At 39.2% G+C, this 72089-nt stretch overlaps 2 protein-coding genes and 1 long non-coding RNA gene across 4 annotated transcripts; all 3 read right to left on the bottom strand.

Moving 5' to 3' along the window:
* Nucleotides 1–27010: 27010 nt before the first annotated feature.
* On the bottom strand, nt 27011–31138 carry LOC122005917. 2 transcript variants are annotated; one of them, XR_006118576.1, is made up of 3 exons: nt 28011–31138; nt 27424–27572; nt 27011–27353 (listed from the first exon to the last, which is right to left on the bottom strand). It is a non-coding gene; the product is annotated as an uncharacterized LOC122005917 (long non-coding RNA). The 2 variants fall into 2 exon arrangements; XR_006118577.1 differs by having other exon boundaries at nt 27424–28154; nt 29988–31138.
* Nucleotides 31139–32515: 1377 nt separating this feature from the next.
* LOC122005916 (lysine-specific histone demethylase 1 homolog 3-like) lies at nt 32516–42325 on the bottom strand. Its single transcript, XM_042561164.1, has 8 exons — nt 39686–42325; nt 39198–39339; nt 36286–38790; nt 36102–36195; nt 34686–35143; nt 33867–34580; nt 33474–33548; nt 32516–33181 (listed from the first exon to the last, which is right to left on the bottom strand). The coding sequence occupies exons 1-8, from the start codon at nt 41917–41919 to the stop codon at nt 33116–33118; spliced, it is 6288 nt and encodes a 2095-aa protein (XP_042417098.1). The 5' UTR covers nt 41920–42325; the 3' UTR covers nt 32516–33115.
* A 1360-nt stretch (nt 42326–43685) lies between these two features.
* LOC122005914 (DUF21 domain-containing protein At2g14520-like) lies at nt 43686–60386 on the bottom strand. The gene is made up of 13 exons (XM_042561163.1): nt 60040–60386; nt 59871–59947; nt 59662–59745; nt 59399–59512; nt 50677–50763; nt 49989–50128; nt 49837–49924; nt 49030–49103; nt 47111–47283; nt 46702–46970; nt 45634–45680; nt 45292–45550; nt 43686–44037 (listed from the first exon to the last, which is right to left on the bottom strand). Exons 1-13 carry the CDS (start codon nt 60221–60223, stop codon nt 43984–43986), a joined length of 1650 nt encoding a protein of 549 aa, XP_042417097.1. The 5' UTR covers nt 60224–60386; the 3' UTR covers nt 43686–43983.
* Nucleotides 60387–72089: the final 11703 nt, after the last annotated feature.

The raw sequence follows: 72089 nt of genomic DNA, 5'->3' as shown, positions 1-72089 counted from the left end.
TGAGCTCCACGTCCGACCGGACGCTCGGCCAGTCAAGCAGAGAAAAAGAGATTTCAGCGCCGAGCAGAATGCCATCATTCGGGCGGAGGTGGAGAAGCTTCTGGAAGCCGGCCATATACGTGAGGTGCAGTTCCCGAGTTGGCTGGCGAACGTAGTATTAGTCTCCAAGCCGGGCAACAAGTGGAGAGTATGCATAGATTTTCGGGATCTCAACAAAGCCTGCCCAAAAGACTTTTATCCTCTGCCCAGGATAGATCAGCTAGTGGACTCTACGGCCGGCTGCGAATTAATTTGTATGCTCGACGCTTACCAAGGCTATCATCAAGTGCCGCTCGCCCGTGAAGATCAAGAAAAAGTCAGCTTCGTGACGGCCGACGACACATATTGCTATAATGTGATGCCGTTCGGATTGAAGAATGCGGGAGCCACCTATCAGCGCTTGATGAATAAAGTATTCAGAGAGCAGATCGGGCGAAATCTGGAAGTGTATGTGGACGACATTCTCATCAAGACCGTCCGAGCGGCCGATCTCTTCAAAGACATGGAGGAAACCTTCCGAACGCTGCGCAAATATGGAGTCAAGCTAAATCCCCAGAAGTGTCTGTTCGGAACAAAGGGAGGACGTTTTCTGGGATACATAGTGACCGAGCGGGGAATCGAAGCAAATCCCAGCAAGGTGAAAGCTCTACAAGACATGCCGCCTCCAAAAAATACAAGGGAAGTGCAACGTTTGACCGGTCGGATAACTGCTCTGTCCCGATTCATCTCCAAAACTGCCGACCGGAGCCTCCCTTTTATTCAAAATTTTGCGCAAGGCCACTAAGTTTCACTGGGACGAAGAATGCGATCGGGCATTCGAAGACTTAAAGGCATATCTGAACTCTCTCCCGGTATTGGCCAAGCCGACTACGGGTGAGCCACTTTATATGTACCTGTCTTCAACCGAGCATGCAATCGGCTCGGCGTTAGTGAGGGCGAGCGGAGAAGAGCCCGTGTATTTCCTTAGTCATATTAGAAGCTGGCTTTCGCTCTGGTCCTCGCCGCTCGGCGCCTTCGCCCATACTTCCTGGCGCATACCATTATTGTCAAGACCAATAGCCCGCTCGGGCGTGTGTTATTGAATCCAGAAGCATCCGGGTGGCTCATCAAATGGACGACGGAGTTAAGTGAATTTGACATCCAATACCAGCCTCGCTCGGCGATCAAAGCGCAATCCTTGGCTGATTTTGTGACTGAGGTGCAAAGGCCGGAGCCGGAAGCTATGTGGAGAATATATGTGGATGGGTCATCCACTCGGCTCGGAAGCGGGATTGGAATACTACTGCTCTCCCCCCAAGAAGAGAAGATGCACCTATCCGTCCGGCTGGACTACAAAGCTACAAACAATGAGGCAGAGTATGAGGCCCTCATAGCCGGCATGCAGGCAGCACGGCATGTGGGAGCCGGTCGGGTAACACTTCATTCGGATTCCCAGTTGGCCGCTCAGCAGCTCTCTGGTACCTTCGAAATCAACAGTGCTCGGCTCAAGCTCTACGCTGAAGCCTTTGAAAGGCTTAAAGCTGATTTTAGAGAAGTTGCTGTCCAGAAGATACCCAGAGCAGAAAATCAAGCGGCCGATGAGTTAGCCAAACTCGCGAGCTCAATAACGTCGGTCGCTATTCAGCAGTCAATTGAAAAAGTACTGTTGGTGGCGCACGTCGACCGGATGGAAGGCCTCACGTTTCCAAGCGCCTGGCGGACACCCATCATAGAGTTCCTCTGCTCGGGCACCACACCATCCAATGAGAATGAAGCCCAGCTGCTAAGGAGGAGAGCCGGTCGGTTTACACTCATCGGCGATCAGCTTTACAAGAAGGCTTTCTCACGCCCGTTGTTGAAATGCGTGAGCTCCGAGGACTCGGTTTATATCCTCCAAGAAGTACATCAAGGATCGTGCGGAGGGCATCCGGACGGACGATCGCTAGCTAAGAAGATCCTACTGGCCGGGTACTTCTGGCCAACCTTACAAGCAGACGCCGCTCGGACCGTGTCGACGTGCCTTTCGTGCCAGAAGTACCATAACTTCTACCACCGACCGGCAGAGGAAATGAAGGCATCAACAGTTTCGTGTCCGTTCGATCAATGGGGAATGAATATTGTTAATCCATTTCCGATGGCGACCGGGCAGCGGAAATTTCTACTAGTGGCGGTCGATTATTTTTCCAAGTGGGTGGAAGCCAAGCCGCTAGCCAGGATCACCGAACAGATGGTCAAAAAATTCATCTGGCAACACATCATCTGTCGGTTCGGCATCCCTCGCCGACTGGTTTCCGACAATGGGCGGCAATTCACCGGGAAGTTGCTCGAGGACTGGTGTAAAAGCTATGACATCGAGCAACACTTCACGTCCGTGGCCTATCCCCAAAGCAACGGTCAAGCCGAAGTAGCCAATCGGGAAATTCTTCGCATCCTGCGCGCTCGGCTCGACCATTTGGGAGGAAGTTGGGTGGATGAAGTGTCGGGCGTCTTATGGGCCATCCGAACGACTCCAAAGGAAGGGACGGGCGTCACGCCTTTCCACCTGGTGTATGGCGATGAGGCAGTCATTCCTGTTGAAGTCGGCGTCGAATCCGCTCGGATCCAGAGCTATGATGATGGCAACGCCGAACGGAGGAACATGGAGTTGGATTTGGTTGACGAGGAGCGGGCCAAGGCTTCCGTTCGGCTTATGGCGTATCGGCAGCGGATGAAGCAAAACTACAATCGCCGCGTAATCCCCAGATCATTCCAGGTTGGCAATCTTGTCTGGAAAAAAGTCAAGCCGGTCGGCGACGTCGGCAAACTGGAGGCACCATGGGCGGGCCCCTTCAAGGTTATTGAAAAGCTCCGCTCGGGCGCTTATTATCTGGAGGATGAAGATGGGCGTCAGCTGGACCGGCCGTGGAGCGCGAATCATCTCCAGCCTTATCGGGCAAGGTGAAAGGTGCACTAATGTAACTTATTTTTGCATATATTTTGGTCGCCCGTGCCCTTGTAAAGCAGGAAGCAAAATTAATTCAAAGGATGGCCAATGGGTTTGCCGAGCGGCTGTATTGAAGTTAGCCTTAAAAAAGGCCGTCGAGCTCCGACGTTAAATATCGAGAGACGAGCTGGCGTCTATAAACGTCCGAGCGGAAGACCGTCGAGCTCCGACATTAAATATCGAGAGACGAGCCGGCGTCTATAAACGTCCGAGCGGAAGACCGTCGAGCTCCGACGTTAAATATCGAGAGACGAGCCGGCGTCTATAAACGTCCGAGCGGAAGACCGTCGAGCTCCGACGTTAAATATCGAGGGACGAGCCGGCGTCTATAAACGTCCGAGCGGAAGACCGTCGAGCTCCGACGTTAAATATCGAGAGGCGCGCTATAACCGTCCGGCGGAAGACCGTCGAGCTCAGACGTTAAATATCGAGAGACGGGCCGGCATCTATAAACATCGGAAGGAAGACCGTCGAGCTCCGGCGTTAAATATCGAGGCGAGGCGGCGTCTATAAACGTCCGGCGGAGGACCGTCGAGCTCGACGTTAAATATCGAGAGACGAGCCTGCGTCCGTCGGCGGAAGACCGTCGAGCTCCGACGTTAAATCGAGAGACGAGCGGCGTCTATAAACGGTCCGAGCGGAAGACCGTCGAGCTCCGGCGTTAAATATCGAGAGACAAGCCGGCGTCTATAAACCGTCCGGCGGAAGACCGTTGAGCTCAGGCGTTAAATATCGAGAGCGGTGGCATCTATAAGCGTTGCGGAAGACCGTCGAGCTCGGCGTTAAATATTGAAAGACGAGCGGCGTCTATAAAGCGTCCGGCGTAAGACCGTCGAGCTCAGGCGTTAAATATCAAGAGACGAGCCAGCGTCTATAAACGTCCGAGCGGAAGACCGTCGAGCTCCGACGTTAAATATCGAGAGACGAGCCGGCGTCTATAAACGTCCGAGCGGAAGACCGTCGAGCTCCGACGTTAAATATCGAGAGACGAGCCGGCGTCTATAAACGTCCGAGCGGGAGACCGTCGAGCTCCGACGTTAAATATCAAGAGACGAGCCGGCGTCTATAAACGTCCGAGCGGCTCGCATTGCAAAAATCTAGCGAAAACCCCTTTGAGGTAAGGTGCAAAGCAAAAGATGGTTAATTAGAATTAAGAATGTGAGCACGTGAACGGGTGACGTTCGCGCGCCGAGCGGCTGCCCGATTGCATGGCGAAAGACGTTATTGAAGGCAAGCGGCTTGAGTCCACGTTAGAGCGTGAAGCCGAGCGGAGGAGTTTTAAAGAACACTTAATGTGACGAAAGAAAAATTTCTTGCCAAAGCAAAAGTTGAAGGAACGGAAAAGATAATCTATTTATGCCGAGCACTGGGCAAACCAAAAAAGTTACAGCAAAAAACAAGTTTGGCCGAACGGCAGGGGAACAAAAAAGTTGATGAAAAACACTCCTCACGCGTCAAAATCAAAAAGTGCATCAGGAATGGCGCCCATCACGGTAGCCAGATCCTCTGGGGGGATGGTCAGCTCGGCGGGAAGGTGGCCCTTGGTCTTCAAGTGATCCACAGCCGCCTTGATCGCCTCTTCAAAGGTAAGGGAGATCTTGTCAGTAAATTTCTCCCCAAAGGCATCCGAGAGGACGAATGCCTTCCTCACTTCCTCAGAACGAGCCGACTCCCCCTCCTGATACTCTTTGAGCGCGGCCTGGGAGGCATCGTTGGCAGCATGGAGAGCCTTTAAGTCTTCATCAAATTTCAGCAAATCGGCCGAGCGGCTCTCCTTCTCGGTGGTCAGAAGGGCATCCAGATCCTTGATGCGTTGCTCCAGCCCTCTGATCTCCACCTTCATTCGGTCCATGTCATCGATGGCCTGGCGCTTCCGAGTGGTCGCCGTCTTGATCTCCTTATCTCGTTGTTTGACCATCGCTTCGAGCCGAGCGACCTCGCTCGCCAGATCGGAAGCTCGTTTCCGTTAGGCTTCCAGTAATCTTTTGGCCTTCTCCAGAGCGGTCGTCGGTTGTCGATTGTCCCCTGCGGCTTTAAGTTTTTTCAATTCATCTTCCAGCTCGTCCAACCGATCGCTAATGGCAATCTGCTCCACCCAGTTCTGCGAGCAAACGTGAACAAGTTAAAAACTTAATTCAAATTCACGAACAAAGAAAAAGAGCATACCCCGGTGGCCTGTTGTAGGTTGCTATCGCCTAGCTGCCCGGGAGTCAACGCGGCTACTCGGCACCGAGCATCCTCCCAAGCTTTTGCAAGAGGGCCCGTCAAGGTGATCTGCTGCTCGCGGACCACTGGCCGATCAGCAGCAGCCATGTATTCTTCCGAGGGGAGGCGCAGGACGGTTTTAATTAAATTCGGGCCGCTCGGCTCGCTCTGAGAAGCATCGGCCTTACCGGATGGCCCACTGGTGGACGAGGAAGGAAGCTCGCCCAAACGCCTGATATGGCGCAGAGTTCTTGAAGGGTTGGACGGCGGCACCTCATAGCTTGCCCCCGGAGAGCCATGTGGGGTCGGGGTACTCTCTAGAGAAATGGTCCCCGATAACATCGGAGTATCCGCGCCCCGCTCGGTCTGTGGCTCATCAAAGGCAGTTGATGCAGATGTCGGCTCTGGCTGTCTGCGCTTCCGAGTGAGCAGGGGAACGTCATCGGTCGAACGGCCCTCCACCTCGGCTTGGGTAGAAGGTTCTGTGCCGCCCGCTACCTCGTCGTGAGAGGTAGTAGCTGCTAAGGCTTCAGGGGCATCCTGAGTCCCCTCACCTACTTCGCCGGTCGGATCAGCTGGATGAAGGCCTCGCTCGGCGACTTCCTTGTTCTTCACCGCCTCAATCTGAGCGGCCTTCAATTTGAGCTTCTCGGTCGCCTTAGCACGGCACATAACTTCAGCTGCAAAAATAAAGATTAAATCAATTAGAACAAAAGAAAAAGGAGGGATGGGAATCACTTACTCATGTTGTAGGGCAGATCGGCTGGGGTAGAAGACAGGCCGAATATATACATTACTCCCGGAAGGAGCAGCTTGTCAATGTGATAGCGCTGACCCACCAACCGCTCGGCCGCATGAAGGTATGCCGCATCGCCTCTAAATTTGCCGAGCTCCGGTTGCGCCGGCATCGCCGTCTGCCACTTGGTACGGAAAGTTGGCGGCTCGGGAAAACGCACATAGAAAAAGTGCTCCTTCCAATGTTTGTTGGAGCTCGGCATATTATCAAAAAGGACGAAACCTATCCTAGACTGGAAAATAAAGGTACCCCACTCGGCTTGCTTGGGATAAAAAAAGTAGTGAAAATTCTTAGGGTCGAGGGGGTTGTTGTTCAGTTTAAAAAGGACTATCACTCCGCTCAACAGCCTAATGGAGTTGGGGACTACCTGGCCGAGCGGAATGCGAAAATAATTGCAAACTTGTAAGAAGAACTTGTGGGGTGGAAAACGCAGCCCGGCCAAAAATTGGTCTCGGAAGAAAAGAACGGTGTCGGACGGCGGTTCATGTGGTCGGTCGGTGGTGTCAGCTACTATGATGTGGTGGTCGGACGGCAAATCATAGGTTCGAGTGAGGCGCAAGGCGTCCTCCTCATCGAACCGACTTTCCATGGTCGAATACCAAAGACCAGGAGCACCGCCGGTCGGCTGTGAGGTACTGGTCATGGTATAAGGTCAGGGATGGACGCGTGATGGAAGGAAGGAGAAATAAAACTAGGAAAGAGTGCGGGATGATAAAAGAAATAGCTAATAGAGAGAAGAAAGGAGAGGCAGCAAGGAAAAGGAAGCCTTACGGGCAGGGGAGATGATCGGAAGAAGCTATAGGGTCGCCGGAGAGCCGGAACGTAAGGTCGCCGGAGAAGAAAGGAGCAGCGAGGTGTCGGGAGGAGATGAGGCCGAAATGCGGCGGAAAGCAGAAGTCGGAACTTTATAAGGGCGGCCGCTATCAATTTCAGCCGTCTGATCCAGGTCGTCGATAACGAGGTCATCATCCAGCCGTTCATTTCAAACGGCGGCTGTCCCATCGGAAGTGACGCCACCGCCATACCTTGACGAGAGAAAGGTAGTCGCGTGTCAGCAAGTTACGGGTTAACGCACGTGGTTGACAGACACCTCGACATAATTTCCAAGGCACGGGCAAGATATCGCCGAACAGCCGAGCAACCCTCAGCCTGTCCGAGCGGACTAAGGTATAGGTCGCCACTCGATCAGATCGGCAGTCCAGTCAGTCGGACTTCGCCTCCTTCGACTAGACTTGAGGGGAAGACAAGTGATTCGGTGGTCAAGGCAGAGGACCCCATTGCGAGGGGTCAACGCCACGTGGAGATCAAAAGACCGGGGGGTCCACTGGAGAAGTGTGAGCCGACCGGACTTGGGAGAAAAGGATAGACCGATCGGCCGATCGATGAGCATCCAACAGTAAAAGGTGCCCTGACAAGGGTCGGGGTTCCGACGCTCAGTTGAAACAATAGCTAAGAGCCGAGCGGAAGGCTTAAGAGAAGGTGATACTGCTAACAGTCCTTACGTAGCACCCGCCCGGAAGTCTTCCCAGCATATCAATGCAAACGACAGGCGGGACGTGATGGGCGTGCCGCCCGGACGGCGCAGGGGATGAGGGCCGTCCGGACGACGCTCTTCGTCCAGCCGGCCAGACGGACGTCCCGGCCGGTGGTGGGTAAAGAAGGACAGGAACCTCTTCTGACAGCCGTCAAGTCCTATGGCTAGGCCATACTCCAAGTCTGACAACGATGTGTTCTATTATCACATCAAGGACATGCTTGGACTGTAGCAGTATGGAGTCAGGTAAGCTTTCTGACAGACACATACCAAGGCATGGGCTGCGGACGCGCATGCGCCTCGGTGGACGTGCAGGAGCTCTTTTGCCGTTCTATATAAAGAGCCGCATACTTCGCCGGAGGTACGCGTTGAACACCTTTGGAGCTACTTTTTCCACCACTTGCTTACCTGACTTAAGCGTCGGAGGGTCGCCACCGGGAACCCCTTCCCGGCCTGACTTCTGTGCAGGTTCGCCGGAGCTTCGTGCCACCAGTCGAAGATCCACGTCAGCAGTCGGAAAGCGCCCCGTGCCCATCGTCCGTTGATTCAGCATTCGGACAGGATCACGTACGAAGAAGTAGTCTCCCCAATGCTTGTTAGAGGACGACAGCTTATTAAAGAAAACTAAGCCCACTCGGGCTTAGAAGAGAAAAGTCTCATCTCGGACAATTTCGGATGATAGAAATAATAGAAAAGCTGAGGAGTCAGAGGAATGTCATGCAGATGGAACAGGACAACGACCCCACACAGCAACCGAAAGGAGTTTAGCACTAATTGATAGAGAGAAATGCGAAAATATTTACAAACTGCGGAAAAAAGGGGTGGACTGATGTAGACTCAAGTGTCGTGCTACGGGAGCTTATCAAATTACAATTAAAGTTACCGAACCCCTATACACTAAAGTAGCATAGAAATGACTCGGGTCGTCTCCCAAAGAATGTAACGATAGAATGATAACTTCAGGATTGATTATGACTTTTGGATTTTTTTTTTTTTTTTTTTTATATGAGACTGGGGGTTTGGGTTTTGAATTCTGAGCCTACGATATGAAATAACAAAACAAGTATGAAATTAAATCTAAGGAACAAAAGAGCAATGCAAGTATGAAATCTAATCCTAATTAATGAAAGACATCCTATCTATCCATTAGTAGTGATCTCATAGCGCATTGTCACTCTACGCTACGATTTCACCATTAACGGAATTAAACTAAGAAATGAAATAGCAAAACATTAAATGAACCTAACCTAGTAAATGAAAGACAATGCAAATAAGAAAATCTAGTCCAACTTAAACTATGATTGCAAGGAAATTAAAGCAACATAAAGTAAGCAACTAAAGAAATTAAGCATAGAACGTAATCTAACCTTATCTAATTGCAATTAAATGAAGACATAACATAAGAGAACCATGCAACATTCAATTACCAAAGCATTGCAAGAATCTAAGCTAAGAAAATGCAAAACTAGGATGACAAAGGTGGTTAGGGCATTTCAACAAACATTTGGTAAGCATTAAGTAAACTAAGCAAAGTACATGCAAATTGAAACATAGGGAAATCCATCAAATACAAGAAGTCATTAATTAACACCAATATACGAACGAAAACAACCCAACATAATAAAAGGACACAACCAAGCTTCCCTTCGATTGATCGCCGTAGATGAAGATAGGATGGAGCTGTTGTCCAGATGAAGTGAAATGGATGCGGGCCGAATCTAATGTGGAATCCTCTCCAGCTATTTTCCAATGATGGGAAACACCAAGCTGCAAAAGAGACAACCGGAGCTAGGAGGATGAAGATGGAATATCAGTGGAACGAAGACAGGAACCCCCTTGACTTCTTTTCGATGGTGGAAATGGCGGAGAAGCAGGATCAGACTGAAATGGCACCAAAAGCACTGTCGGATGCAGATCGGGATGAAGGAGGCTCTGTCCGTGAGTTGAGTGATGCTAATGAAATGAAGGTTGTGGATGGGAGAGGAGATGGAGGTTAGGAATGGCCGGCCAGCGGCGGTGTGTGGGCAGAGGTGGTCGCCCGTCGTTGGTGAAGGAGGAAGAAGTGGCGGTGTTGGCGTCGGTGCGTGTCGCATGCCCTAGCCGCGCGAAAGAAACGCGAAGAAGAGGTGTCGCGAACAGAGAATCACGAAGAGAAGATAAGTGAATAGGAGATGGCCGGCCGGCAGTGGTGGAGTGGAGGTGGACCGCCGGCCGTTAGTGGAGAAGAAAGGCAGTGGCGAAGGCGTGCCCAAGCTCTGTCGCGGGGAAGAAAAAAATGAACGGATCCCCATCCCTGGTACTGTGTCGTGCGTGTAAAGAGTATAGGGAGAGAGTTTTCTCCCTCAAATCTGAGTCGTCCATCCTTGTAAGGAAGATGGATGCAGATCTGGCCATTTGATCTAGCTGACGAAGAGATGAGTGGTGCGGATCTAGTTGCCTTCTTTCTTGGATCCAATGGTCCATATAGCTTCAAATTTGGATGGAGGGCTGGATGGCTTAGATCTGAATAAAGGAGGAAGATCTCTCTTGATCTGGATCAACGACTCATATTAATTCTGCTTGATCTCCATCATTTGACCTCCAAATCAAGTCAAATTTGATCCGACTCGACCCTAATCGATGGGTCTTTTGATTTCCTATAAATCCACAATAAAAAAATGAGATTAAATAGCACAATTTGTAGAAAATTTACAATTAAGTTCAAAACATATCCTACTCACAAAACATAATATAAATTCAAAACTAAGCAATGCAAGAAGGTAAAAATTCCAAGAATAAGAACCAAAATAATGCACAAAAAATGCTAGTTATCATGGACCAAGAACCGCAGACCGACGGTGAATTGGTCCCTAAAGAAGCATAAAAACTCAGGGGGGAGGGGGTGGTTCATGTGGCTGGTCAGAAGGCAAAGGAAGAGCAATTTGGTAGTCGAGGGGAAACTCATACGCAGATTTTAAATTCTCAACGTCGCCCTTGTCGAACCTGGGCTCGGTGGAGGTGTACCAGAACCCGGGGACGAAGGCGGGGGCTGGGAGGAGCTTGCCATCGAAAACAAGGACGACGACGAAGAACAACGAGGAGATTTGAGTGAAAAGATGAGGAGTCTTACAGGAAGGATCGCCAGAGAAGAAGGAGAAGCTAAACGTCGCCGGGAAGCTCGAAGACGAAGGCACGCGATGTTAGGAAGACGGCGAAGCACGCGAGGTTTATAAACCTCGCGTCCGGCCGTCCTGGAGCATCCGATCCAGGGTTGCGAAAAACTAGGTGAAGATTTGGTCGTCGAATTCGAAAAGGCGTCTGTCACGTCGCCAGGGATATCTGCCTGTCACGTCAAATGTGCAGCGCAGAAAGGAGGACACGTGACTCTCAATCATCGGGCGACATTAATGAGGCTTAATTAAAAGGTGTGGTCGCGTGCTCAACCATAATCATAAGAGATTTGTACGGTCTTCAAGAAATCTGGATGACGTTAGGACACTTGACCGAAGAGCGCGAGAAAAGGAAAAGGAACTGTTTCACCAAGTGTTGCCGCACATTGCCCCGAGCGGCACAGATAAGCGATTATCATATAGTCGAACGCCCGAGGTGCAGTTTGCTTCGAAAGTTTGGGTCGAGCGGTGGTTGTATACACGGTCTGTCAACGCGAAGCCGAACGACAAAGGCATGGAAGCCATCGAAGACTACTAGTCCAGTCAGTCGGCACTACAACAAAAATGCTAAACGACAACACCACAAAGACAACGGTTTTAGATGAAACTGTTGTAAATTTGATAAAAGATGACAGTTTTAGAAAAAACCGTTGTCTTTGAGCTCCCATAAAATACAAAAGACAATAGTTTTGTGAAAACTGTTGTCGTTGAGTAATTTTTTTTTAAATCAACAACACATTTTACAACGGTTATCTAAAACCGTTGTCTTTAAGCGCTTTTTTAGGGACTACGACAATAGTTTTGATAAAACCGTTATTTTTGACTTTATTTGTTCTGTCATTTTCCCTCTCAGAATTTTACTTTCCCTCTCTCCGCAAATTTTTTTGGCTCCTTTTTTTCCCCTTCGCATTCTCGATCTCTTCACGCCATCCACTACTATGTGCTCTCCTCTCTCCCTAGTGAGCTGGTTTCTGAGCTCGACAACCTTCCACTGCTGCTTCTTCGCCAAAGGTGGCACTCCTCCGTCGATTCATAACCTGTTCGTCTTGTTGAACGAAGAAGACAGCTGCTCATGGAGGACGATGATTTATTCCTCCAATAGTTCGGTCCAAGAGACTTGGAGATCGCAGCCGAGTTTCTCACCAATTGGCTTCCCTTCCTCACCCGATCCCTCTGTGACGGATGCTCCGCCACTGTCTGAAGCCGCATCGACTCCCTTCTCCCAAGTATCGCCTTTCCTTTCTCGGTTCTTGATTTGTTGATCCCTTTCCATTTGGAAGAATGCTAGATTACTTAGTTCGCTGGGGTGGTGCTCTTCTTTAGGGTTTGCTGCCGAAGCCGACGCAGATACCTCTGGGTCCACTTCCACGGAGGATCAGGCGTCTTATGCCTCTGCTAGCTTTGTTGCCCCCTTTCCCGATGACCAACCAACTGGGTATGACCCGGATCTGACGTCTTCGCCGGAGTCCCCTCAAATCCGGATGTCTTGGGCTGACATGGCTCAAGAAGACAAGCTCAAGGAGGCTGTGGTGCAAGAGGAAAAGACGGAGGAGTCAGGGAGAACTTCGATTGAGGGAGCAGCAAGAGTTAAAAGGGAGATTGCGAAGAAGGAGACGGGATTGTCAAGGGAGCAGAGGGAAGAAATACACTTTAGGAATGTTGTCAGGAAGAAGGATTTCATATGCCTGGAGAGGGTCAATGACAAGATCGATAATATCCTCAATGTCCTCGAGCTGCATACTAGAGTATTCAGCACTGCCGAGCAAAAAAGAATTGTGGATCTGGTCTATGAGCTGCAAGAGAAAGGGAAGAATCATGAGTTGGGAGGTGAGTACAGCATAAAAAGATTAGCTTTAAGCAGTGTTTATTTATTTATTGTCAATCTTAAGCTAATGATTCAAGAACCCTAACGGAAATTGGGCACCTTTTTAGAATAATGTAAAAAGGATCGATAGATAAGAGAACTGAGAAGCAATCATCATCATCAAATCATATTGTTCTTTTGTTAGTTTTTGTCCAAATACCTACCGAACACAAATATTGAGCTGACTTAACAAATATATGGTTGATGTTAGCTAGAGCCCAAGAGTCAATCATTGGATGATTGTATTATGGACTTGTTGTATCATATTCTATATAAATAAAAAGCATTTGTTTTGGTTATTATACTTGTATTGGTGCCAAATAAACTAAGTATAATAACGCCCTTGAGTAGAAGGTTCTCACCTATATCAATCGATTAGTTGAACCGATATTGAGATGATATAGGGAACACTACTCTTAATCATTGCTAGTCGAGTATTAACATTCAGGGACAATGTTAATGCAATAAGACTAGCATGTAGGTCAACTCGATGACTCGATCTCACAAGTCATGGATATGGAGATATCAAGTTGGCACATGGGTATGCATTGGAGAATGTATACTGAATGACCCGCCATGAGAAAGCATCATGGATCGTTATATGAGTGTCATATACTTTCTCATGTGGCTATTAGTATGACTACTAGTCCTTAGACCTGAAGTCACCATGGTTTCCTACATAAGGAGTTATGTACTTTGGTTTCGTCAAACGTCACCCGTAATTGGGTGGACTATAAAGGCGATTACTGGGTATGTAACAAATTATGCGAAGGGATGTGAGTGATGTAGATGGAAACTATCCCTCCTATATGACGGGAGAGACATCGGTATTCTTGATAGAGTGAGACCACGAAGTGCATGGTCATGCCCAAATAAGTCAATATGATATATTGAGCTCATTTGATTTAGTGAGTCTACTTGAAGTTCAAGATTTAGATTGATTAGAGGATGACACGGTCTATGCCTCACATTGATCAATCTAGATGTCTAGGATACAAGGACACTTGTCATATATTGTGAGGAGACACAATTAGTAGTCACAAGGTGACGTTGGATCTCAACATTCTTGTAACTTGGGTAGTAATGATGTATTGCTAGATACCGCTCATTACTTATGCTTCTAAATGAGTTTAGGGGCATTGCCAACGTTACAAAAACCTATTGGGTCACACACAAAGAACAAGTGGATGGAGATTAGGTTCATATGATGAACCAAGAGGATTAGATTCATGTGATGAATCAAATTGGATTAAGAGTAATCCTAATTGGGCTAATTGAGTTGGACTCAAGTTAATTCATGTGTTCAATGAGTCTAATTTAGATTATAACTCATTGAATCAATTTAATTAAATGAATTAGATTCATTATATTAAATTATCTTGAATTAAATGGTTGGATTATATCAACCATGAGAGAGATTAAGTCAAGTTTGACTTGACTTGAGAGGAAGAGGAAAAGTCAAGTTTGACTTGACTATTTACCACATCATTAGTGATTTGGCATTAGGAGGACTAATGATGATGTGCCACATCATCAAAGTGTGTCACCTCATGGGGGTTACAAATCTATTCTCTTTAATGGCCATATTTAATGAGAATGGGGGTTACCTTTTTGGTTTTGAATGAGAATGAATTTTTCATTCACTCACATTCACATCATCTTCTTCCTCAAGCTCTTTTTTTTGCTCCTTCTCTTCTCTTGGTCGTGGGTTTCAAGCAAGGGAGAAGAAAGGAGAGTGAGTCTAATCCAAGAAGAAAGGTTAGTGAAAGTCACATAGAGATTTTTTAGAGGAGTGTGTTCTCTTCTTTTCCTTTCTTCTTCTTCCAATCCCATCCGAGAGCATCAAGAAGTGCTAGCACACTTGTGGTGTTCTCTTCTCCATCCTTGTGTGTTAGAGAACACATCTTGTTCGTGTGGATACTTCTAGAGGATTGTCTACGTTGAGAATCTTGAGATCCGACACTTCCTTGGACGAGCGGGATTCGAAAAGGGCACGCATCAAGGGTAATTTTCTAAACATATAGATCTAAGAGTAGATCTAGGTAAGAAACTCGTACTCGTAGTTTTATCGAAAGTTTTATTCTTCGCACGGATCCGGTGGCGGGGTTTCGGGGTTTCCGCGACGCGAAAAAGTGGTTTCACGGCCCGAAAAACCCAACAGTGGTATCAGAGCCACGTGCGAAGGCGTGTACGAGTTTATTTTGGTTTTTATGAAAAATAAACATTCTGTGAATTTCTGTAATTTCATGATTTTTATAGTTTTAAAGGGTATTTTTCTCGTAGAAGCGAAGCACAAGTGTTTAGACACTTGTAGGCTTCGACTCCCGAGAAGATTTTTCCGTAACAGCAATGTTTCGACCCAAAATATTTTTGGGACAGCGGGCTAAGGCGCTGTTGGATCACTTAGGAGCAACTTGCGATGGTTAGATCGCGGGTAGGGGTACTGCCCCTAACCCCGCAAGGGGATTTGCTCCGCGATTGCGCCCGAAATCGCTATCGAGACCACCGGGAAAATTTTACTCATAAAAATTGTAAAAATTATGAAAAATTACATAAAATTATGAAAATATATAATTTTGAATTATATATTATTTTTATGATAGTCATGGCCCAAAAAGACCCAATATGATTGGATTTGTGTTGTAATTTATAATACGGCCTGCGTGCCATCATGTGTTTGTGTGTGCTGTATTTGATACGCGACCTGCCCGTCGTGCCTCCCTATTTATATTCTGGTTGTAAATTAGATTTAGACTCGAATGTAACTCGAGTTTCAAAATTATAATGTAAATTTTGAAGCGGTGGAAGGTCCACTCGAGACGGAGTTACGAGGAGGGCGCGAGCAACACGAGGTGGTCAAAGGAAGGAGCTTGAGAAGCTGTTGACCTTAGGTTGACCATCCGATCTTCTCATTGACTTGAGAAGATCGTAGTAGGGCCATGACATAATCACAAAATTTAGTTAATTACTTGTGTATGTGATGCATGTTTAATTAAGTAATTAATTAGTGCCTAACGATTAAGATTAGATCTAAATCATGCACAAGATGCACCCTTACGATTAGATTAGATCTACATCGTGTATAAGATGCACCCTATCGATTAGATTAGATCTATATCGAGTATATGATACAACATCGACATTTAGATTAGATCTAAATCACGTCAACTCTAATGCCTACCGTGCCGTGATACCTATCACTACCTCGATCACATGTGTTGTTGAATCTGCCAAAGCAGAGCAACACATATTATCTTGGTAGGGTACGTAGGGACAATCTTGGTCCCGCTTATCAACGCATGGGCGAATACAAACTCAATTAGATTGAGTATTCCTAGTTTACTCAGTTGGATCGAGTACAACTATAGACATTCTTCCAACGGTTGGAAAGATAGGACATAAATCACATTTATATTAATTCTTGGGCGTATTAGCCAAAGCTAACTCAAGTTTTAATATAACTGCGGATAATGATCCTATAAACAAGAGTTGCATAGAGATGTAATTGGTAATCGTTACCTACAGATCATACTAAATCTTGGGCGTATTAGCCAAAGCTAACTCAAAGGTTAGTATGATGTGGATCTTGTCCCACATGAATTATAGAATTCAGTGGGAGCATCATTTAGTTAAAGGCCTAATTAAATGATTAAGAATATGATATTTATTTCTGCATTTATTTCTGTTGTAAAATTGTCATGACGTCAAACACGAACATCTTCTCTCTGCGTTCTGTCCTTAAGAAGGACAAGCTCGACGGAGCAAATTTCCTGGACTGGTACAGGAATCTGAGAATAGTTCTCACTCAGGAACGTAAACTATACGTTTTGGAGCAGCCCATTTCGGAGGCACCTCCTACCATTGCCACGCGAGCTGACAAAGATGCTTATAAGAAACATCAAGATGACGCATTAGATGTGTCCTGTCTTATGCTCGCGACCATGAACTTTGAGCTTCAGAAGCAACATGAGTTGATGAGTGATTATGATATGGTTGAACATCTTTGTCACCTATATCAAGGACAAGCAAGGCATTGGAAGAGGAACTCCAAAGAATACCTGGAAGATCTTAAGAAGAAGAGAAATAAGATTTCTACTTCAGGTATACATGTTATAGAAGTCAACCTCTCTATTTCTTCATCGTGGGTATTAGATACCGGATGTGCTTCGCACATTTGTACTAATGTACAAGCGCTGAGAAATAGCAGGGCATTGACGAAGGGTGAAATAGACCTACGAGTAGGCAATGGAGCATGGGTTGCTGCTGTTGCTGTAGGAACTTATCATCTATCTCTGCCCTCTGGGCTTGTACTTGAATTAGATGATTGTTGTTATGTGCCTGCATTAACTAAGAACATTATATCAGTTTCTTGTTTGGACAAGAAAGGTTTCTCGTTTACAATAAAGAATAAATGTTGTTCCGTCTATTTAAACGATATGTTCTATTGTAGTGCACCTCTGATAAACGGACTCTATATTCTAGATCTTGAAAGCCCTATTTATAACATAAATACCAAGAGGTTCAAGTCAAATGACCTGAACCAAACCTATCTCTGGCATATAAATGACAAGCGCTTATCCCAGCTCCATAAGGATGGTTTGCTGGACTCATTTGATTTTGAATCTTATGAGACGTGCGAGTCATGCCTACTAGGCAAGATGACCAAGACACCCTTTAGTGGGCACAGCAAAAGAGCGACTGATTTGTTAGGACTTATACATAGTGATGTATGTGGCCCTTTCAATGTCGCGGCTAGAGGCGGTTATAGGTACTTCATCACATTTACTGATGACTTCAGTAGATATGGTTATGTGTACTTGATGACGCATAAGTCTGAATCCTTTGAAAAGTTCAAAGAATTCAAGAATGAAGTACAGAACCAGCTTGGCAAGAGTATTAAGATACTTCGATCAGATCAAGGTGGAGAATACCTTAGCCATGAGTTTCGTGACTATCTAGCTGAGTGTGGGATTCTATCCCAACTCACTCCTCCTGGAACACCACAGTGGAATGGTGTATCCGAAAGGAGGAATCGTACCTTAATAGATATGGTACGATCTATGATGAGTCACACAGATCTTCCGACATTCCTTTGGGGCTATGCTCTAGACACGGCAGCTTTTATACTCAACCGAGTTCCATCCAAGACTGTGATAAAGACACCATATAGGATATGGACTGGGAGAGATGCCCAAGTGTCTTTCATGAGGATTTGAGGATGTGAGGCCTACGTTAGACGTCAAGTCTCAGATAAATTAGGACCCAAATCCGACAAGTACTACTTTATAGGATATCCCAAGGAAACTAAGGGATATTACTTCTACATTCCCAGTCAGCACAAGATAGTTGTGGCAAAGACTGGAGTCTTTCTAGAAAGGGACTTTGTTTCTAGAAAGACTAGTGGGAGTACATTCGATCTTGAAGAAGTTCAAGATGCGGATCCTAGCACTGAAGCCTCGATGGAAGTTGAACTGGAACCGCAAAGTGTTGTGGATGATGTTGTTCCACAAAGAGTTGAGGAACAACAACCAGTTCAAGTAGACCTACCTCTTCGCAGGTCTGATAGGGTACGTCGTCAGCCTGAGAGATACTCATTTCTCTTGTCTGACCATGATGACGTTGTTCTCATAGAGGATGAGCCTATCACCTATCAGGAAGCTGTGATGAGACCAGATTCCGAGAAATGGCTAGAGGCCATGAGATCCAAAATAGAATCCATGCACACCAACCAAGTATAGACTTTGGTTGATCCACCTGAAGGGGTAAAACCCATAGGGCGTAAGTGGGTCTTTAAGAGAAAGACTGACATGGATGGACTTATCTATAAGGGTCGCTTGGTATTGACTATGATGAAACCTTTTCTCCAGTAGCGATGTTTAAGTCCATTCGGATCATGCTTGTTATTGCAACTTACCACGATTACGAGATCTGGCAGATGGATGTCAAAACCATGTTTCTGAATAGAAACCTACTCGAGGATGTGTACATGACACAACCTGAGGGTTTTGTAGATCCAAAGCATACTAGCAGAGTATGCAAGCTGCATAGGTCCATTTATGGACTAAAGCAAGCTTCTCGGAGCTGGAATCTTCGATTCGATGATGCAATCAAACAGTTTGGTTTCATCAAGAACGAAGATGAGCCTTGTGTCTACAAGAAGGTTGTAGGGGACATAGTTGTCTTCCTCATATTGTATGTGGATGACATACTACTCATTGGAAAAGACATCCCTTTGCTACAGTCTGTCAAGACTTGGCTAGGGACATGTTTCTCAATGAAGGACTTAGGTGAGGCATCCCGCATTCTAGGGATACAGATCTATAGAGATAGATCTAAGAGATTGCTTGCCCTAAGTCAGAGTACATATATTGACAAGGTACTCCTTCGGTTTTCCATGCAGAACTCCAAGAAGGGATTTCTGCCGATGTCACATGGCGTGAGTCTTTCGAAGACTCAAGGTCCCTCTTCTAGAGAGGAGAGAGACCGCATGGATCAGATCCCTTATGCCTCAGCCATAGGATCTATCATGTACGCCATGCTATGTACTCGACCTGATGTCTCGTATGCTTTGAGCATGACGAGCAGATACCAGTCAGATCCAGGTGAAAGTCACTGGATAGCGGTCAAGAATATTCTTAAGTACTTAAAAAGGACTAAAGAATATTTCTTGATATATGGAGGCGATGATGAGCTAGCTGTAAAGGGTTACAATGATGCTAGTTTCTAGACCGACCAGGATGATTATCGATCGCAGTCAGGATTCATGTTTTGCATAAATGGTGGCGCTGTGAGCTGGAAGAGTTCAAAGCAGGACACAGTAGCTGATTCTACGATAGAGGCCGAGTATATTGCTACATCAGAGGCAGCAAAGGAGGCAGTTTGGATCCGCAAGTTCATCACTGAACTTGGGGTGGTTCCCAGTATCGCAGACCCCATTGAGCTCTATTGTGACAACAATGGAGCTATAGCACAGGCGAAGGAACCTCGCTCACACCAGCGGACCAAACACATACTACAGCGCTTCCATCTCATTCGAGAGATTATCGAGAGAGGAGATGTGAAGATTTGCAGAGTACCCACAGAGGTTAACATCGCAGATCCCTTGACTAAGGCTTTGGCACAGAGGAAGCATGATGGTCACACTAGGTCATTTGGGCTTAGAGCCTACACTGATTGGCACTAGTGCTAGTGGGAGATTGTTAGCTAGAGCCCAAGAGCCAATCATTTGATGATTGTATTATGGACTTGTTGTATCATATTCTATATAAATAAAGGGTATTTGTTTTGGTTATTATACTTACTTGTATTGGTGCCAAATAAACTAAGTATAATAACGTCCTTGAGTAGAAGGTTCTCACCTATATCAATCGGTTAGTTGAACCGATATTGAGATGATATAGGGAACACTACTCGTAATCATTCATAGTCGAGTATTAACATTCAGGGACAATGTTAATGCAATAAGACTAGCATGTAGATCAACTCGATGACTCGATCTCACAAGTCATGGATATGGAGATATCAAGTTGGCACATGGGTATGCATTGGAGAATGTATACTGAATGACCCGCCATGAGAAAGCATCATGGATCGTTATATGAGTGTCATATACTTTCTCATGTGGCTATTAGTATGACTACTAGTCCTTAGACCTGAAGTCACCATGGTTCCCTACATAAGGAGTTATGTACTTTGGTTTCGTCAAACGTCACCCGTAACTGGGTGGACTATAAAGGCGATTACTGGGTATGTAACAAATTATGCGGAGGGATGTGAGTGATGTAGATGGAATCTATCCCTCCTATATCACGGGAGAGACATCGGTATTCTTGATAGAGTGAGACCACGAAGTGCATGGTCATGCCCAAATAAGTCAATATGATATATTGAGCTCATTTGATTTAGTGAGTCTACTTGAAGTTCAAGATTTAGATTGATTAGAGGATGACACGGTCTATGCCTCACATTGATCAATCTAGATGTCTAGGATACAAGGACACTTGTCATATATTGTGAGGAGACACAATTAGTAGTCACAAGGTGACGTTGGATCTCAACATTCTTGTAACTTGGGTAGTAATGATGTATTGCTAGATACCGCTCATTACTTATGCTTCTAAATGAGTTTAGGGGCATTGTCAACGTTACAAGAACCTATTGGGTCACACACAAAGAACAAGTGGATGGAGATTAGGTTCATATGATGAACCAAGAGGATTAGATTCATGTGATGAATCAAATTGGATTAAGAGTAATCCTAATTGGGCTAATTGAGTTGGACTCAAGTTGATTCATGTGTTCAATGAGTCTAATTTAGATTATGACTCATTGAATCAATTTAATTAAATGAATTAGATTCATTATATTAAATTAGCTTGAATTAAATGGTTGGATTAGATCAACCATGAGAGAGATTAAGTCAAGTTTGACTTGACTTGAGAGGAAGAGGAAGAGTCAAGTTTGACTTGACTATTTGCCACATCATTAGTGATTTGGCATTAGGAGGACTAATGATGATGTGCCACATCATCAAAGTGTGCCACCTCATGAGGGTTACAAATCTATTCTCTTTAATGGCCACATTTAATGAGAATGGGGGTTACCTTTTTGGTTTTGAATGAGAATGAATTTTTCATTCACTCACATTCACATCATCTTCTTCCTCAAGCTCTTTTTTTTGCTCCTTCTCTTCTCTTAGTCGTGGGTTTCAAGCAAGGGAGAAGAAAGGAGAGTGAGTCTAATCCAAGAAGAAAGGTTAGTGAAAGTCACATAGAGATTTTTTAGAGGAGTGTGTTCTCTTCTTTTCCTTTCTTCTTCTTCCAATCCCATCTGAGAGCATCAAGAAGTGCTAGCACACTTGTGGTGTTCTCTTCTCCATCCTTGTGTGTTAGAGAACACATCTTGTTCGTGTGGATACTTCTAGAGGATTGTCTACGTTGAGAATCTTGAGATCCGACACTTCCTTGGACGAGCAGGATTCGAAAAGGGCACGCATCAAGGGTAATTTTCTAAACATATAGATCTAAGAGTAGATCTAGGTAAGAAACTCGTACTCGTAGTTTTATCGAAAGTTTTATTCTTCGCACGGATCCGGTGGCGGGGTTTCGGGATTTCCGCGAAGAAAAAAAGCGGTTTTCACGGTCCGAAAATCCCAACAGTTGATACATGGTTTGTAGTTTCACTTCATAAATGTTGAAGACCCTCTTGGATGACTAACAGCTTCTCTGAGCACATATCCATCTGTGCTTTCTGTTTGTTCGCTTGAACTAATAGTATGAACACTAATCCAAAAAAAATTATAGTCATGTTTGTCTTTACATTTATTAGGAGGCCCTGACTGGCAGCATATATCCTGAGCAGAAATTAAGCTAGCACCTACCTACCATCTGTCAGCCAAGTTGTCTTTGTATGCATTGCTTGTTCCTTTTAAGTTCTGGATCAGAAGGTGCATCCAAGATTGTCTTCCATCTTGCATTTGATTAATGATGTCTTTAATTCTGTTTTCTTCTTTTTGCTGGTTTAACAATGAAGATTATATTGAATATGCTGTTTTTTGTAGGATGAATACTTTCAAGTAAACAAAATGTCAACAAAACATAATGGATATTTTGTAAACAATGGAAAATTAGAGCAAATGTAAGCTTCTGCCACATAATTCGTTTTTCCTTGGTATTTGTTTGCTTTATTTGCCATATTTGAAACAACTGTTTTGTTTTATGTTCTCTAAATATATCTTTTATTTAAAGTCATCTCAGGTGTGACTGCTGTTGTCTAGAATTTCAATCAAGTATTATAGTTTTTGTCCATTGTGTTATCTGCAGCAATGAAATCCGAAATTGCAACTTTAAGCAACATTCTTTTGTGGTTATATATATAAACTTATTTATTCTTAACTGATGCAATAACAAAACAAACCCTCAAATAACATTGAAAATTGAGACAAAATTGATGAAGCACTGGAAAGTATCTCACACTGAGTACAAAAAATGTCACAATAATCCTAAACTGAAATATTAACATGGATATGCATAAAATGTTGGATACAATCCTAAACTGAAATATCAATGCAGGACTGAACTTGTTACACCATAACTCTATTAATACTAATACTTCTTAATAGTTATACTTAAGCATTTGAATATAATTTAGAATCTACAACTAGTTAGCTTTTCATGAATTTCCTTGGTATGGTTGACTGCATAATATTGGCAACTGCTTTGAACTATTCTAGTATGTCTTTAAAATGGAAATGTTTTCAAATCTGTGAACGTTTTGCTGCAAACTCTTTTCTAATTTGTAAGCCTCTTGTCATTTTTTTTATGCTTGTCTTGAGACAATTTTTAATATTATTGCATTATCTTTTTTAAGGGAGGCTGCTAATAGTGACGTTAATCCAACATGTGGTGGTTTTTTTAGCTAAGATATTATGGTCTTTCTGATTTATCTGTTCTTTCCTTGGGTGTTACCTGTGTTAGCCATTTATCTCAAGAAACACAGAAAATGGTAGAATATATTCCTAAAATGGTCTCTTCTATCTGGAATTTTCTTGAAACTTGATTTATGAAGTGACAATATTATTCATTGGCTTTGTTGCCTATAGTGAAATTCAATGAATGTTTTAAGTTGTGCTCAATTTATCTCAATGAATGTCTTGGCAAATAAGCTGAGTTAAGCATCAAGAAATCAACTAGTTTTGGTGTCACATAATGTTGGGTAAGTAAGACTTATAATATCAGTTTTAATTTATTATTTCGAGAAATATGCATGTAATAATTATGTGATTTATGTATAGTTAATGTTGGATTCTCACAGTCATTGATCCATATAAGGAGACAGTTTATTTATTGGATTCGCTTAGTCATCGCATTCGTGATGAGGACTGGAAATACGTAGTGGATATGTGAGTACATATTTTAATTTTATTAAGCATTTTTTTAATCAATAAAACTCTCATATGTCCATTCTTATTGATGTATAAAAGAGCATAAGTTTGTTTAATTCAAACAAGGGAAAAAAAGGGAAAAAACATGTTACATGGGAAGTAATAAAGGTATGCATGCCTACTTATGATTAAATTATAAACAATTAAACATGTATATAAGACATTTACAATTTGTTTTTAACATAGGGTCCTCGCCAACCAGATTCGAAATAGTGTAGTTTTTATGTGATGAGATATATGAGAGATATTATTGAAGAAGTAGAAACTATCGAGAGAGATTCACTTCGATCAATAGTAATATTTGACATTCAATTCTCAATCTTCTCAAATATTTGTGTTTATCATTTTGCACTTATCATCTTTTGATTGTTTTTTACTAACATAATCATGTCTTTGTTCACAGTTCATCAAAACGCAGTACTCTAGAGAAGAAATTGATGAAGTGTGTTCTGAGTGGGCAGAATGCATACAAGACTATATTTATGACTAGGTATGTAAAGTCATACAATGACTTGATCTATTCAGAAAGTATTTGCATATAATGCAAATTACATAATCTGATCCTAACATATATGCCCCTGGAAACATCATGATTATTAAAACTTTAGTGTATAGGACATCCAGGTAGAACATCTCTATTTTATTATTATTCTTATTCTGGAATGCATGAAGTGATTTCCAACATCTTAAGATTTTGAGATGTTCAAACATATATATCATTTGCTGGTAAACACATTTCTATAGGACTAACACACTTGTCAGATTATCAGTTAATTAAGTTTGTAGTGATTGTAAGTTTAGGTGGTAGTGATTATCAGTTTAGAAAATCATATTCTGGATTGCATAAAGTGATTAACAATTTAGATGGTTTAATGGATTAGTTTGTTCTTCCTTTTTTATAGAAATAATGTTGAAACTAGTTTCATATACTGCTTTGTGGTTTTTATGCAAACTACACATCCTTAAGCTTTGAGATCTTACTAGAGTGTTGCTGCTGTAATGTTGAGACATAAGGTACATGACTTCCTCTATGATTCCTTCTTTCTGTTGCTGTTGTTAGCTATTCTAGCTGCTTTCACATAATACATGGTTTAAGATATAATGTTAAGTTTATATATTCATCAACTTTTTTCGTGCTCACTTGCTTGACTAGTCATGAAAATGTGAAGCGGCAACATTTCTCGTGCTTATTTGGCTATTCTTTTACTTCAACATTTCAGAAGGTCCAGATTTATGTACTTCACAATTTGGTTTCTACTGTGCAAAAGATGCAAAGCTGCAAGAAGTTTATAATTTGGTTTTCTACTTTTGGGGCTTGTTTGTTTCAATTATCACTTTAGTTTGTAGTGGTTTATTAGATTATCCATTTCAATTATCAGTTTGCAATATTTATCAGTTTATACATGCATATTTCTACTTTTTCTATGACTTTAACTATATTTTATTTTCAGAAAAAAGGAGAAAGCTGGGTTTGCAAGCTAAGTCTATGAAATTCTGTATGTAGAAAAAGGACCAGTACATGAAAATTGTTGCACAATCTTGACTTGATCTATTCAGAAAAGGACAAGTTAATTTTCATGGTTGTGGTCTGATAAACTTAATTTTGTGGTCTCATCTTTTGTGGTTGTTATGATTGGATACTACTTGTGGTCATGTTTGGATAGCTTGTAGTAATTGTAGAAGTTTATAAACTTAACTTAAGTGAATGTACATATAGGTTGTACCATTTTTTGGTTGAGACAAGAGATGTATTAAAGACAACTGAATGTATATATGTTGAAAATGATTTTTGTGAATGTATATATGTTGTACCAGTTTGTGTGCAAAAAAATTCTTTTATCTATTTGCGATGCATTTTCTAATCAATATAGACAATGATTTTTTAACCGTTGTGAAAAGTATGCAAAGACAATGGTTTTAAACTAAATTTTGAAGAAAGACAAGAGTGTATTTGTTGTCAAAAGCATATCTGCGATCAAAATTATTACAAAACTGACAATTACAACGGTTTTATACTGTTGCAGAACTGTTGTCTTTGGTATTAAAAGACAACACTTTAAATCCGTTGCATGACTGTTGTCTAATGTGGTCAAAGATAACGGTTTTAAACCGTTGTCTTTTACCGCACATTTAACAACACTGCCAATTACAACGGTTTTAAAGGGCCTACGACAACGGTTTTTAACCGTTGTCTTTTAATGTTTTTGTTGTAGTGCGGACTTGCAGCCTCCTTCGACTAGACTTGAGGGGGAGGCCTGTGTGATGCGACGATGGAGGGAGACCTACCTGGCAAGAGGTCAACTGCCAGGGTGGAGGTCAAAGTCAAGGTGGTCAACTCCTGGGTGTCAAAGGGCTAAACGGTGGAGAATTGCAATGACAGGTTGGGCGGTCGAGCCCCGACCGGCAAGAGATGGGTCCAAGCCGCGACCCTCATTCCGGCTCGGGATGATACACAAGACAACTGACGCTCAATACGGAGTAGCAGGACGTCGAGGGAGACCACATAGCTGGTCTGAACGGGGGAGGAAATGTTACTGCACAGTCACCGTATAAAAGAACCACAGAGACCGACAGAGCGGAGGAGTCCCGGTCGAGCGGCTACCTCGCTCGGCCAAGTAACGGGACCTAGCCATAGACGGAGCGGAGTCCTAGTCGAGCAGTATCTTTCGACATCCTTTTGGGAGATAGTATCGCTGACACGAGGCATGGTTGACAGGCGGACGGATCGTACGGCAGAAGCTTTTACTGTCGCGTCAGGGATATGCATGTCCTGTTAAGGTATGGTGTCAAAGGTAATTTCCTGACAAGACTCTTTCATGGAACACATGGGAGAATGTGCTCATACCTCGAGAACCACGCGAACTACCCACCAGGGCTCTATATAAAGGGGAGTCTATCACCGACAGATGTACACGTTATTCTTGAGTTCTACTGTTGCTCCGCTTTTCTCCACGTTCCAGTGACTGACTTGAGTATCGAAGGATCAATAACGGAGACCTCTTCCCTGACCCAACACTGACATCTTCTATTTTGCAAAGTGGAGCGAAGTCCACGTCCAGTAAGTGAAGCCGCCACCTCTCAACTTTCCAACTTCGCGCTTTCAGACAAGATCAGAGCTCTATCTCCTATTATATCATTGATACTTAAATAAATTTTATCTTATTTTATTATTATTAACTAAGTTTTTTCTTATCTTCTTATTTTTCATTTGATATGTATATTTAACATAGTTTCACATCGCCTAACTGAAATATTTATTGATATCTAAGTACATATTCATATCATCTTAAACATATCTCTTAAAAAATTTTCTCAATAGATATAACTCTGACTTTCTCATTGACCATCCATAATGACATTGACAATTCAAAATTAATTGAATGGAGAAAATGAAGGATTGAGAGAAGTAATTCTCCCACTAAATAAACAAAATTGACTATGAATACACAATAACTTATTATTATTATTATTATTATTATTATTATTATTATTAAAGAAGAAAAAAATAAGTGACCTTAACATAATTAATTGACATGACAACTAAGTAAAAGAAGAGATTATGATTAACTAAAAAATTGTGATTAAAATCATAGTTGACACAACAATCATGAGCCTGCACAATGGCATACACACGAGCACCACCATTACTTGATTGCTCCGCATCATCATGCACGTCGGAGCCCTACCTTCAAATCGGGCATTATTGTATATTTGACCCTCCTTGATCTTTCAAAAACAATTTAATCTTCAAACCAGTGTGACACTCTTCCTCATCTCTATATGAATCTTCTGTAGAAATTAGCATATTAGTATCCATGGCCAGTGACTGCCACTTGCACTTGAAGCTACTTCATTTGTATTTCTGCACTGAGCACTTTTGAATCATATAAATCTTCACAAGAAATGCTAGTATCGATAGACCTATCTCTTACCATGCAGTTTCTTGGATCTATTTCTGATACACATTCTTGCCTGCCTTCTTTTGCATCCAATTCATAGAATTGCAGTATTCTCACCTTCAAAGTTTATGGAAAGATGGATCTTTGGAAGCTCCCAAAAAGAGGTGGCCTAGTTGCTTTGCCTACAGCAAACCATCAAAACCTGAATTTAGTACATTGCATCGAGCAAAGAAGTATTAACAAGCATACTCAAAATTTGAATTAGTGGACTAAAGAAAATTTAGCTGGAAATCTTTGCAACTTTCAGAGTAGCAACTCGTACAGCTACTACAGATCAGCAAAATCGGAGCTCATTCGTCAGATGCAGCTTAAGTTAAGTGTTTTTTGCAGGCACTATTCTATAGGAATGCAATGAATGGAGATCAGAACTTGACCCACTGTTGGTTCTAATTTTGCGGTTGCAATGTCGGCCATTCTGTTTGATTTAGATGCCAAATGACTTCTAGATAAACTTGTATTTTGTATCTATTTTCTGATGTCTCTATAGTGGAATAATCAAAAGATCATGAGTTCGAATCCTGGAAACAGCCTCTTGCAAAAAACAAGATAAGACTACGTACAATGGATCCTTTCTCGGGACCCCGCATGACGAGAGTTTCGTGCACCGGGCTGCCTTTTTTTTTTCCTGTAGTGGAATGAAGATAGGGCTTTCCATCCTTAGATCTGACTTTGAATAGTTCTGATCGTGTTGCTTGCTTTGCTAACTTCAAATCATTATAACAAGAATGAATATCCACCAAGCAGAAAAACAAAAACTGAACCAAACAAAATAAAACAAAACATATTTTACATTCTTAACAAACCAAGGCCCTTCAGTTCTATTTAAACCAAAATCAATATTTGTAACTTCAAATTGTAAACCATTGCTATATATGAATAAAAATTAAAAATTAATTAAACAGACTGAAACTTAATTTGCTGTTCACTTCAATAAGAAAGTAATAGAAAGTCATATCAGAGATCAAACTAGCAGGATTTGACGAACCAATACATATTCTTTGTTGTACTGTACCATACCGCATGCACTGATAGTTAAATAGTAAAGAAATGAAAAAAAAAAAAAAAATTAACATAATGTTTCTTGTCATATAGGGCACATTGAAATTTTCATTTTTTTTTCTTTAGAACTGCATCTTGATTTAAATAATGGATTTCACTAATTACTAGGCATGTAATAAAGATTAACCATAAAATCAAGATACAAAAAATGTTCACTTCCTGTCTATTCTATCCATATGCCCACTTATCATGTCATTCCACAGGCATATTGCTACTTGAAGCTGATATTTGATGTCAAAAACAAAAGATTACTTGTTAACTGTTTATATAATGATTGAACAGCAACTCAACGCAAACAACAAAGACCAAGACATTGTTCGGAAATTAAATTACCCAAGCTTTGGTCATTTGTCTCTAGTGTTGCATATGAGAGGCATAGAGAATTTATAGCAGCTGATCTCCACATTTGATAGATTTAAGCTTTTGCCAAGATTAGTTCAATTACCTTAACCTAATAACAGATAGAAAACAAGAACATGGAGCGTACACAGCGCTGCAAATGGTAGACCATAAGTGTCACAAGGTATCAACTATTTCTTCAAGTTTTATAATCACAACAAAGGTTATGTGATTAATAAGGTCCAAGCAAGGTGCGATATTAAGTTTGTGTGAACCAGACCAAGAAAGTACACCTTTTCCCAGCATGTTGGATTCCAACAAAAGATATCGGTGCTTTTGTTATAAATACGTCGAAGTACATGGACAAATATACTATGTTCATTGAGAACATAGGAAGAAAAAAAGGCTCCTGAGCTTCCCATAGTCAGAATGTAACTAGTTAAGACTTCCTGTACTAGCATTTAGTGAAACAAACCTGGAACCAAAACTATGCCTTCCCTCCAACCAAGTTTTCTACTCAAAGAAACAAATGTTACTTCCATTGATTTCTTCCACTAGAGAAATTAACATATCCAATATCCCAAATGCTTCAGCTAAAATATACTCTGTAATGCATTGCTCTGACCTATATATTTAATAGCCTAGAGAGATAGGTTAAATTTTGACTCAATACATCATGGATGAACAACATGATTAGTTAATAGCCTTAGAAATAAAGTTAAGCTTCTGTCTAGCACCAAAAAAAGCCAAGCAGATACATCATCCAGAGCCTCTCACATCTATATCAAAGGTGTCAAAGAAAAAAAAAATGCACATAACTCACAGCACCATTAGTGTATATGAAATATTCTCTAAAGTATATCAAACCTTACAATGTCCATGATGACAATGCCCGAGGCATTTGTTGGAAATGAGATGATGCAGATAAAATCCTAAGTCAGGTATATATTTAAGGCAAACTCCCATAAAGTGCTGATTGATTTCCAACTTTAAGGATTTCAAAGTTGTGATCACCCAAATACCAGACCTCTAATTTGAGCAATGCAACAACCATCCATAGTGGAGAAAGTAATGGTATAAATAAGCATCAAAATGAGGATTCAGAAGTAATCACAACAGGCAAGGAGAGGAAGACTTACTGATTCCTGTACTCCAATCAGGGAGCAGCCTCTGTAGTTTACTCTGATATATAAGCACCAAGTATCCTGAGTGACTGAGACACTCCATTGTCATACCAAAACAGTAATGATACAGTATATATCATTAATCGCAGCCCAATGCTTTGTATACTCACTTCTTGTCGTACTAACAATTGCTCTATGGAGTCCATATCTGTGGTACACAGGTTTAGTTGCCTCATTGTTTCAAAAAATATACTATTTCACCAGTTACTGAGCAGACGAAGGCCATATGGAATAAATGTCCAGTAATATGAACTAAAACACAATGGCAGGCTCTCAGCCATAAAAAATAGCAAAATATGTACAAAGGGAGTTTCTAGAAGGAAGATATTGGAGACTCATATAGTTCACAATATTATACACTATGAAGCAATTTTGAAAAAAAAAAATGTGAAATTACATGGTGTAACATAGACATCTTATAAAAAAAAGATGATATATATTAACATGTCACATGCAACCCAGATGAAAAATATAATTTACAAAACCTGGATTTTTCTAGTAACAAACAATCAAAAGTGTGATTCGCATTCGTAGCTTATAAAAATGCTTACTTTAGTGCCTACAAAAACCAACAGAGATGTAACTGTGAAGTTTTGAGTTCTTTCAACATTCACACAAGCACACAATGGCAGCCTAACACTGATACATGTGCATGTGACAGTATTAGTTAAACTGTGTAAAGAAGTCGAATTACAAATTGCTTATGACAAAACAACTTCAAGAAGTTTAAGTCAGTATCAACTAATACAACTTATTCTATTAGACAAATCAAAAAACTTTCTTGTAACCATATATTATCCCAGAGCAATGATAAATTGTTAAAATATAATAAAACAGAAGTAAAAATATGATGATGATGCACTTAAAACCAATAATTTAGTCAAATGAAAAATCATTTACAAAGGTTTAGATGACAGGAAAATTATAATGAAATTAACCTCACATCAACACACATGTCAAATACCTCTATTACAAATATGTTGAAGAATCACCAACTTTGGACAACTGAAGCAATGAAACTGAAACAAATATAGTATAGACTGAGAAGTTGCTCTCAAAAGCATGATCTTGGAAGATGTATGTTTCAATTATCAAGTGGCAAAAGGCGATTCGCTTGCCCCCAGCGCCCCCAGCGCCCCCCCGCCAACCCATCCTTAGGCCAACACGAAGGAGGTAAATCACGAGTAGCTACTAGTTATTAATACAAGTGGCCAAGGCATGAGGGAAGGCATGCTCAGATGCGTCAAGTTTTGACCCCAAAACCTCATGTGGCAACACCCCATGCCTCAACCACCGCACCGCCCCGAGGGGATGTATGTTTCAATTATCAAGAACTTTAAAAAGAGGAATTGATACCAAATTAAGAAGGTAAATGAGAAACTGTCAACGCCACAAAATCAAACCTTTATAAGTACAACGGAAAATGATTCACAAAGATTGTCCAAATAGAAGAAATATGACAGGAATTCTCTTGTTTTTCATGTTTTATAGCATATCACGAAGCTTTTCTCAGAAACTAAAAAACACATCAAATGTTGTATAGATCATTGCTAGTGCTCCATGAATATTGATGTGTGGCACATAAAAATCAATGTCACATAAGACATGTTAGTCTCGTTAACCAACAGAGTGCTTCAATTGCACCAAATCTGCTTCAATTCTCATGCAATATACAGCAACAGATCATCACAATCTTAAGTCATGAAATTTCAAATCAGCAATGTATGAGCTCACTGATACGGTTTTTCAAGATATGTGTTGTAGGATCAACGCATGGTACAGAAGAATGGATACAAAGGCAATATATTGCAAGGATTGTGTTTTTCTTTTATGAATGACAAGAAAATGAAATTGGACCTAATTGTGGTACTCATGACAATTCAAATCAGCTATACACGAGCTAACTGATATGGTTTCATTGATATGTGTTGCAGCCTTGCAGGATCAACACATGAGAAAGAAAAATGGATACAAGCACAATAGACTGGAAGACTGCATTTTTCTTTTATAAGTGACATGGGAGAAAATGAAATTGAACCTAATCATGGTACTTGACTATGATTTACCCGGGCCTTGAGGATTTATTGATTAATAGGCTGTTGAATATAAGTTTAGATGACTAATCAAAGTTCTACGATCAACTATCCAACTGCATCAATTAGCAATTATGCAAAAACTAAATAATAATCAATAATATCTTCCAACTATGATCACAAGACAGATGTGATAGCACGTTGGCGCAACTATAGAGTATTGTTGATTAAGTTTATGCAGTGTAGGATGTTATGGTGACATGCCAAATGAATGATAAGGTGACTCATTCAGAGACCATTAATTATAGTGCATGTGGACCATGAGCGTTCGGGGTGGAATCCTCACTACATGCAACTGACAATATTATCACAACCACCTAACAAATAGAAAATAAGGTTCTACAAGTAAACATGCCGTTTAAGGAAACACCAACAAAAATTGAGAAATACTGTCATCAAAATAAAGTGTTAATTTTCTTGGTGAAAGGTTACAAAGGGTATCAGCAATATGAATTCATAACTGTACAGCAAGAAAAAACAGTAAAAGTCTGCACTCATCTATGAATCCTTGATCAAAAGAATAAGGAAACTCTGTGACTTGAGACTGTAATTTGTTGAATGGGACGATAGCAGTAAAAACTACATCATGTAGACATAATACTACAAAATATTTGTCAGAACTCAGTTTCCTAACATACTGCACAAAATACCATGATTATCCATGCTCTCAAACACTATGACCTATCTATCACCTTCGCATTTCATTCTGAGAAGCCAAACTTGAAGGAAGAAATTGCATTAGAGTCCTCAAGGACAAGTCTTGAAGGTGCATTCATATGGCAGCAGGTGGCCCATAAAACCAGTCAAGATATCTTCATTTAGCTTGATATTGAACATCACAAGCATTCAACATAGCTGACCCAAACTGATGTTGTCTTCATTTCTGATTATATCCACACTGCAATCAAATCCATAAATCATGTATGACTTGCATCAATTACACAACGGCACTTTGAGTATGTCCAAATTCTGAGGCATTCCCTGGCCACATCACAACTTTCCACTATGATTCATAGTCAAGTGTCTTTCAATCAATTTGTCCACAAAAGATCTAATCTGCAACAACAACAAAAACAGTAGATAGTGAAAACACAAAAATGGTAAATCCTAAAAAAATTAAAGTACTTCATCTGGAGATGAAATGTTACTGACACATTGGCAGATACATATATGATGCAAAACACGAGAGTACACTAAAGATAACAAATCAAAAAGATAAGAGCATGACTAGGTAAAGAAATCGATCAAACTCCCAAAGTTGCTAAATATATGTCAAATCTTTAGCATTTTACAAAGATTTTTTGCATGAGTAGGTGGATATAGTTATTATATGAGAAATGGAACCAACCTTGTTCTTCCGTCTAAAATCAAGAAAATCATACATAGCCATAGTTTTTTCTCTCTCTGTACATTGTTCCATTACCTGCCAAAGTCAAAGCAAAGGAATATAAGAATTAATTTTTATAAACTATAAATTTATAAAAGCTAATTCATATATCAAACTATCAAGATGAAATTAAAATGAGATCGGTATCTTAACATATCAAATATACGCTGGATCCAATATTTGGATCATGGAAAATAAACAAGAGAGAGAGATGTTCTGGAACACAGACAAATCAAAATAATTGAGAAGATGAAAAAAAAAAACTCTTCATTTATCTCCAGCTAAACAAGCAGGAAGCCAAAAACAAATGAATTGTACTGTGTTTGCAACTTAAAAGAAAGAATAAGGATTTGCCTTGGTTGCAGCTTTCTTCATTATGACTTTGTATCCTTCTCTGTCAATCTTCCTAGTTCTGTATAAAGGCATCAATAAGGAAGCCACAAAGTCCACAACCCCCTGTTTAATATAGTGGGCTCCTCTTACTTTTTTTTCAAACAATGATTTGTTTTCTTCATATTCTAGGGCAGCACCATCCCCACTGTGACACTGGTTTCTTACATCTGGTAACACTACCTTGTCGAACTCTTCCTCATCTCTTATATGAATACTGTTGTAAAAATCCACATCTGCATCCATTGCCTGTGACTGCCATCTCTCTATGGCAACAGAATCCTTGACGCCTCCACTACCAGCCGTATCCGTATCAACCCATGCTCTAGTCATTCTGCTATCTATTGCTACACTTTCTCCAGAATGTTCCCTTGCATTTGATGCATATGCTACTTCATTTGAATAGCTAGAATGAGTGTAGTTATCACCAGACAATTTTGAGTTATCCATATTACCACATGCACCATTAAAATCAACAGACCAATCCCTAACTCTGCAGTTTCTTGAATCTATTTCTGACGCACAATCTTGCCTTATAAAATTGCCATCAGACTGCCTCCTTCTAACATCCAATTCATCAATTTGCACAGAGTGTTCACGCCTTGCAAATTTATGGAAAGATGGTATCTTTGGAAGCTCACGCAGTGTGGTGACCTCTGCTTCTGAAGAGGCATATGCCTACAATAAACACCAAATTTTGAATTTAGCACATTCCATCACAAAGAAGTATTAACTCGCATAAATAAAAATTTAATTATTGGACTTGAAAATTTAGCAGAAAACCTTTGCAGCTTTCAGAGCAGCAGCTCGTGCAGATTCTATGGCAGCAAAAGTTGCAATTTCTTCAGAAACAGCTAAACTATTCTTTGCAGGCACCATTCTCTCAGAATGCAATAATTTGACATCAGATTTTATGCACAATGATGGTTCTAACTTTGTAGCAGCAATGTCAGCCTTTCTATTGTTTGCTTTAGATGGTGAATGACTTTCAGAAGATGAACGAACTTGCATATTGCATCTACTTTCTGATGTCTCAGTAGTTGCACGCAGATGAGGCTTTCCATCCTTAGATCTTACTTTGGAGAGTTCCGATCCTGCTGCTTGCCTTAGTAACTTCAGGCCATTAATAGCCTTTTCCTTGCGGAAAACTTCTATCCACATCCTGACAAGTTGGCTTGCAACAGAACGAATATCACGACTAGTATGCACACAAACCTTCTCCTTAATGGTTCTTCCTATTCCTATAAAAGAAAGAACATTTTAGCTAAACAATGCTTAATTAGAGATAAGTGCTCATTGAACATAACTGCAGTTAAATATCAAAATAAATTCATGATAAAAGGGTATTAAAATACATCAACATCGATATCCCCTTCTTGTTCAATAATGATCCAAGATACCTAAAAATCTTACAAAGATTTTGTCTCCGTCAACCTTAGCTCATGTCACTGATTTGTAAATCTCACATAATGTTATGCCAACAGAGAATATTGCCTTCAAGTATTAAAAAACAGAGGAAAAAGAAGGAAAATACAGACTTGCATAAATTGGCCGTATATATCATCATTATACAATGCTACAGGTGTCAAACTAGCTAAGCCAGGCTGAGTGTGGGTTATGTAAGGAGCAGCTCTCATAAGCCTGGACACAAGCCTATCATGGCCAATAAGAATTTATAAGTTACCAATTTGTATCCCTAAAATATTTTTTAAAAATTTAAAATCTATCAAATTAGTCATATTTTTTAAATATATATATCTAATAGAATATTAGTTTAACATTTCAGATTTAGAAACATTATTTTTAAAAATATTTATCTTATGATATTTACTACTAAATTCATGGCCCATGAGCTAGCACAAGCACACATCCTGAGTCCATGGTGGACCTGGGGCGATATTGTGGGTAGCATTAGAGCTTAGCATGGTTCCCACCAGGCCTTGCCTGGCCATGGCGTGACCTATTGACACCCCACTGAATTGTCATATGAAATATGTCATACAAAAATTATATATCTGAATCTGCAATAGCTAAGAATAAAATGTGCTCTAGAAAGATACATAACTAATGTAACAAATAAAGCTTCAGAAGTTGGAACCGAATGTAATATAAGTGATAGTTCAATCTAAAAGAAAGAGGATGAATAATAACATGGAGGACACAGTTCTGAAACAAAATATCATTTGAAAAATAGAATACCTGATAAACGAACAGCAACTAAATCAGTTGATACAAGTACAAGCAAGCGAACACAGTGTCGCAAGAGTTGAGCTGAATTTTTTCCCAAAGAATCCTGTTTTCATGAAGAGGAGGGCAATGAGTTCATTTACTTATTAATCATGAAGGTTGCTCATAAAAATTTATCCAAAAAAAAAAAAATTACAAGGATCCAAGTGTTCAGTGTGTCAAGTCCTTCTTTAGTCCCAGTGAAAGATTTTAGACATGCAACAGGAAGACGCAATAGTTCTTTAGCCAAATGAAGCCGTCCAGATGTAGTCTTTGCACTAAAGAATAAGTCCTGTAATACAGAATCCTTCGTGGACATTGTATGCTTGCCGTCTGAAGAGCTTTTGCATATTGCACCTAGTTTGCATGCATCAAGTTGCTTTGATAAGTCTTTTACTTCATTCCATTCACTGTCAGACTGTCTTTGAATAGCTTCCATCAATTCTACCTCTGCTAGGTAATCTTTGCCAGTGGTTAAGATGTCCATAATACGTACTGCTTCTCGGAGACCACTCATCATAGCACCACCAACAGTATCAGGGTGCTCTTTACAGGTTGCTTCACCTGCAAAAAATAAACAGTTTGCAACTGGTCTTCCCAAAATATCATAGTCCTCACCGGAAGCTCCAACAGCAACATAAGAGTAAGCACCCCTACTGTATGGATCCATACCCCAATTTGTCACAACAGATGCAACTGGATCTGGTACAGCTGCTTCACCAAAAAGCTTACGAAGAACAAGCAAAGCATGGTTAACATGATCAGAGCTGCCAAAAGTTTGTCCATCCTTAGCTGACTTTCCAACAACAAGTGCTATAAGAACAGGTGCACCAACTGTCTTCTTTACATTCCAAAACATAAAACATTGCCCCCTTTGATTAGTTTCTTCAGCAGTGGCCCCAAAGTAATCAACATTATCATCCCAAAAAACTGTAGAGAACTCCAAGATGACTTTATTCAGCACACCAAAGCCAAGCCTCTGTATAGAAGCTTGCTTCCAATCTGGTAAGGCAGGAGAAAATTTTATAGTCTCTGCCTTTAGGCAACCAAGTGGCACAGTGATCAAGGCTGCATCCCCTACAAATTCCTTTCCACTTGAGGTAATTACTTTAACCTTTTTTTCATCTTGAAGGCCCCTATCTGTTTCATTAGTGTCATAGATTATCTCTGAAACATTTTGGTTCAGTTGAATATCAAGTCCCATGCATAGACTTTCTACAACTGTGTTGTATCCTCCTTTAATCATACAGTGAGGGCCACCAAATCCTCCGTACACATCATCTTGATTCCAGTGAGGCAGAGATACATCCGTGAGTGGTGCAGCACAACCATATTCCAAATGTGCAAAGTGCCAATTCATCACTCTGCGCTCCAAGGGGCTCAAAATATTCATTTTAAGTTCATTGTCAACACAATCTGTTGATCTAGAAGATGAAGAATTCACAAGGGCAGCTACCTTTGTAGGATTACTAACTAAATTTGGTTTATCAAACTCTGTGACTACATCAGATATTGTCTTGGATATGCGCCGGTACATAATGGCATATTCCAGTCCATCTTCAAGAGACATGTTCATTGCACTCTCATGATGTTGTGCCACAAGAAGTTCCATGTCATCAAGAAGACTATTATATTCAGTTTCCAATGCTTCATCTAAATCACTTGGGACTTTATCCCCCGTGACTATATCATAGAGTGGGCAATCACTGTTTAAAACAGTCAACTCAAGACCCAACTGACTACAAATTAAAGATGATGGATCTGGCCTTCTTTCAGTAGCGACATCAGCCTCTACACCAGTGATGATGCTGGCACCAAGATCAACAGGAACTGAAAGTGACGAGCAATCTGTGTATACACGACCGCCAATTCTATCTCGAGCCTCAAGCACTGTCACACAAAAGCCCTGCCGATGCAAATGGCGTGCTGCAGTTATGCCAGAAGGCCCTGCTCCAACAATAATTATCCTATTCCCAATATTTAGATTGGATTTAGCACGAGCATCTGCATCTGAAGAATGTATAGATGTCAAATGAATATTAGTATGTCCATTCTTAATTTTTTCTATGCTATCTATATCAGAGAAAGCCAGTTCGTGCTTTGAGGAAACATCAATTATTGATCCACAATCAATGGTGTCAATTTGTTGACAAGCTATTGGAGCATTACAAGTTTCTGCATTGTGTTCTTTACGAGCATCACCATGCCTAGTCCCTTCATCATGTGAAGTATATTTGTCAATCACTTTCCTTAAGTTGCATTCTGACTCTGAGCACCCTATGTTCCCTCCCATAGAAGTCGTGAAGCATTCTGTATCACATGTAATAACTGCTGGCACTGCATCTTGCTCTATCTTAGTCTGCCTGTTCACTTGAACATTTAGAGAATGTTCCAATCTGCCACAAGGTGGCAGGAAACTCTTACCTTCATTATTTCCTGTGACCAAGGTCATGTTTTTCTGAACTTCAGTGAGATTGTTATTTGGCATCGCCGTAGTATTCTCTGGAAGTTTAACCTGATACGAGTTGTTAGCAACTTTGTCCAAGCCATCTGTCACCATATAATCTCCCTCTTCTTGCAGCCCCTGTGTAACTCCATGATAAGATAGACTACCAAGCTTCACTTCGCCTTGCTCTGAAGCAATTCCTGCATTAATGTAACCCTGCAAAAAGGTTATTAGCAGCTGGATTTCTAAACTCATGGTGCTAGAGGCATGGTTTCAATCAAGACAAGAAAAACATATCGAAGAGTATCAAAACAGATCTTCACAAGTTGAATATCGAGGAAGCTAAAGAACACCAGAAGTGCATGTAATTTTAAAAGATGTCCAAAATAAGGGAGTAAAATTACTCTCCAGGAAAGTGAAAAGTTCAGGAACATAAAGCCTTACATACACAGATATGCACTTAGACTTTGCTATGCAAATTGACAGAAAATAAATAAGATCTCATTGCAGGTATTGAATGGCGATGCAAAATACCAGAAAGATAGCTATCAAAACTAAGATTTAAAAGACCCATATGGCTTCCATGAGGGAAAAAACAACATGCTTTCTATGAAGTAACTTACATTACGGTCAAGAAACATGTAGATTTCACGAATGAGGGTTTGACGTGGCAGTTCATCCTTTGAAGGAATATAACTTATGCCACAGCTCGTAAGAGGGAGTATGTGCTTGACATCTTTACTCCAACATCCTAAAATGAAATTCCTGCCATTCAAAGTAAAAAATACTTGTTCAGTTAACAAAGTAATCGACAGAAAAGTTAAGCACACCTTGTAAAGATCATGAATCATCTTTTATATTTTTGTAGTACCAAATATAAGTGAAAATTTTAATAGTGCAGTAAAAGCAAAACATAGTAAAACACACTAACTATTTCAAATTGGAAAATGCAAAAATGCCTTCATTAAAAGAAATGATTTTAGGGATTCTGGAAAACTGAAGAAAGAAGAACATTGGATATGCAGAAAAGCTAAAAGTGCAAAAGTAGATAGCTCCTTGTCAACAAGTATATAAAATTACATTCTACAGGTTCAGCGAAAAGGTAGTTTACCTGCAATCCAAATATTCTTGAAGACCACCTCTACGCTTAAGGACATCCCTGAATTTAATCTTCTCAATATGATTAACAGCGTGAGGCTTTAGGCCAGCAGCTACCACTACCAAATCAAAATTAGTAGCATCATCCACTGAAAAAGATGACTTAGCTTTTGGTCTAAAAGATTGATTTTCATCAGCTGCGGGAATATTTGTGAAAAAACCTTGTTCATGCATTACGATGTCCCAATCAACATCACCCTCACATGCCATGTCACCATGCCTATGCATTTTTGTATGGGAAATTGTAGATTGGTTGTCTAGAGTTCTTCTGTTGGATATTACTGGTAGTTCATTTTGATGGGTTTCTCTCTGATTGAGTTTAGCATCAAAATTCACTGCTTCAGGATCCTCAATGGTTAGGGGAACTTTATTAATGATGGAAGATGGTTCTTTGGAGGCATCATGTAAGATCGGAGTTTCTTGCAACCTTAATTGGGGCTCTTGATGTTGACTTCTCAGTGAAATTTGAGGACACAAAAGTTCAACATTAGCTCCAGAGTTTGCCACAGAAGATGTTTTATAACCATGAAAGAAGGATCTTCCATTGCCAGAATTTGGTGTCGGTGTTTCATCCCTGGATAATTTACCAGTGCAACGGTGGAAATACATATCACTCTGTAAGGGCTTCACAAGATCCTTCTTTGGCTTTCCAAGAGAACAAATTTCTTCAGGACCTACAGGAATAGCTTCACCAGGGAAAATGCTGGGTTCTTCGACTTTTTCAGACAAGTTATTGTTTGAAGGAAACTCAATTGTGGTCTGGCATTGTACAATCCTCGCCCCGTTGCAAATCTCAGATAAAACATTGAAAGAATTTGATAGGCACACAGGGGAGGTAGCATTACCCTCCTGTGAGGTTATCTTGTCATTTTCCGGGTCAGGTAGCTTCTCATTGGAGGATTGGTAAGGAGTTTGGGCCTGACTTAGAGAAGGTGCTGAGTCATCTAAAGATAGTTCCTGTCCATCAGAACCACCATGATTATCAAAATGTGCACCTCCCTCAATTGCCGGGACTGAAACAAAAGATGCTTCCCGAGTCAAGCAGCAAAGTGATTGTTTGAAAGCTCTACCTGAGTCAGGCACATTAGATGCCAGTGGAGTAGGCACCATATCTTCATCAAGCAAAGATGAGCCAGACATACTTTTCCTCGAGGAAAAAGACTGTTCTTTAACCAACATTCCAGAACCAGAGTTCCCACACAAAAGCTCCTTGGACAAGTTTTTGATCTTCAAGTCTGGAAGAGTTCTACATTCAGACTTTCGACAGCTCTTTCTCTTTATAACTTTTTCTTGGGATCCATCTGAAGTTAAGGATAAACGACTCCTTCTCTTACTAGCTTTTTCTTGGGATCCATCTGAAATTAAGGATAAACGACCCCTTCTCTTACTAGCTTTTTCTTGGGATCCATCTGAAATTAAGGATAAATGACCCCTCTTAATAACTTTTTCTTGGGTACCATCTGAAGTTAAGGATAAACCATGTTTCACAGAAGGAGAACTCAGAAGAACATCAGCAGAAACCATGTTGGTTTTGAACTTAATCCCATCATCAGTGCATGAGGTTGTTGTTGTTCCCTTCACCCTCTTGGCTGGTTGAACACTCTTGACAAAGGAAGACAGTGAATCTCCCAATCCCACATCTGAATAATTGCTGTCATGCTTCGGGGGTACCTTTTTTGTCTCATCTTTATCAGTTAAAGCATGTCTTGATTTTCTACGTCCAGGATTTCCTGAAGTTCTTGTCTGCCCATGGCAACTGACTGTATCCTCCATCTTGTCCAAATTCGCCCCATCCAGTGGAAGGGAATCCTTGACACCTTCAGATACAAGGCCACCAGCAACTTTACCCTTCTTTGGAACCTTCATCCTCTTCCTAAAGCTAGCCAATGTATCATCCATCTCACCCAAATGTACCTGTTCATCACACCTAGGGTTTTCGGCCCTAGCTCCACCTGAAGGGGGCTTACCCTTTTTTGCAACCCTACTCTTTTTGAAATTGAACAGGGAACCAATCGGCCGCTCATCCTCATCGAACCCACCAACCTCTACCTCACCCGAGGGCAAGGACTTCCTCTTCCGCCCCTTCCTCTCCATCCTGGAACTCGCGGACCTCGATTCCGAGTGGCCTGACTCTACCAAACCACGACCACCGGGAGAAACATCATCACACGTATTCTCACCTTCCATCAACGCTCGACCAAACACGCCCCTTTCCACATCAAAATCACCACTCGTCCCCGACAGTCCCCAGAAGCCGAAACCTTCGATCGCTCAGGCAACCATCGGCAGCCAAGCCAATCACCCGGGAGAAAAGCTAAGGGGGCTAGGTGTCGACGAGAGGGCGACTAAATGCCTGATTATCGGACAGCGAAAGCGAGCGCAGCGCCACTGTCGCGAGGCTACGGAGATGAGGAGAGGGAGGCAAACCTGATGAGAAGAGGGAGGTGAACCGGAGCTTCCGGAGGAGGATGTAGGAGGTCCGGCGGTGGTCGGCGAAGGGGATGGCTCTGCTGGCGAGGAGAGGAAGCGGGAGTGGGCGGGGTTGAGCCGTTGAGCTCTCTCTCTTGCAACGCAAAACGACTCCCCTTTTGTGGCTCCATGTTGCGCCTATTCCTCTTATTTTTATTTTTATTTTTATTTTTATTTGCCCTTTTAAAACAATAATCAATTGAGAAAATAGAGGAAAATATCCTGTCAATTCAGAAAAAGAATTTGCGTTAAATTGTGAGCTTTAATAGTTTTAGCACTTGTTATGTCTCCATGATTTGTAGTATTTAAATAGTTACTTTATATATATATATATATATATATATATATATATATATATATATATATATATATATATATATTCAAAATAATTATAATCGTTTTCTATTTTAATTTAAAATTTATATAAAACTATCAAATAATTGTTTTTGAGTCATTTGACTAAAACTATTAAATATACAAGTGGAGTCTTATGACTTGTAGAGTGCATTAATGTATTTGAATTCAAAATTTAAATCAAAAATAGCTCGTAGTAATTATTTTTAAATTGTTTACTCATTTAAAAAATATATTAAATTTTAATGACTTCCAAGAAAAGAATACCATCCAACATGCTACATTGTCATTTTAACCAAAATTTTCATTTTTTTTTTTTAGTATTTTACTTTAAAAAAATAATTTACTCTTAGATATATAGATTTTATATCACATTAATCTCTATATTTTTTAAAATATATATATTTTATATTAATATTTTAAAATTTATAACTTTTCTAAATTTTTATAATTATTGATAGTTTAAATTGCCTTTGTTTTTTTAATTGACACTTGATATTCAATTTTATACATACTAATCATGTTACTAATTCATCTATTAATTTACAAAAATTAAGACTTGATCATTAGAAATTTGAGAAACTAAGAAGATACTTATCTGTTATAGTGAAAAAAATGATTATACTCATTTCAGATGTCTCTCACAGTCCGTCCTTATATTATATTATATGAAAAAAAATAAATCATAAGATCAACTTATAGTCAATAGTCAAGTGGTTAAAAGATAGAAAGTCAAGTGGTTAAAAGATTGAAAGAGGTTTTTTTTCTTTCAAGAAGACACTTTCCTTGCACTAATACAACATAGCTTGATCTTTCAAACCTCTTAACTCCAACTCAGAGCCTTTAGAGAAATAGTCTCATAGTTGGAGTAGAGCGAATACAATGGATTGTCATACGAGTCAAATGCAAACTCACTAACAATTTAGCCAAACTTGACTATCTATCGCATGCCAATATAGAGTGAAATTAAAGATATAAGTCTGCATCGATGCGATCATACTTCACAGTTAGAGGTGTGCCATCCTAAATCCTACCATAGAAATAAGTACCCGAAAGAACAGTTTGATAAATCCTACCATACATCACATTTAGATTGTCGTTAAATCGACATTCATGGGCAAAAGCCAAGGTACTGCTCACAACAAAATAAGGCACTATAGATTTCAAGGAAATTTGTACAATAAAAGAGAGAGAATCAACTGTCAGTTGTAGTAAGACAAATCTCTTTAGAAATACGACTTATTGATGCAGCTTTAAAACACATACCACAGAATACCTATGAAAAATAGTAACTTTTCCAACTAATATACAAGATACAAGTGATTAAACAGTTGGGTTCATGAACAAAAATTTAGAATTTTGTGGTACGAGATAGTAGTTTCAGCAGAGTAGTATGCTGATTTACCTTGTGGTTTGCCCAATGGACTATCACACATTGCTCTCTCCATTTTTGTCAAGCTTCTCGTAAGATTTTCTTGATACCTGACAAGATAACGGTTAGTCAATGAGCAGAACTAATAGTGTAAAAAACATCATTGGTAAATTATAAAGTTGAGGAAACGATTTTGAAGGCAAAGGTGTCTCCGTCGAAGGCCAGTAAAAGAAAGTTTGAGATAGTTATACAACGTGAGGGATTGTGATACCTATCGTATATTTCAGAAAAGAAACAATAAGGAATCAGGCTCAACTGTGAGATTTTCTCAGAAAATGAAAGGATAAGCTCTACTTCGTAATTCCATATCTCCAAATGAGGATTATAAGAGATCTCCACTTGAGTGCCTTGACATTTTAGATTAGACTCGCTCTTTGATTTCAACCATTTGAATTTCGATACACATTAGAATCATCAGAGTTAGAAGGTACAGGTTGCTACACAAGCTGGCAGTCTAATTATTTCATTTAGGCATAATATGATTCCAATACATGAAATGAAGGCATAGTGTTGTATAAACTTTGCTAAATGCAAAACACAAACATTTAGCAGATTTGTCTACAGATACTTGCCAATAAAGCATCAATGGCAAAGAGAAAGCAGATTCCAGAAAAGGCTAATAATTAGATCCAACTAAACCATCGCTAAAATAGAAGAGATACTAATACCATAATATGGGTTAACTTTATCACTGCGCCAAAAGACCTCAACTGAACACAAGAACTATGTGTAGGATCGAAAAGAATTTAGATATCTCCACAATGGTATGATATTGTCCACTTTGGACCTAAGCTCTCATGGTTTTGCTTTTGGCCTCTACCCAAAAGGTCTCTTGATCTAAATAATCCCCCCCTCAAACAAAGGACTTCCTGCCTGATGTCTGGTCCTCTTGATCTAAACATAGGACCCCCCCACTTTCTTTGTTCGAGGTCAATATTGTACTCACATGGCTCAATCAGACCATAGCTCTTGTGCACAGTCGGCGGTTAAACCTTCTAACAGCCCGGGCTCTAATACCAATTGTAGGATCGAAAAAAAATTAAATATCTCCACAATGGTATAATATTGTCCACTTTGGGCCTAAGCCCTCATGTTTTGCTCTTGGGCTCTACCCAAAAGGCCTTATGTCAATAGAGATATCTTTTCTCTTATAACTCCATGATCTTTCCAATGTGGGACTATATTTGCAACCTTGCAACCCCAACACTATGAAGAGTGCATACCACTAAGAATGCTATCCAAAGATAGTTTGATACATGATAAATGGTCCTTGGTTCAGAAGGGAAATCTTTTTATTTACTTACTCGATATGCAGCAGGTGAGCTCTGGCCAGGACTTGTATGATGAAAAGGTGAACTTGGTAACGATTTTCCCGAAGTCAGTGTGGTTGGTGATGGAATGGATGCTTGAGCATGCTGAGGAACAGATGAACGTAGCACAGAAGATTCATGACATGGAGATAGAGGAGATGCTGTTGGAGTTCGACGAGGGAACTGAGAAATGGATACGATTCCAGATGATCTTGGTGAAGACCTTCTTGTTGGTAGCATATTTATCTTAATCCTGCAAAATATTTGATTAAATAAATCTACTTATGGCTACCTGAAAAACAATAACATACAGAATGCATGGACTCATGGACGTACTTGTTGTGAACATCAACATACTCATCGGTCTCATCCAATATTTCTTCCTAGAAAACAAAGGCAGATGTCAGATGTGACGTATGATATGAAGGATATGCCAAAATTATCCAAGTATAAAGAATTTTGCAAAATCAAAATAAGACTGGATGTCAATTGTTACTGGTGGATTTTGTTGATATCAAATAAGTATGGCATAAAAACAGGTCTGCACGATCATATTGCAAATCAATAGCATAGAAATTGGTAAGCAATAAAGGCAGAAAAAAATATAAATGAAATATCGTCGAACAAAGGAGATTTTTTCTACTTTTTTTAGTTAAAAGTTATGTATTATTTGTCAAGTAATAGCAAGTAGTGTAGGACTCGCTCATTGAGCCATAAAACTTGCTTTCAATTGTCACTTTTGACATTCACTACAGGCATCAAGTGCTTCAGGATGCAGCATCTTGAAAATCAAACTTATTTTTCTCAAAGAACAAAAGAAAAGCAATAAACTGTTCATAACAAACTACATTCGTTGATATGTCAATGATTAGCTAATGCTGGATTGTCGGCTTGATCAAAGAGTGATACCTTACTTATCTGGCATTTAATGATCTACTCATCAGAAACTATAAACACAATGATTAAAGTACTTGTATCATCAAAGAGGAAGTAACAATGAACAGATCTAAATAATGAAGGATAGCTGATCAGGTACAAGTAACTTTTCTGATATTTTCATAAACACGGTAAATAATACTTTCTTAAGGCTTTATATCTATACATTAAAGACTTTAGATTTATGTGTATGAAGTACAATTATATAACACAAATGATGCGGTGAGTATGACATGGATGGATCTCTACATACCAGAGATCCATTGAGAATTTGACATACTGATTCAAGACGAGGACAAATTATTCACGACTCCAAGGAAAATAAAAACACTCAGTTTTCAGGAATCTTGCAGACAAATAAGTACAAGAACTATGCAGTTTAGAAAATGGAAAATATATTTAGTGAATAAGAAAAGGAGTTAACTTAGAAAATTGTTGGACAAGTATTTTGACCATAAGATTATCCACCTGTAGCAATTCCTCCATAACATCTTCCATTGTTATAATTCCAACTACTTCTTCATCTAATGAATAGCTTGGAAGAGTGTCTGCATTGACATCAAGAATATTGGCATGCCGTCCTCGTTCAGATTTCTTGCCCTGTAAGCGTGCATCCCCACGTTTCTCCATGTTACTTCTCTTAACAGGACTATGAAATTGCTGAATATTATTATTCACAGGGGATGCATTGGCAGTGCTATTCAAAGGATCAGAAATAACTGATTGGGATTCGTTGCCTGTAAAATGAGAAATCACTACCTCAAAGTATACAAATTACAAGTTCCCATTACATTCAAGTAATTTGATGGACAATTTTCTGGTGTAAATTCATCACATTAACAAAAAATAAGACAGCGCTATAGTTTTTTGGGGATACCATGGACATCATTGTGATTCCTGCTCTGATCCATTATGTTCTCTTGCATAGTTGTTTTGTTCTTCTCTGTTGGCATACCATTATCTTTTATACGCTTAACAACCACAGCCATGTGACTATGTCCTTGCTGGAATTGATTCAGTATGTCATAGAGAGGATCATCCTCGAACACCCTGGCAAAGCCAATTTAGTTTTACAAATTCTGAAGCATCACAGTAGAAGAAAGAATCCAGGAACAGAAAAAGAAAGAGTGGCAGCAATGCACATAAGAATTATCTACATGAATTACTGTGAACGCCATTTTGAAACATGTGATCCTATATCATGTAATGCATTTGACAGGAAATGCAAAGAAAATTTAGTTAGTTATTGTACAAAGGTTTTGTTACTACACGTAATATAGTTATATTTCTAGATCTAATTGCTATTTTGCATCTAATGTAACCAAAAATAAGCCCCCTTACCTGCTATACTCTTAAAGCCAACACAGTAAGGTTCTCACAGTTGTCTAACTAATCTTTAAAACCTTGCTAGGTCAACCATAGCTGTTTCTAAAAATTAATATCAAATTTTGTCTGTGAAAATGCAATCTGATGACCTCATAAAACAGTGTTTTGAAAAGAGGCACCTAGGTGCTAGGGCAGTAGGCCCCACCCCTTGTGTGCCATTAAAATTTGAGGTGACAAGAGTTCACCTAGGTGCATAATAGAAGAAGGCGGCAAGGCACATACCTTGATCAAAGCTCGAGATGCAGTGTCACCTGACAAGGTTTTAAAAAGCCCAGACGAGTCAAAAAATGGTGATCTTGCTAGTCTCCCATTTGACCAGTCCAACCAGTTCAACACCAGTTCTTTTAGATATATGTACTCTATAATATGTCATTCTAAAACTTACAAGGCCAGTACAATATTTTTCCCTGTTAACATCTCTTCCCCTCTAAACCTACTCTAGTTCTAATCTAGTTAAAAGTATATTTTCCCTCTCTTCGCCACTTTCCTCTTCATTCTTCACCCTTCACCATCTCTAAGCATATCTAAAGCTGAAGGCTCAATTCATATTGCACATCTCCTAGCAGAAGATGCAGCCATCCTCTGCAGTCTGGGACTGTAGAGTAGAGGATAACATCAAGTACATGTAAAATGTGGATTAGAATGAAATTTAATGTGTTTTGATTTCTTTTCCTTTTTTTGTTTGAGATTTCTTGTTTCTCACTTTACACTATATTAAACATTTGTGCTCACTGCTTGCTTTGCTTTCAGTAGCAGGAGTGCTCCATGTACAGACACTACAGGTAAATAACATGAAATATCAAATATTATTTTTATGTGAGAATACGTTCTAATATGATGAATGCCAACCGTTTTATGTGAGCCTACTATAGTAAGTTATAGTACTTTGATCTTACATGACTATACAAAATTTACTAAAAAAAAAAAACTTTTAGTATATACAAAGAGTAGGATAAGACTTGGTTGTTGTACACACACAGATCAAAAAGCACCATGAGTCATTAAAAAAGGAACCAGATTAAAAAAAATGATCCATGTATATCTCAAAAGTCAAAATAACAAGAGACCAAATAATTGCTCCCGATTGATATGCAACATCTCCTTATCTCATACATAACATGGTTCTTTGTAGTTCACAGCTCATAATTTCTCCTTTTGGACACATGATTAAAAGAATCAACCTTTTAGTCTCTGTTAGCTTGCATTTTTTTATCTTTATTATGTTCATCTGTATTGTTAGCCCAACTCTTTGCATTGTTTTTTGTGTAGATGAGTGTAAGAAAGCAAACCATTGATGAATCTATGCTTTAGTACTTTAATGACTTTGAGTATTCAAGCATATATTGGATCAGAAGATATTTTTATAATTTTATCTTCATAATATATCTGCATACAAAGGTCAGATCATACCTGGGAATCCATCGTATAGTAACATTTCTTATAGGAACTTCATCTTCAGGTCGGCAAGTAATCAAATTTTTAACCTGAGAACAACTAGATATATGTAAATTGGAGGATCTTGAGCAGATTAACAGAGACAAGAGACCCACAATTCTGATTTGGATAATAGCTCAAACTTGCAAAAGAGAGGAAAATTTTGTGGTTCATTTTATGATTTTCATTATATTGTCTTGTTTCTCATTTGTCTACTTCCTGGGCCAAACTTAGCCATCTTCTGTTCCCTCCAAACCCACTTTCCATTTGTTTAAACAGATACATGGTTTTTATACAAATGCAGGAAATATTCATTAACACCTAAGTATATAATATTCCCAAGAGCCCAGGAATAATGACTGTTTTGCCCTTTTAAGTTCAGCGTGCATAAGAAAGTAAGAATTATGAAACTCCTAATCTTTAAAGTTTAATTAGTTCCCTTTATAGGAACTTCTGCTTTATTGTACATAAAATTTTAGTAGTGAGTAAGTGCCCCATTGCAGATTCAACTAGTTTTTGGAGAAATATAACTATTAAACTCTTTTAATATGGACAAAATTCTGAAGACAACAATGAACAAATTATAGTATTTGCCTTTCCTTGTACAAACAATGTTTTTTATTAGAACACAACTGTGTGATATATTGGTTAATAAATAAAGTTTCTTCAGATGAATGATTATTTATTATGCTTTGCTATTTGTCATTAAAATTCAGAAGCGATGATGGATATATCCCAAACCAAAAACAACACAAGAATATAAAAGATGTCTAATAAAATTACCAAGATGAGGCCAATAATGTTTGTTGGGCTACCAGAGTAAATTGGTACACGACTATGCCCTTTGGTCATGATTAAACCTAGAGTGTGCCTGAAAATAGATAAAGATTAACACTAGGGAATGTCAAGGGACTTCAATAACTAATGCAACATACATGTCGAGTTTATAATTTATGTCAAGTGAAAAGGTATCTGATATTGGTGTCATGGCATCTTTAGCAGTCTTTTGAGTCAACTCCAAAGCACCAGTGATAATAGTTGTTTCATCATGAGTTAATTCACCACCCTTACCTGCCTAAGAACCAAGAAGAAAATAATAAGTCTTTCTACAACTTTTGTGCAATCATTAGTCCAGAATTTAGACCCATTAAAATGACATATCCATCTGCTAAACTACAAAAGCAAGTAAACCAAAGTCAAGAAGCTTAAATACTTCAAAATGGAAGCAAATTCTTTTTTCACGACACTGAAATAGTAAATGTAACTCTCATGAATGGATCTTTTTTATACTTGGAGGACTACTGCAATTAACAATGACATAATACCTACTTGTTTTCAACATCTTCTTAGTTTCATTACTCTCTTTTTTTCTTTTCTTTGTGTGTGTGTGCGCGCGCATATGCAGAATGCCAGGATGTGCTCACCAATTTAAATGGTGATGCTGTGTATGAGACAACTCTTTGAGAATTCAAAGATTTGAGACAGTTATATTATACAGTAGGATAGCCAACCCGAGCCATATGTGATTGTAGAAATCATATGTGGTTCAGAATGTGGGCAAAGATCTTCATATTTTTAACAAACAACCATCTAAACAGTGATAACCAATAACTCAAAGCTTACCTCATTTCCATGCATATCAACTAGTGTCTTCAGTTCAGCCCTTCTCATAAGTGCAAAATGCCCCTTACCCAATATCCAATCTAATAACTACATAAAACACAGTAAAAACAAAACAAATCAACCAGATAGAAGACAAGGCCAAGAAAATATCAAAAAGATTAAGACATGCAATATATTTTAGGTTGAATTGCATTATACTAGTTTACTAATATAATATAATTTTACAATGTCTGCATGTGTGGTGAAGGGGAGCTTTGGCGCAACAGTAAAGTTGTTGCCATATGACGAAAAGGTGACGGGTTCGAATCCTAGAAACAGCCTCTTGCAAAAAGTAGAGTAAGGCTGCGTACAATGGATCCTTCCCCGAGACCCCGCATGGCGGGAACTTTGTGCATCGGACTACCTTTTTTTTTTTTTTAATGTCTGCATGTGTGGTAAAGATTGGTTATTCTTGTAGATTGTTCCAGCCTACAATCTAACAACTGGGTTGAAACAAGAAAGTCATAGCAAAGCATGAGTATCCCAATGGAAAAGAATCAGTTTTGTACCAATATAGGTGATTAATTGTATAGAATGTATAGAATAGCTAATATAGGGTATACAATGTAAGGGCAGTCCGATGCACAAACTCCTGTCAATGCGGAATCCCGAGAAAAGGTCGGACCCCATTAAATCTATTGTATGCAGCCTTACCTTGTATCACAAGAGGTTGTTTCTACAACTTGAACCCATGACAAGAATGTCACACGGCAACAACTTTACTATTGCGCCAAGGCTCCCCTTCACAATATAGAATGTAAGAATTGCAATAAATAAACGATTTCACCAAAATCAGAACTGCTGAACTGCAATAAGTAATGTGGTCTTTTCACCAGTTTCTAAATTCTAGCAGTAGCATCCTTTGTACATGTACAACATTCCAAATTTATTGATCATACAGTTCACTGCCTAATACTAGGGACACTATGGAAAATATCTATTCATTTTTATTACTTTTCTTTTGTTTTCAGCTTCTATTCACTATTTATTAACGCAATAACATTTGCAGCTAAGACTTTCAGAATATCAATGCGATCATTTTGTTTATTCACAGACAGGTTGGACCTATTTTAACTCTGGAACAGACCTGTTTTACCTCTGAAACAGAAGAAATTTTAACCCTGAAAAGAAATTACAGGATGAATTTATCAGAAAACACAGGTGTTGTCTTCTTGATATAAACCACAACTGTCCATACCAATGATTAGTTGCTAAATTGTACAATTCAAAATAACAAATTGGATAACCAACCATTGAGAAAGAAGTCAAATTATTGTGTAAAATTAGAAAATCAGGGAATAATTATTGATATGGGAGAGATAGTTTGGCCCCACGGGGCACAGGGAAGTCAAAGGTCAAGCTGCGCGGTAAGTCAGAGGTCATACAAAGCCTAGCCTGATCAAAGCAAGACCCGAGTTCAGACCCTTCGAGTCACACCCACACCAGGTTAGACTTGACCTGACTCCAAGATCAAGGCTACTCGATGCACGACTCCTGACTCCGGGACCAAGGCTACTCGGCCCCCCACTCCTGGCCCCAAGACCAAGGCAACTCGATGCCCGACTCAGAGCTCCTGATCACTCATAGCCTACATATGGAGGAGGCGGTTACTCAAGCAAGTGGCGAACATGGAGCGACATGGTATCACCACAACCATAAGGTGGTTTCCCTTGACCTGAACATGGGGGAACTATAGGACGTGGCTTCCTCCTTCTCCGCAAGGAAAAAGGTATAAAAGAGAATTTGCTCCCGCGGGCACAAGTATGCACACTTAATTCCAATCACTTGTTCTGTACTTTCATCATACTTTCTCTTCCTGTTGAGGTTTAGTTTGCGTTGTGAACGGTGTGTGCATTTTGAAAAGTTGTATCCCTTTTGTGATCAATGGTTTTCATTGTAAACAATGTTTAAAATGTGAACAATTGGATCCCTTTGTGACCAACGGTTTTGATCCGGTAGACGAGGGGTGGCATTTCCCACTTGGTCTCTATAATCGGCTTATTGGCCTATTGTTAATGCTGCGGGTTCATTTACTTGGCGACCAGCTAATGCCTGCTGCTGCTCCAACATTTTCGCTGCTCGCACTTGCACTAGCATGTCGAGCTCCTCTTGCATCAACGTCACCATGGTGAGTCGTCCAACATCCTCTATCTCAACACTTTAAATTCAGGTGAGCTTCCCACAGACGGCGCCAAATATGATTCTGTCCAAAACCAGCTAAGATGGTAAGCTGGGGATGTAGCTATACGGTTGACGCGGCGAAGACTACACGTAGCTCTGCAAGACAACAAACATCAGTGTTGAGCCGAGAAGGGGTTCCTGGCGTTGGCCCTCCAACACTCAAGTCAGTGTCCAGTGATCTCAAGAAATGGGAACTGTAGCAAGTAGATGTAGAAGACGAAGTTGTGCATACTTTTCCCTTAGCTAGGAACCCACTTTTATAGTGTTAACATGGTGCTCGTGCAAGCATCTCAAGGCGTAGGCACATGTCCTAGGAATAGATAGGTCAAAAAGTATCTCTGCCACCATACCTTAAGCAGCCATGCAATCTTCTGACGTGACAGCCTGGAAGCTTCTAACATACGATTGTCTGCTGCTGTCAGCGGTACAAACTCCCAAAAGAATATGACAAGATACTTGATGGGGTTATGCACAGTCATTCGGGGTCTGCTCGGCTAGGCTGCCTCTGCTCGATGATGTTCTCAGGACCTGCCGACTTTGTCACTTTCCTTGCTTCCTGACTGTCCACGGTTATCCCGCTCAGACCGGACACAAAAGTCCGATCGGTGAGACCAGCTGTTGTTTATTTCTCTTCATTATTGGAGGGTCATTTAACCCAGCGAGGGGCAGAGCCTGGCTTACTTATCCATATAGCTATCACCATCCGCTCAACCGTAACAGGCCCATTCGGCAATACCTGGTCCACTCAGCACTGCATGGTCCGCTTGACGAACTAAGATACCCCGCTAAACTTTATCTTCCACGTTAGCCGGTCCAACATGGCTAATAGATGGTTGTATCCTATTATGACTAATTGAAAGAACTCTATAAATAAGTGCTCTTGGCCAAATTAAACATTATAATCATTCTCTATTCTTATGCAAACAACCAAAGAACTTGCTACTTTGTTGTTTAAGAATCTATTGTATCCTAGAAGAGATTGCCCATTATGATCCAGTCTAGCAAGATAGTGGGGTAATAAACTCTTTAAGGAAAGTGATTACACGCCTTAGATTGCCTCAGGCTCAGCATCTCGACTTCAGGTCTCAGCCTCGGGTCTATTCCAAAGCCTCTCTGAAGGACATCTTCCTACAATCTTAAAGAGTTTATTTCTTCATAACCATGGAGTCCACTCAAGAATTTGCCATCAAGGTTATGAATCAAGACTTTGTCAAACTAGATAGGTTTGATGGGACCGGAACAAACTTCAACCGGTGGAAAAACAACTTGACATTCTTTCTCACCGCATTGAAGGTCGCTTACGTGCTCAACCTTGATCTTCTTGCAATTCCACCACCCACTAATGATGATTCAGAAGAATTAAGGAAGCAACAGGCCAAGTGGGAGGAGAATGAAGTGTTGTGCAGTGGTCACATCCTCAACACACTTTCGGACACGCTCTATGATTTGTTCACGACGATGAAGAATCCAAGAGAGATCTAGACAACTTTGGAGCGTAAATATGCGACTCAAAAACAAGAATCAAGTTTCTTGTTAAAAAATATTTTGAGTTTAAGCTAGATGATAATTCTCCCCTAATGGATCAAATTCATAACTTGCAAGTGATAGTTTCAAAACTTAAAGACTATGGAGTAGAAATTTCAGAATCTATGCAAGTAGGTGCTATAATTGCTAAGTTGTCATCTTCATGGAATGATTGTCAAAATAAATTACTTTATACTTCTAAAATTTTGACCATATCTAATGTGTTGAAACACCTTAGAATTAAAGAAGGTGCTAGGATCTTGTATAAGAAAGAAAAGGAAAGTAATACTAGAGTGAATTTAGTTGAGGAGAATAAATTTAATAAAAGAAAGAAACTTGAAAATACCTTTTCTAGTGACAAGAAGAAGAATAGTAGAGTTTGTTATAATTGTGGCAAAAAGGGGCATTACAAGGATGAATGTAGGGCCAAACTGAAACAAAAAATTAGTAATGCTCCTAGTGCTAATGCTATTGAAAGTGTAGAAATAATTATAGCAATGTTTACACTTGGTGTGTCAACCGAACTCCACATGGTAACACCTTCCTCATCAAAGGATTGGTGGTATGACTCGGGTGCAGTCATACATGTGTGCAGTGACAAAGATCAATTCAAGACATATGAAGTGCTTGAAGGACATGAAGTGATTATAGCAAATGGTGCAAGAGCCAAGGTGCTTGGCAAGGGTGATGTGCATCTTCAATTCACATTCGGCAAGAAATTGGTCCTTACCAATGTGCTTCATGTCCCTAGTGTAATCAAGAATCTTGTCTATGTAGATATCCTTAACAAGAAAGGATTGAAGGTTGTAATAGAGTCTAACAATGCAATCTTGTCAAAGAATGATAATTTTTAAGGAAAGGCATATGCTTGTAATGGTATGTTTAAGTTGAGTATTAATGAAATAAACAATCTTTCTATTTATTTGCTTGATTCTTCTTATTGTTTATGGCATGGTAGATTAGGACATGTTAGTCATAAAGTGTTAAAATTTATGTCTAAAAATGGACTAATTAACTATAGTGATCATAGAACACCAAATAAGCGTAAAACATGTATACAAGCAAAAATAACTAGATTGTCTTTTCCTAAAGTTGAAAAAACAAATCAAGTTCCGGAGTTAATTCATTCAGATGTATGTGAACTTAATGGTTTACTAACAAGAGGGGGTAATAAATACTTCATTACATTCATAGATAAATTTTTAAGATTTACTTATGTGTACTTGATGAAATCAAAGGATGAAACATTTAACATTTCTAAGACCTATAAAGCTCTGGTAGAAAACCAAATAAACCAAAAGATTAAAATTTTGAGAAGTGATAGAGGTGGTGAATATCTCTCAAATGAATTCTCAAAATTTTGTGAAAAAAGTGGCATAGTGCACCAAACTAGTGCGCCATACACACCACAATAAAATGGCTTGGCTGAAAGAAAGAATAGAACTTTAACTAATATGGTTAATACCATGTTATTAAGTTTAAGATTGCCAACTAATTTGTGGGGTGAGGCCTTGTTGGCTGCTTGTCATGTCCAAAATAGAGTTCCTTCCTTAAGGACTAAAATGTGTCCTTATGAGTCATGGAAAGGAAGAAAACCAAACCTATCATACTTAAGGGTTTGGGGATGTGTGACTTACTATAGAGTTCTGGACAACAAAAGAACAAAATTGGACCTAGAGTACTTAAAAGTGTGCTAGTAGGGTATGCTGAAAATTCAAAGGCATATAGATTACTTGACATTAAGAACAATATCATAGTGAAATCAAGAGATGTGCAATTTTCCGAAAGTCAATTCCTTAAGGACTTAAAAGTGGGAATGACTTCAGCTAGTGCATCAAGTTCTTTCCATGAAAAAACTTCTAGAGAGTCAAGAACCAATGAAATTGACACCTCTATTGAACCTAGAAGAAGTCAAAGACAAAGAAAGAATGACATCTTTCTTCAGATTCCATATAGTCACAAAATAGTATGTTTCTTGTGGAAGGTACTAGGGATTCTCTACTAAACAAAATTCCATTTTTGTTTAGTGTAGAGGAAGATCCTAAGACCTATAAAGAAGCCATAGACTCTAGGATGTTGGTTTTTTTGGAAAGAGGCTATAAATGATGAAATGGACTCAATACTATCTAATGGCACTTGGGTTCTAGTTAATCTACCACAAGGCTCCAAGCCTATTGGTTGCAAGTGGGTGTTTCGAAAGAAACTAGCTATCAATGGAACCATTCTCACCTACAAAGATAGGTTAGTAGCTAAAGGGTTTACACAAAAGGAAGGAATTGATTACTTTGATACATATGCACCTGTAGCTAGAATAACCTCAATAAGAGCAATTTTAGCTTTAGTTTCCATCTTGAAACTTCATGTTCACCAAATGAATGTGAAAACAATATTTCTAAATGGTGATTTAGATGAAGAGGTTTTGTGCTTCCCGGAAAAGAGATTACAGTGTGTAAACTAATAAAATCTTTGTATGATCTAAAATAAGCCCCAAAACAATGGCATGAAAAGTTTGAGGGTGTTCTACTTTCAATTGGTTTTAGATATAATAATGTGGATAAGTGCATTTACTCTAAATTCACTAGTAAAAGTAGAATTGTAATTTGTCTCTATGTTGATGATATATTAATTGTAAGCGGCACTACAAAGGATATAGTTGAAACTAAGGAGTATCTATCTTCTAAGTTTAAAATTAAAGATCTTAGTGAAGTTGATACTATCTTAGAGATAAAAGTTAAAAGACAGTGGGGGTTTTGCTCTTTCTCAAACTCACTATGCTGACAAGAGTTTAAAGAAATATCAACATTTGAATGTGAAAGAAGTGAGTACAACTTTTGATCCAAACCTCAAAGTTTGTGATCATGATGGTAATCCGGTAGCACAACTTGAATATGCTAGTGTCATTGGAAGTCTCATGTATACTATGGATTGTACAAGACTTGATATATCTTATGCAATGTGTAGACTAGCTAGATATACAAAGAATCCAAGTAAAGAACATTGGAAAGAAGTGACTATAGTGCTTGGTTATCTCAACAGGACAAGAGATTTACACCTTTTCTATAATGATTTTCCTTGTGTTCTAGAGGGATTTTTGGCTGCTAGTTGGATCACTAGCATAAGTGATTAAAAACCTACCAGTGGTTATCTTTTTACTTGGTGTTGGAGCTATTTCTTGGGCCTCAAAGAAACAAATACTAATAACTCATTCCACAATAGAATTTAAGTTTGTGACGTTATCCTTAGCTTGTAAAGAAGTTGAGTGGTTGAGAGACCTATTACTTGATATAGATTTTTGGCCTAAGTCAATGCCGCTTATAACTATGTATTATGACAGCGAAGCTACTATGTCTAGAGCATTGAACAAAGTGTACAATGGAAAATCTAGACATATTAGTCTGAGGCATGCATTTATTAGAGAAATGCTTAATAATGATGTTCTCTCTATCGTGTTTGTTAGAACACATAAGAATTTAGCGGATCTATTCACCAAACCTCTAGCAAGAGATTTGGTGACTTTGACAACATCCGGAATGGGATTGAAACCCTTAAATCTAAGGTTATTTAATGATGGGAACCCAACCTCCTTCTAGTACCTCCTAGATTGAGAGGTTTAAAGGGTAAAAACAAGTTCTTAAATGATTGTGAGCACCTGGTTCATGTATACCATTCCAAGTTCAAGGTGCATACTTTGTTACTCTTCTAGGTTCTTAATGGAATTATCTCAGAAATGTTTTATTAGGTTAATTAATAAGACTTGAGATAATATCCACCTATATAATCATAAGAAGTGATGTCGTGTCTAACAACTTTTGGGGTAAAGTTTTTTAAATGATTATGAAACTAGGATGAGCACATGGCTCGTAAACGTGCTTAAAAGTGTGTGAATAAGAGAATGTGTTTGATGGTTCATATGTGTTATAAGTTTAAGGCAGGTTGAATATTGGTTTAAGCAATGAGCCACCAATCATTTGCCATGGACTTGTGACTTATTTATCCTATAAGAGAGTTTAAGATGAAAATCACTTTCTTTTATGTATGATATCAATAAGTGTTAGTTTGGAGTTACATTGCAAACTAAGTGGGGGAATGTTGAGGTTTAGTTAGCATTGTGAACAGTGTTTGCATTTTGAAAAGTTGCATCCCTTTTGTGATCAACGATTTTCATTGTAAATAATATTTAAAATGTGAACAATTACATCCCTTTGTGATCAACAATTTCATTGTGAATGGTTGTCCTTTTGTGAACCAACATGGCTAATGAATGGTTGTGTCCTTTTGTGACTAATTGAAAGAACTCTATAAATAAGTGCTCTTGGCCAAATTAAACATTATAATCATTCTCTATTCTTATGCAAACAACTAAAGAACTTGCTATTTTATTGTTTGAGAATCTATTATATCTTAGAAGAAATTGCCCATTATAATCTGGTATAGCAAGATAGTGGGGGCAATAAACTCTTTAAGGAAAGTGATTACACGCCTTAGATTGTCTCAAGTTCAGCATCTCGGCTTCAGATCTCAGCCTCGGGTATCTCTGAAGGACATCTTCCTACACTTCCTTCCTTCTCCAATCACCAGAGCTGACTTGAGCGTCATAATGGCTGCACCAAGCTCCGGCTTGGCCTCCATTCTAACTCTCCTTGACTGCTGCATAGATTCTCCTCGAAGACCTCCAACCTGTCACCAACCCTCTCACTGGTGGTTCCCTCATCCTTATTTCGGGCAGGATCAATTATTATTCAATATTTTAAAGCTATCATACATTTTACTATGAAATATAAGCTATAAAGTTGGAAATGAATCCAAAGGAAACAGTGGGGAAATATTAAATAATCTCCTTCCATTAACATAATGCAGGGTTTACACGCACACAATATAATATTAAAGGAGAAATACTAAGGAAAGCGAAAAAAAGAGCTTTTACTAATGTTTAAGAGTTTGATTTAATCAGAATTATGAAAATGCAACAAATGATTACCTTGCTGATGGGATAAGCCACAGGAAAGAAAATCAAAAGAAGCACGCGGACAACTCCCGCAGTTTTAGCTCCCACGCTCAAGCCATAACGCGAGCACACAGCCTGAGGAATTATCTGAGCAAAAACCACCATGCACAAGCCAGCATGAACTCTGTCTCTCCAATAATCTACTTACAAAATCAATCTAAAACTGCAAACGTTGGCATTGACTGCACAAAAAAGACAGAGCGGGATTGTCGGATTGAAGAACCCCGACCAATTACCTCGCCGAAAGCCAGGATAAGTGTAACCGAGATCAGAATGGCCCCCCATGCCGGAACGAGTGCATCAAGAAATATGGGCAGCGCCTGGATAAGAATTGAACAGCGAGCATTCAGCGAGACTTTCTTTAAAACGAAAGATTTTGGAAAACAAAAAAAACAATTTTTAATGCATAATAAGGCAGCGGAAGAGGGAAATCACTATCGGGGACCTCCATAGCGAGGGAGTTGCCGATGAGCAACGTGCAGAGCAGGAGGTGCTGGTTCTTGACTACGGGAAGTATCTTAGCTGGGGAGAATAATTATCGAAAATTGAAACGCAGCAAGAGAAGCGGAATCTAGAGAGGAGCAGGAGGAGGAAAAGGGGGATCGGGAACCGACCGGCGTTTCGGCGATCCTTGGGCTGTCCTGCCTTGACGAGGACCTCGAGGTCGACGAGGCTGAGGGACATTAGACCGAGGGTGAGGCCGGACATGAGGCCTGCGAACATGACCAATCCCGCGGAAGCTATCAGGTACACCCAGAACTTCGCACCACAGCAGGAGTGATCGTCTCCCCCCGCCATCTTTCCTCCGCCACGGCCGCCTCCGCCAATCACTATCTGTGCTGATCTCTCTCGCTCTCCCGTAGCAAGCGATCGATGGGAGGATGAGGAAGAAGAAGTACACTGAAACCAGTAGCTAGGGATGGTGCTTCGGCTTGAAGCGAGATGCCGAAGAAGAGGAGGGGAATTGGAAGAAAGCATTCTTAAATGCAGACTTGGACGGGATCAAGTTGTCACTTGTTTAATTATTGCCTCATTAACACACTAATCTCGCTTTTAATAATGTTAATTAGTTAATTAGTAGCCCATAATTTTATTGGTTACAATTACGTCTCCAATTCCACTAATGGAGCTCATTTCCAAAATAGATGGTGAAATAAAAAATAAATTAAAATATTTAGAAGATATTTAAATATTACAATATATATACACATATATTTATTTATAACAAAATAATAAATCATAACTTTATTACATGAACTCTAATGTATTAGACAAAAATTAAAGGGGTGTCTTTTATTTTGTTATAGCATCCCTTCTTAAAAATATATATTAAAAAGGGTGTCTTTCATTATATTTTTCATCTTAAAAATATTTTTATTCTAATATTATTACGGCAATTTTAATAAAAATTATAACAGTATGGATATTAAATTAAATTTACTACAACATATAACAGGTTTCAATGTTCCAGTACAATTACAATAATTTTAATAAAAGTTGGAGTAATTTTGACCAAAACTAATAATTTTAGAATAATTTCAGTCAAACTTAGTACAATTAATTTTGATTAAACTGTTATATATATTGTAAGAGTATTGATAGAACTGTTTATTAACCAAACTAGGACGAATTTAATTAAGTTGAAATAAAATTATTTGGGTATAGTAATTTTGACTATATCACTAAACTACTATAATAATCTCAGAATAAGGATATTTTAGAGATAAAGATGGATAGAATATCTTAATAACAATTATTAAGCTCATTTTGACAACGAAAATTTAAAGAATATATTAAAAAATCATCAAATGTCTTTTAGACTTAATCGAATAAACTTAATTTAAAATTATATATATATCTATAGATAACAATAACTAAATAAATAGTTTAAATAGTTTTTAAAAAAATTATAACCTCATCAATATCTATTTGATATTATTTTAAAAAGTAAAACTTTTTCGATGATAATAGTCCTAAATAGTTATTGGGCTTTATGTTTAATTTTTTTTTTTTAAATATTTATTTTATTTTATTTATTTTTCAGATTGTAACAAATTAGGTGAAGGACAAGGTGGTTTTGGTTTCCACATCCACTTGTAAACCCTAAAACTCATTAGATTTGTTGTCTTCCATACATCCTTAAGCCCAAAACAGGCATATTCCACTAGATGACACGGCTAGTGACATAATCTATGTCAATAATGATGGACTTAATTACTCTATAATTGTCATTATTACTAGAATTAGGTAAAGAAGGAAGTGTTAGGTATCTACCTAATCAAGATTATATAATTGATTTACTTGAAGAGGTGGAAGTGAGAAGTCATGTCTATCTTAGATTGACATGAAACTAGTTCCTATGTGTTCCTTTACCTATTCTGATTATATTCATGTCCTCAAACGTCAATTTGGCTCAATATATTGAGAGTAATGATTTGTCGAACATGAATATATTTGAAAATTTTAATTCATGTTCAAAAAATTACTACTCTCAATATATTAGGTCAAATTAATGTTTGAGGACATGAATACAATTAGGAGAGGTGGAATAATATATAAAAACTTATTTCATATCAATCCGAGGTTATTTAGTCTATCAGTCGATTTTTTAAATACGAATATATTTGAAAAATTATTTTTTGAATACGAATTGAATTTTCGAATATATTCATGTTCAAAAAATTATTGATCTCAATATATTGGGTCAAATTGAAATTTGAGGGTATGTATATAATCATGAGAGGTAGACGAACATATAAGAATGTGTTTCATATCAATCTAAGATCATTTGGTCAATCAGCTGGTTTTGGGTAAAACCGACTAATATACCAAACATCAAATTGACATTTAAGGGCATAGATATAATCAAGAGAAATAGAGTAACACATAGAAACTAGTTTCATATCAATTTAAAATCGTTCGATCTATTAACCGTCTAATCTAAAATCGATTTTGATGTTAAAAAAATAAAAAATAAATAAATCAGCTAGATTGATTTCAAAACTCATTCGATTAATTTGATTAAAAATTTGACGTTTCGATACATAAGCAAATCGATTCGATTGTTGCATAATATCAATCAGACTTATAAAGATAAAATTGAAAATAGATACATGATGATTTGATCTTTTTGAAATTTCTCTACGTGAAATGGATATTTTATAAATTTATGTACATGATTTAGTAAAAAAAAATCTTTTTTTAATAATTTCGATTAATTTTGTATATGATGAATCGGGTTTCATATAATTTTTTTTGTTATGGACCATCAAAATAAATTAAAAAATACTCATAAAAATGTATCCAAGCTACCAATGCACACCCATGATACCGTCACATGTAAGCACGACTTAGACGAGAGGTGGACGATTGTACCTCAAATATCATACTTTCTTCGCACAGCGTAAGTCGTTCTTGGAAAAAGTAGAAACTTACCTTAATTATTCATATGGTTGGAAAGACATCTCTTTACTCACAATTTAATTTCTGAAATCCCTATTAAAATTTAATACTAAATTTGATTCTTTAGATCCTGACCGTTCATAAATAAATTCAATTGGTATTTTTGTATTACATTATTTGGATACAAAACATATCTAGGCTTTTCTTTAGCGGGGCCCATTCTCATTGTCAATCCTACCAAACTTCACGTAATCTCTCTCTCTTTAGCGGAGAAAGTGCTGGTGGGCCCTCTCTCCCTATCAGGTCAACGCCACACTGCCTTGCCGCTTCCACCACCGACCCGATCTTTTGATAAATAATTTTCAAACCCTCCTGTTGTCGACTGTTTGCCACGTGTTTCGCACGTGCTTTAATTTGCCATCAATTAAATAAATTTAAATATATTTAAATAATGCATATGCATTATATATCTAAAGAGTTGCTCTCCTGCGGAATGCTGCATGCGGAATACTGATATGTACACGTCACGTTAAATACGGAAAAACAAACAAAAATAAATAAAAATTAAAGTAAAAAAACACGCGACACCATTTCTCCCACAAATCTCGTTGAATTAGGGTTCTACGGCAGCTCCTCCCTCTCTCGCGACGTGCTCCTTTCCTCCCCGCGAGCTCTCTCTTCGCCCCGCGAGCTCTCTCGTCGCGACGCGCTCCTTCCCTCCCCGCGAGTTCTCTCGTCGCAACGCGCTCCTCTCCTCCCGCCGTGACAGGCTCCTCTCCTCCCCACAAGCTCTCTTGTCGCGATAGGCTCCTCTCCTCCCCATAAGCTCTCTCGCCGTGATGCGCTCCTCTCGTCCCCACACACTACAAAAAAACATAACTTTGGTGACAAAAGTTTGGAACGAAAAAAATTCGTCCCAAAATTGGGACAAATTTCGAGTCGAAAATAAATTTCGACCCAAATAACCAACAAAATTTGCAACAAACAAATTTCGTTTCAAGTTTGCAACATAAAAAAAATTCGTTGCTAAATTCGTCCCCAAATCTGGAACGAATTAAAAATTTGTCCCAAATTTACGGACAAATCCTGGATTCGTCACAGATTTGGGAACGAATCGAGGATTCGTCCCAAAACTAAAAATATTTTTAAATAAATAAAATCAAACACCTAAGGCTTAAATATGGACCTAGAGACATCGGAATTTAATGAAACAAGTTTCCATGCGTCCGTATCGTTGAGCTAATCCTAAATACGTCATCATCCATAATTTTTAATTAATATTTTCAGTGATTTGAATTTTTAACACCAAATTAGGTCAAATTGGGATTAAAAAATTCCAAAAATATATATATTTGGTAAAAAAAAAATATTTTTATTGATAGATTTACAATAAGGATAATGATACGAGTACATAGAAACTTGTTTCATCAAATTCCGATGTCTCTAGGTCCGTATTTAAGGCGTCCAATTTTTTTTTTTTAAATAATTAAATTTTTGGGACGAATCCAGAGATTCGTCCCAAACTTTGGGACGAATTCCTGGATTCATCCCAAAATTTGGGACGAATCCAGGATTCGTCCCAAAACTGAAAATATTTTTAAATAAATAAAATCAAACACCTAAGGCTTAAATATGGACCTAGAGACATTGGAATTTGATAAAACAAGTTTCTATGCATCCGTATCGTTGAGCTCATCATAAATACGTCATCATCCATAATTTTTAAATAATATTTTCAGTGATTTAAATTTTTAACACCCAATTAGGTCAAATTGGGATTAAAAAATTTTAAAAATAAATATATTTCGTCAAAAATATTTTTATTTATGTATTTACAATCAGGGCAACGATACGAACGTATAGAAACTTGTTTTATCAAATTCTGATGTCTCTAGGTATATATTTTTTAAAACATATATAGGTTGATACTAACTAAAAAGGGGTTGTGTAGTGAACGGTTGTAAATTAGTGTCCGAAAGCTTAAATATGGATCTAGAGACATCGGAATTTGATGAAACAAGTTTTCATGCGTCCGTATCGTTGAGCTGATCCTAAATACGTCATTATCCATAATTTTTAATTAATATTTTCAGTGATTTGAATTTTTAACACCAAATTAGGTCAAATTGGGATTAAAAATTCCAAAAATATATATATTTGGTAAAAAATATTTTTATTGATAGATTTACGATCAGGACAATGATATGAGCGCATAGAAACTTGTTTCATCAAATTCCGATATCTCTAGGTCCGTGTTTAAGGCGTCCAATTTTGTTTTTTTTTTAATAATTAAATTTTTGGGACGAATCTCTAGATTCGTCCCAAAATTTGGGACGAATTCCTGGATTCATCCCAAAACTGAAAATATTTTTAAATAAATAAAATCAACACCTAAGGCTTAAATATGGAGCTAGAGACATCGGAATTTGATGAAACAAGTTTCTATGCGTCCGTATCGTTGAGCTGATCCTAAATACGTCATCATCCATAATTTTTAATTAATATTTTCAGTGATTTGAATTTTTAACACCAAATTAGGTCAAATTGGGATTAAAAATTCCAAAAATATATATATTTGGTAAAAAAATATTTTTATTGATAGATTTACGTTCAGGATAATGATACGAGTACATAGAAACTTATTTCATCAAATTCCGATGTCTCTAGGTCCGTATTTAAGGCGTCCAATTTTGTTTTTTTTTTAAATAATTAAAATTTTGGGACGAATCCAGAGATTCACCCCAATCTTTGGGACGAATCCCTGGATTCATCCCAAAATTTGGGACGAATCCAGGATTCGTCCCAAAACTGAAAATATTTGTAAATAAATAAAATCAAACACCTAAGGCTTAAATATGGATCTAGAGACATCGGAATTTGATGAAACAAGTTTCTATGTGTCCGTATCGTTAAGATGATCCTAAATATGTCATCATCCATAATTTTTAATTAATATTTTCAGTGATTTGAATTTTTAACACCAAATTAGGTCAAATTGGGATTAAAAATTCCAAAAATATATATATTTGGTAAAAAATATTTATATTGATAGATTTACGATCAGGATATGTAACGACCCAATTTTCCCTATTTTGAATTCTGAATATCTTTAAAAATATTTGAAAATGCTTTTAAAATATTCTAGAGATTTTTAGGAATTTTTAGAGTATTTTTATGCAATTTTTGGAGTCCGTTTGGTATTATTACCGAGTGGAGAAAGTTTTAAAAAAAAAAAAAAAAAAAAAATTTGCAAGAGCTAGGATTCGAACCCAGCTTCTCGGGCCCAAGCTGTAATCGGCCCAACCAACCAACTGAGCTACACGATTTCTGTTAACCTTATATGGAGCGAATGATATCTAAGCAGTGGTTAATGAATAGAGAATAAATAGGAAGAAAAATAGTGGCAGCTGAGACTCGAACCCGCGAGCTAGCCAACCAACTGTTCCATCGGCTATAGTTAATTAAGGAGAGAACGGACAATATTTAAGGGTTAACAGAGAACAATTTACCTAAGTTATAAAGAGAGGACTTTAGTGATTTTCGGACAAAAACCTAAACTCCTCTTCTCTCTCGCGACGGCGCCGACTCTTTCGGGCGGAAACAGAGCCGAATCTAGGGCTCGTCTTCGGCGGCCGGCGAGGACTTCTTCCGACGAGATCTCCACACCTTCGTGATCCCCTCGTCGAGAAGAACAAGTAGATACCAAGAGATCGTTGAGGAAACAACTTCTCCGAACCCTAGCAGCCCTATCTCTTCGGTTGTAAGTCCAAGAACCCAAAGTAAGTGCTTCTCACCTGCGGTAGGAGTAGCTCTCGGGTTGTTATCTTGCGTTTTGTTGTAAAATGATAACAGTAGCCTTTCATCTTAGCATATGGTTTCGGATTTGATCCTTGCTCTAGCCAATTCGGTTTAAGTTGATTTTAATCTGTTAATGTGTTTTATTTAGGGCACGAACAGAAGTTTTGAGGGTTTTCCTTGATTACTACAGCATGCTAGTTAGGTGTATTTACCTTACACATTAAGCATGTTTAAGTAGATATATTCTAGTTTAAGCCTGTTGTGTTACCACTGGAATTATGCTATCTTGCATTACCTGGAATATTATTGTTGATAGAATTGGCTAACCTCATGTATTAGTACCGAATTAGAAATGCTAGTGCTGATGTAGTAGTGCTTTGTTTGGATGCCATCATCCTCAGATGTTTTCTATTGGAAGCAAATTTTAGTTCAATAGAAACTAGTTGTAGTGATGAATGCAGTAGGTTCGAACTTTAGTCTTCCTAGCAATTCAATCATGTTAAAGCATGCAAATTGATCATAATTGGTTATGGATAGTTTCGCAGTAGAAAACTGATTTCTTGAGATGTGATATATATTGAGTTGATTCAGCCATGTCTCATGAGGCTATATTTTTGGATTATTTCTAGAATTCTTACCTTTACATCTGTTAGGTATGAAAAGTTGGTATTGGAGTTAGTTCTGTAGCTTAAAGTGAAACAGGGATATGCTTAAATTGCTTAAACCCTTAATGTGAACGTGGCATGTGATTGAGCTGCTAAATGAGTTGCTTAAATTGCCTCTAATAAATGCCAAGGCATTTTTATTAGAAGGAGTATTAAAAGAAAGATATAAAGAAAAGTATTTTACTTTTAAAAGGCATGTACCGGACACAATGTCCAAGGGATGGGCTCCAAGTTGCCCCTAGACATAAGGTCTAGAAGTGTCTTAATGGTTTTGGGATTAGCTACCTCAATTCTCATTAAGAAAGGCGCGCAAAGTGGTACAATGCCGGGCCCAAGTTAAGTTGAATATTATTTTAAAGTATAAAAGTATAAATTTGGAAACAAATAGAACGAGTTCCTTTATCTAAGTTGCAAATTTTAGCAAGTTAAATTATTGTTTCCTTTAGAGATGCATGATGTAGTTTAATTGCTATTTTTCATGTTGAGCATGTATTTCCCTGCTTTCTTTTATGCTTATGCATTCCGTATCGGATTTTGTGAGTAGAAAGCACTTACTAAGCTTTATGCTTATAGATACTACTTTTTCCTCCTACTGCAGATATAGATAAAAATAAAGGAAAGGCTAAAATGGCATAGAAGAAGGCGACAAGGAGACACTGGTGATGTGTGTGTGGATGGCGGGGATGGAAGATTTGGGGACCTGGCTTTTAAATTTCTGCAAGTTAAGTTATTTAGGTTTCTTCATAAATAACTAGGAGGATTAATAAAAAATTCAGATTCTTTATGCTCTCCCTATTTTACTGTTTTGAAGTTGATTAAATACGTTGGTTCTGTTGAGTACAATATGAATTGTTTGAGTTATATGGAATTCGGTTTTGGTGCATTGCTTAAATCTGGAGTTTTAGTTTGTTGCCGTGGAGTTTGGTAAATTCAGATCCTTCATGTTGCTTAAAACTGTAAGGTTCTATATTATTGTAGCCTGATTTGCATTGCTTAAGCTTGGGAACTGTTTCGGCTGTGATACTTATCTGCTATTGTGTTATCTGTTGCTGCTGGAAATTTGTTTCTTTTTATTTGCAAAGAAATTTCTGTGAACACTGATATGCATGAGTTGCTAAAGATGAGTAATAGCCATATATGCTAATCTGTTAAAGGATTGTTAGATGTTGCTGAAAGTATGTCCGGACTTGATTGCTTTGGTTGCATGCTAAAATTTGGTGCAGTATTGTAATTCCTTGCACTAATGGAGTTTAGTTATTTCTGAAATTTCTTGCATTTGAGCTGCCATGTACGTGTTGTTCTGTTATCAACGTTGTAGCATTATTTGTGTTGGGATACACTGCTGCTTAAATACAGAAAAATCTGCATGCTCATTTGCCATACCAAATAGAAATTGCATGATATATGTGTGCTGTTCGGTTTTGTTGGAATGAATGAACAGAAGGTTTAAGTAATTTCTTTTCATTCCTGTTAAGATTTAGAATGATATAAATGCAATATAGTTAAGGAAGTAATAAGCAGTAGAGACACTTGAGCATTAGTTGTCTATATGTTATACTTGCTGTTACACATGTTGCATGTTAAATCTTGGAAAAAAAAAGTATCAAGAAATTTTATGCTACTAATAAGAGGCATGTTCTGATATGTGATATGTTCCCAATAGTTTAAATTTTCCCTAGTCTTAATGCAAGTAGTACAAGTTACAGTAGTTAGTAGAAACAGTAGCGGTCACCCTCAGAGTAGTAGGAAAGAAATTGGGTGGTTGTTACAGTTGGTATCAGAGCAGGTCCATTTTCCAGCAACACACACACATCAGCATCATCCTTGCCGCTTTCAAGTAAGAAAGTATTTAAGTTCTTTCTTTATTGCCTTCCTTTATTTACATTATTATTTGCAGTATGGATGGATAGTTATAAGTGAATGAGTAAGATAAGAATTTTATTTTTTAGCTATTTCCTTTCTTAATATATAAATGGGTATGTTTAGAAAGGGTAGAGAAATCATCAAATTTTCTTATTTGTTTAACTAGATGTCGAGAAGAGGACGTCCCCGTACCGCTCGTGTTGAGGACCATGTTCAGGAGAATGAGGTGCCAGGCTCAACTGAGCCCAATCTTTCTGAAGTTGTTGCCCAACTTCAGAAACAAGTAGCTGAACAGCAGCAAGTAATTGCCAATCTGATGGCAAATCAGCAACCAGTCCCTCCTACTCCTCAAACAGTAACTGTGGAGACTCCAGTGGTAACTGAGGTTCCACCAGTTGCCCAAGGAGTCGTCACAGCACCCCAGAGACAAGAAGCCTACCTCATACAGTGGCTGAAACTGAAACCAGAGAGCTTCTCAGGCACGACTGAGCCCTGGGATGCCCAGGCTTGGTTCAAAACACTGGAGAGCACCATGGAGCTTCTTGACTGGCCAGAAGTCGAGAAAGTCAAGTGTGCCTCCTTCTGCCTGACTGGAGACGCACGCATGTGGTGGGAGAGAGTCAAAAGCAAGAGGGCAGTCAATCAGATGAGATGGATTGATTTTGAGACAGAGTTCTACGACGAGTTCTTTCGCCAAAAGATCACCAACAAGCACTACGAGGAGTTTATGGAGTTCAGACAGGGGGATCTGACAGTGGAGGAAGCAGTTAAAAGATTCAACAGGCTAGCTCGTCTATGCCCAGAACTAGTAAGTACAGAGAAGGAGCGAGTCAGACTAATGCTCAGAATGCTGAAGCCTGTGATATCACTTAATGTGAGCAGTGGGACTCATCAACCCCTGACTGGAGAAGAGTTGGTCAGTAGAGCCTTAGTAGCTGAGCACTACCTGAACAGCATGAAGGCACAAAGAGAGCAACACAAGCCAATCAAGATGGAGACCAAGACTGGGGGAAATCAGAAACCCCAGTCAAATAATCAGAACTGGAAAGGCAAGGGCACTAAAAGAAAGCAGTGGAATTCAGGAAGTAACCAGAAGGGAGGACCAGAAATCAAACAGACTAAGCTCCTTCCCTGCCCTAAATGTGGGAGAACACATCCAGGAGCCTGCCTCTTGGGTAAGACTGGATGTTATTCTTGTGGTCAAGAAGGACACATGGCCAAACAGTGTCCTAACAAGTTCAAAGCACCCCAGCCACAGCCAATACAATATGGAGCCAAGCCTCAACTACATTATATGCCTGCAACTCTGGAAGGACCTCAGATCAGCCAAGGAAGGTTGGAAGCTCCACCAGTTCCAGCCTTTGACAATGCCAGAGTATTCTCCCTTACCAAAGAGGAAGCTGCTAGTGCCTCCACGGTCGTAACAGGTCAAGTAGTTATTTTTCAGCATATAGCTACTGCACTATTTGATACTGGGGCGACCCATTCTTTTGTATCCATACCTTTTGCCAAAGAATTACAGGTACCTACAGAAAGCATGAATTCCAAGTTCCGACAACCCTACCTTCTGGAATCTAGTCAGTGGCTTCGGTCTGTACCAGTCAGAATTTCAGACCGAGAGCTATGTGTTAATCTGGTAGTCCTCGCTATGCAGGATTTCGATATCATTTTGGGTATGGATTTCCTCAGCAAGTACAGTGCTTCAGTGGACTGCCGCAGAAGAAAAGTGATCTTTAGTCCAGAAGGTGAACCATCCTTTGAATTTACAGGAGTACCAAAGAGGAAGACCCAGAAATTTCTCTCTTCTCTCACAGCTCACCAGATGTTAGCTAAAGGGTGTGCTGGTTTTCTTGCATTCATTGTGAGTACAGAAGAAGAAGAAAGACCTAAGCAGGAAGAAGTTCGGGTAGTCTGTGAGTATCCAGAGGTATTCCCAGAAGAGCTACCTGGACTACCTCCCAATAGAGAGGTGGAGTTTGAGATTGAATTGGTTCCTGGTACCGGTCCAATTTCAAAAGCTCCATACCGCATGTCCCCAGCAGAGTTGAAAGAGCTACAAGAACAACTTCAGGAGCTACTTGACAAGGGTTTCATACGCCCTAGTCACTCACCATGGGGAGCTCCTGTGTTGTTTGTCAAGAAGAAGGATGGATCTATGCGGATGTGCATAGATTATAGGGCTCTGAATCAGGTGACCATCAAGAACAAGTATCCACTGCCCAGGATCGATGATTTATTTGATCAATTGAAAGGTGCAACAGTGTTCTCCAAGATAGATCTGCGCTCTGGGTACCATCAGTTGAAAGTGAAGGAGAGTGACATACCCAGAACAGCTTTCAGGACCAGATACGGACACTACGAATTTGTAGTCATGCCTTTTGGTGTGACTAATGCACCTGCAGTCTTCATGGACTTGATGAATAGAGTGTTCAGAGAATACCTCGACAAGTTCGTCATTGTGTTCATCGACGACATTCTAATCTATTCCAGAACCCCAGAGGAGCATGATGCGCATTTGAGAATAGTCCTACAGACTCTTCAGCAGAGACAGCTCTATGCTAAATTCTCGAAGTGCGAATTTTGGTTGGAGCAGGTGGCATTTCTAGGTCACATTGTTTCAAAAGAAGGCATTCAAGTGGATCCAGCCAAAGTAGAAGCGGTCAGCAACTGGAAGAGACCCAAGAATGCCAGGGAGATCAGAAGCTTCCTTGGTTTAGCTGGATACTACAGGAAATTTGTGGAGGACTTTTCCAGGATAGCCTCTCCACTTACAGCCCTCACCAGGAAAGATAAGAAGTTTGAATGGTCAGATAAATGTGAGCAGAGTTTTCAAGAACTCAAGAAGAGACTGACCAGTGCTCCTATACTGACTGTTCCAGAGGGCGACAAGAGTTTCGACATTTATAGTGATGCTTCCAAGATGGGATTAGGAGCTG

This window comes from Zingiber officinale, chromosome 7B (assembly GCF_018446385.1).
Source record: "Zingiber officinale cultivar Zhangliang chromosome 7B, Zo_v1.1, whole genome shotgun sequence".
In the NCBI taxonomy this organism is placed as follows: domain Eukaryota; kingdom Viridiplantae; phylum Streptophyta; class Magnoliopsida; order Zingiberales; family Zingiberaceae; genus Zingiber; species Zingiber officinale.
Note: the sequence above shows the minus strand (reverse complement) of the source record. Positions and strands in the feature narration are given on the sequence as shown.

What these genes read in the sequence shown, in the direction of transcription:
- LOC122005916 (XM_042561164.1), bottom strand. Translation starts at nt 41,919, where the DNA reads ATGGAAGGTGAGAATACGTGTGATGATGTTTCTCCCGGTGGTCGTGGT. An exon ending in CAAGAATATTTGGATTGCAG is followed by an intron (nt 39,340 to 39,685) that starts GTAAACTACCTT and finishes TTTGAATGGCAG; the next exon opens with GAATTTCATTTTAGGATGTT. An exon ending in CACTGAACACTTGGATCCTT is followed by an intron (nt 36,196 to 36,285) that starts GTAATTTTTTTT and finishes TCATGAAAACAG; the next exon opens with GATTCTTTGGGAAAAAATTC.
- LOC122005914 (XM_042561163.1), bottom strand. Translation starts at nt 60,223, where the DNA reads ATGGCGGGGGGAGACGATCACTCCTGCTGTGGTGCGAAGTTCTGGGTG. An exon ending in GAATCACAATGATGTCCATG is followed by an intron (nt 46,971 to 47,110) that starts GTATCCCCAAAA and finishes CTCATTTTACAG; the next exon opens with GCAACGAATCCCAATCAGTT. An exon ending in GCTCACCTGCTGCATATCGA is followed by an intron (nt 44,038 to 45,291) that starts GTAAGTAAATAA and finishes TTATCTTGTCAG; the next exon opens with GTATCAAGAAAATCTTACGA.